Source organism: Schistocerca serialis, chromosome 1 (genome assembly GCF_023864345.2).
Source record: "Schistocerca serialis cubense isolate TAMUIC-IGC-003099 chromosome 1, iqSchSeri2.2, whole genome shotgun sequence".
Taxonomy (NCBI): domain Eukaryota; kingdom Metazoa; phylum Arthropoda; class Insecta; order Orthoptera; family Acrididae; genus Schistocerca; species Schistocerca serialis.
Window position 1 is genome coordinate 351,131,766 of NC_064638.1, and position 72,089 is coordinate 351,203,854.

Here is a 72,089-nt window from a genome sequence, read left to right on the forward strand (position 1 = left end):
TTCATTCAGAGACTACGCCATATTATTGCTACGCATGGTGGATATGTGGAAAATATCGTACTATAGAGTTTCCCAGACCGCAGCGCCATATGTTGTTGAAAATTGTAACTACTGTAATTTCGAAAGTTTGTCTGCCTGAAAATGTACTGTTGTCCCAAGCATATTGCAACAAACTGTGTATTTCTATCGCTGCTCGTTTAGTTTTTATTGCCGTTTCAAATATACCGGCCATTTTTGAAACACCCTGTAACTATTCACGCTTTCTTGGCGATCTCTTGACGTCTTGAGGTGCTGGGTATTCTGATGGATATCTCCGTAGTTCATGCACTGGCTTTTTATCTTCACCAGGTGCTGCCTGAAGCCACTCATTGACTGGAAGGGTCTGGTACCAAGGCATTCTCCTCCATGGTCGGTTCCATGCGTTCCATCTACAGTGTGCTACCGCTAGAAGAGTCCTTAAGCATTCCATCTTTAGTCCATTGCACCACGCCAAGCGCTGGCGTACCATTTTTGTTCTGATGCCCCTGTCTGCGCGCTGGCGTTCCATTTCCGGTCTGGTGCAGTTCTATGTGTTCCCTCTGAATTCTGCTGCCGCTGGAAGCGTCCTGCGACATTCTATCTTAGGTCTGGTGCGCCTGATGCTCTGAGTTTCGTCTCCATGTCCAAACTCTCAGTTCTTCTTTTAGGGGAGTTCTGACGATGTCCGTATTGCGTTTTCAGCAATTCTTCTGCAGAAATCCAGGCTGTGCTGAGCTATCACCCACTGCCACGTTTCAAGAGATCTTCTGTCACCTTTATCTCTATAGGTTCTCTTATAATTGTGTCCCAGTATCTGGTGGTCTGTGCCAGAACTCTAGTTTCATCATGGTTCACAGAATTAATGAGTTCCAGACAGCGCTCAACAATGGCTGATTTAGTGGCCTATCTTAACCGAGTGTGCCTCTAATGTTATTTGTATCTTATGTCCACTGTTTCTGGTTGCCTGGACAATGTATGACAAGCCACACTGGAAAGATATATTATAATCTTCTACCTTTCGTAGCCTCAGGTTGTTATTTACATTTGTCAGTGGTCCACTTTGGCCATAGTGCGCATCACAAACCTACACACAGCGATTTCTACCTGGAAGCCAGCAAGTATCAGTACCTAGTGCAGAAGAATGGAGTTCTGAAGACATTGGTCCATAGGCCGCACACCTTGTCAGAACCGAATATTTTGGCAACCGAAATAGAGCATGTACAATCAAGTGTTCTGAAGAAATGGATACACAGCGAAACGGACTCAAAGGTCCTTGAAGCACTCATTCTGGAACATAATCTAGAATAGCAAAAGGAAGCTAAGACTGTGTCATACCTGCAATATGCAGGATCTATTTCTGCCAAAAACAGCAGGATTTTCAGGAAGCATAATATCAAGTGTGTGTTCTGCCCACCTTCCGAAACAAGAGGATTATTGTCAGATGCAAAAGATGAGTGTGGACTTTGAAAACTAGGAATTTGTAGTTTGGCTTGTGCATAAGGCATGTCATACACTAGCCAGACAACTAGGACAGTGGAGATCAGAAGAAAAGAACATCAGAGGAACATCCAGACAATACAGGCAACCAAATTAGCCATTATAGAGCACTTTCTGGAACTCAGTCATTCCATGAACTTTGATGAAATGAGTTTTCTGACACCGATTCTCAGATATGAGAATAGTTTTTTAAGAGAGTTTATTGATTCAAATGGGTCATTCCATGGTAACTCACGTTACAAATTGATGTTTATATTATAAGTTTTGGACAATTAACAGAAGGAAATGTTTCTATTAAATATTTTGTATACCTCAAAACATACTTTATACAGAATGCTCTATAAACTTATATCACAATAACACTTACATTACTATATTTATGAAATCAAATCTTATAATTATTGTTGGTAACTCACATTACATTTCCAAGAAATGGCTTTTGCATACGATAAAATAAATATAAAAGTCTGCTCTGTTTTATGTGAACATTTCTTGCAAGTCTTACACACAATACCAGAAGATCTTATAGGTATTTGAACCAAGTCCCAAACATTTAATCTCCAATAAAATAAATATTAAAACATTGTGAACAGGTAACTCGCGTTATAACATACGGTAACTCGCGTTACATTGTCACAGATCACAGTCAGACTTGAAATAACCTGGGGATTTACAGCACTTGGAGGGTTCACTTTTTTGACAAGCTTGTCTTTAGTGTAGTGTATCTCATATTACTTTCAGGCCACTTCCAAAACTCCCATCTTTCATCATAACATCAACCTTAAATTCACCATTTTCAATTTTAGTAACATTACCAGGAAAATATGAATTGTCATATTTTACCACAAAGTATGAATTGTCATATTTTACCACCACCCAATCATCTATTTGTATGTCTAGTGATTTTTCTGTTCTGTTAGTGTTTTCCTCTACAGCTGATGATGTGGTGTCTCCTAAAACTTCATTATTATAGAGATCCAAGTGATAAATTTTACAAATGTTCAAGAAAGGCTTGCAGTTCTTGATTAAGGCCGAGAGATGTAGTTTTTTGATTCTTTGGCTACAGTCTTCATCACCAATAAGAACTGCTGTCACATTAGAAGAAGAATTCAACAATGATTTTACAAAACTTGTTGCATTGTTTACAACACGTTTCCTGCTTTTCACAGAGATCAGACTTGGCGTTTGACAGCCCCACCAATTCCATCCACTGGCCCCTTCCCGTGAGAAGTTGCAAAGAACTTCCATGTAATTCTTTTGGCATGACTCTTACTAAGAACTTTTATAGCCTCTGCAATATATCTGTTTTTAAACTGGGAAGGAGAACCATCTGACCAGATTGTAATTTCTCTAATATTTTTTGGTAGTTCTTCAAGAAGTCTATCAACATAGGGAATGACAGTGTTTTTTGTGTGATCCAGATTATCAGATACCAACACGTAGGGGTGCGAAATACCTGAATGCCGAACCATGGTAGTAAAAATACTAATTTGATTCTGCTACCAATGTGCACTCTGAATTTCATCTTGAATTACAAATGTAAAATTTTCAGAAAAATCGATTTGCATCATGGCAGTTAGCATCGGAGAAGGCAGTGATTCCTTATCACTCAGATAGTTCTTTGATTGTTTTCTCTTAAAGTAGGAGTGCTCTAAAAATTTAGGTCCCATGGTAAGAATATGATCAATAAGATTCTGTAATGTACCTTCTTCCTCTACTTTAAAAATTCTGCCCTCACTCTCCTGCCACACATAGAATTTCGCACCGTTTTTAACTGCCAATAAATCTTTACATTTCATGCACTTTCCCAACCAACAATCGGCTGTAGGCTCCACACATAGAAAAAATTCTGGCCAGTTACTGGTGTACTTAGGTATCTGAGGTACTATGCTACGAAGAGGGTTAATAGCACAGATGAAATTTTCGTGATATCTGCAGAGACACACGTTGTGTGGAAGTTTATTGGCAAGCATGACATGTTTGGGTCTTAATTCTGCGAATTTACTTTTACCAATCACTTTGCCATTTTCTTCACAAATCATTGTATGGGCTTCTTTCAAAGAAAATATCAAGTGTCGTAATTGCAACTTATTCTTACCTTTCTCATCTTTTACAGTCACAATGTCTTTGCATCCAGAGGCTTGTCTGTTAATGTCATCCCTTTCATAGAATTTGCTCACTGCACTTATTATTTCATCACTTCTTCTTTGTATAGAGATTCTTTCTACTTCTAAAGGTTCAACAAATATATGATACAGCCTTCGAATAACACACTTTTGTTTTCTGGATGATGCAGGAAGTACACATTTCACTGTTGATATGGCTTTTCCCAATGAAGACCTATTTTTATATGGTGGAAAGGCAGAACTACTTGGTGTAACTGAAGACGCTTTGTTTAGCCGCTACCTGTACTTGGCAACTCTTTCCCTAACATTCCGTTTCCTGTCTGCAGCAATCCTTTCTTGTTCTCTTTTACTCAAACATTTTCCTGTTCCTGCTTCTGTTCCTGAATTTTTTCGTAGATTCCTTGTGTTCGATTTTATACTCTTCATATCTGCCTTCATCTTTCAATTTCTGCCTTCTTCCCATCTTTTCAGCTGTACTTAAAGGCACTCTGCAAAAATTGCAAATTGTTGTAAAGTAGAAATAGCTAATCTCTATGGGATTTTATGTGGCATATGGAAATAAATAAACATTAAATATGCTCAAATATATTGTTAGTTGTGTTGTATGTATTTCAGAACCAATCTGACTGCTTAAAATTGTAACTAATCTTACAAAAATTATGGTAACTCACATTACATAAATAAAGGTAACTCACATTACGTGAATTAAATATTCTATACCAGGAGAAGGCTTCCAGGAGGCAATTTTTTTGAGATACCAAATTATCAGGTACACTTATGGGAAGGGCAGCATGGCATATAAGTTTCTATACTTTAATGTATTTTGTGAAAATTTAAAAAAAATTGGCATTTGGTAACTCATGTTACCCATTTTGGGTTATGTTATGTAAATGTTTATGTATTTATCATGCTTAAACTGTTTGCTTCTAAAAATATAGCAAAAAGAAGAAGTTATGCACTTTAAAATGATATATAAACCATATAGAATTATTATAAATTTCATGATTTTTTCTTACCTTGAAATTGATCAAATCTTCTGCATGAACAAACTCAACAACATAGTCTTCAAAACAATGGCTCCCACAAGTCAACGATAGGTTTTGGAGGAAAAAATCAATCTTGCCAACAAAATTCAATGCCCAACCCACATATGTAACAAGGGAAAATACTCCCACAGAAAAATTAATTTTTTAATAATGATTCCTCGTTTACATGGAATGACCCAAATGGCGATGGAAAACCTCATATATTCTGACGTTGTTTACAAACTCAGGAAAGCTGGAGATCCTAAACTGTAATACTAAAAACGCAATTGGGACAGCAGCAGAACTCCACAGAAAGAAGAACTGAGAGTGTAGACGTGGGGAAAGATCCCCAGACAGAGCACCAGGCGACCCGGAGCGAAGACGGAACGTCATGGGGCGCTTCTAATGGGAGCAGACCTAAAGGGAAGACCATAGGTACAGATAATGGACCTGTTCCATTCAATGAGCTACCGCCTCAACAGGCACATGGCGGGAGGTGGCATGGTCACCTATGTGAAAATGTCGCTGTGACACCGCCATGTAATACGGCCAGTGCTTGACAATTTGGAAGCCACAGGGGTGGCTGTCAGCAGCGCTGTTGGAATGACTGTTTTTGTCGCAGCCTGTCAGCAGACAAAGAGACTGCTCCAGGAAGTGGACTCCGACGCCCTGCTGTCTGTGGGGCGGGGAGAGCGAGTTTTTAGTGCAGATGATTTCAATGCAAAGAACACATATGGTATTCTCTACTCCCCTACACCGGTGGGTGCTGACTGTCCTGCGCTGCACACCAGAAGAGCACTAAACCCTGGGTCCTTCTGACCCCACCATCTTCCCCGCCAACAGAAACCTGCGTAATGTGGTTCAAAATGGTTCAAATGGCTCTGAGCACTATGGGACTTAACATTTATGGTCATCAGTCCCCTAGAACTTAGAACTGCTTAAACCTAACTAACCTGAGGACATCACACAACACCCAGTCATCACGAGGCAGAGAAAATCCGTGACCCCGACGGGAATCGAACCCGGGAAACCGGGCGCGGGAAGCGATAATGCATAATGTGATCGACATCGCCTACCTGAACGGTATCAGCCAATTCACAACCAACACGACAAGAAACGTCTTGTTGTCCGAACATGTCACTGTGGTCTTCGAAATGGAAGTGATCGGTGCCATGCTACCAGCCAGTCATCCAAGCTACTGAAGCGTAGACAACGAGTGCTACTGAACGGAGGTGATAGATCTACTGTACGACATACCTGGCCACAAGGAAGTGTGGAGCGACGCAGCACTGGCCTTCTTCAACCGTAGAGTACTTAAAGCAGCAGACACAGTCTTTCCAAGACAACCACAGCGTCTGCAGAGCTTCTCAGACCAACTGCCATCCAACATTCTGATGGCAATCAATAAGAAGAACTAGCTGTTCCGAGAACGGCAGACACAAAATGCCATGTCAACCGCATGAGAAAACCGATAAGGACTCACGCCAGGCAGCAGCTACCAGCCCATCAGCCAACTCCCAACCCTCTCGAAAGTTTTTAAGAGGCTGCACGCCAGGAGGCTGATGCTACACGTCATGCAAGCGAGTGTCATACTACATGAACAGTTTGGGTTTTGGAGCGGCCACTCCATCTCTCACCAACCGCTGACACTAGTGGAACTGGCAATGAGAGAGCTGGGAACAAGGGACTACTTAGGAGCAGAATTCCTCGACGTCTCTAGGACCTTTGACTCCATCCAAAATGACGATCTTGTGTACAAACTCTTTGTGCACGGACTACCGATATCATACATGGTCCTTTTTGGAGCTACCTTGCAGGGAGGACCTCCCACGTGAGAGCAGACGACAGGTCATCAGCTGACATGTGCAGGGGTGTGCAGGGATCGGTGATCGCCCCCTTGCTGTACTTTCTGTACAGTGGTAATGCACCAAAGTGGTGTGCGTAGAACTGACTCTTTACGCCAATGATACAGTGCTGTTTAACCCACAGTGTGAATGTCGAGACATGAGACAACGCCTACAACTTGGGTGCAATGGAATGGAAGCATGGACAACGATGTGGTAACTTAAATTCAATGCTGCCAAGAGATAGACGGTAGTCTTCACCCGCACTGCCACCAGATCTGCCACCTGTAAACATCATGAGAGGTCACATCCCATTGACAGAGACCATGAAGTACCTCGGCGTGATCCTCGACCAAAGGCTCACCTTGGCCGCACGTACTCGTGATGTCAGAAGCAGAGCAGTGGACCACCTCCGCGCCCAGTATCCGCTACTTAATCCACAGTAGTCGTTGCGCCGCACCACGGCGTTACGCTGTATCTAACTCTGGTCTGTCCAGTGTTGGAGTGCACCGCCGTGGTGCGGGGGAAGGCCGCTGCCTCATATATCGGCGCTCTGCAGAGGGTTCAGAACAAAGCTCTGAAACTCTCTCTGCACCTCTCAAGGCTGTATTCAACTCCTTTGCTGCACGCAAACACTGGAATTCCGCTTTTGCGGGACAGAATCCGGTTGAGTGCACGTGCCCTCTACGAAAAGTCGGCTCAGATCCGCATTCGGCTCATCTTGGAACTGGGTCACTAACCACACCACAGACCTGTTGCAGAATAATTTTCTCCTCAGTAGCCAGAGGTAAACTCACCTCCGCATCGCCAAACGCAATCTTGTTGCGAGAATAATTTTCTCTGCAGCGGCATGAGGAGAATCATCTCCGCATTACCTGAGGCCAATACAACAAGGCAGATAAAACGTAACACCACTCAGAGAGGTTCAGTAGGAATAATATTTTAATGTTTAACCTGCACGCAATTCTCGACATTCATAGCTACTAGCGACTTAATGATCAGTTTTAGGTAGCTCCTGATGAAGATAACGAGTCACATTGTCTATTATTCATGAACGAGGCTGTATGTGCTAGAATAGTCGGCACCTCAGGATGTCGGATGAGCCTTCTTACAGACTTTTTCCATCTTCTGGCCGAATTTTCATACCAAGAGTGAAATATGGCGAGGGTTCAGTGATGATTTGGGCAGCCAGTTCCTTGTATTCCATGGGCGTTATGGTTACTCTGCAAGATCGCATTACTGCGAAGGATTACGTGACCATTTTGGCTTGGCAAGTCCATCCCAGAGTACAATGTTTATTACGCAATGTAATGCTGTATTTCAGATGACAGAGCCGCTGTTCATACAGCTCGCATCGTCTGCGACTGGTTCTGTGAGCATGACAATGAATTGTCGCATCTCCCCAGCCCACCACGGTCACCACAGATCTAAATAATATTGAGCTGTTATTATCTACATTGGAGTTACAGAGTGCGTGATCGTTTTCCATCTACATCATCCTTATCTCAACCTCCCATTACTTTGTAGGCAGAATGGTATAAAACTCCCTTGGTAATTATACATGACTTCTGTTGATCCATTCCAGGCAAGTAGAAGTTGTTTTGAATGCCAAAGGTTTTCCTGCACAGTATTTGCCATGGTAATGTGTTGTGTTTTTGGTGTTTCCATATTTTTTTCGTCATTTTTATCTTGGAGTACTTAAGAGTCTTCGTTTTGCAGGGTTTTTTTTCGTTTAGTGTTTGGAAAACTTACCTTTCAGCATTTGCAGTTTTGGAGAAAGTTTCTGACAATAATTCAATGGTGACTGGAAGACACTCTCCGAAATTCTGAAGGAAGCAGACATGAAATTGAGAAAGCGAATGGCTGTTTCCAACTTGTACAGAAATAAGACTGCAGTCATGAGAATCGAAAGACATGAAAGGGAATCAATAGTTAAGAAGGGAATGAGAGCGAACTTACCTCCGTTTTTGTTAAATGCGTATACTGAGCAAGAAGTAAAGGAAACAGAGGAGAAGTTGTGAATGGGAATTAAAGTTCATGGAGAAGAAATAAAAACTTTACCGACAGGCAATAATAAGAAAGCCTTCCTGAATAACTGAAAATCGTTAAGATCGAATATAGTACATTTCACTGTTACAACCTCTTTTCTGGAGGTATTCGTTTGGAAAGTACCCTTGTACAGGAGCGAAGCGTTGACGATAAACAATTCAGAGAAGAAGAAAATAGGTCCTTTTCAAATGTGGTGCGACAGAAAAGTGCTGAAAATTGAATGTGTAGGTAGACTAACTAATGAAGAGGTACTGAAAAGAACTGGGAAGAATAGAAATTTTTGCCACAACTTGACTAAAAGAATGGATCGGTTGATAGGACACATTCTGAGGCATCAAGGAAACGCCAATTTGGTAACAGAAGGAAGTTTAGTTGGTAAACATTATAGAAGGAGAGAAAGACATAACTGCAGTAACCAGGTTCAAATAGACATAAGTTACTGTGGGTTTGCATGGATTAAGAGGACTGCACAGGATAGATTAGCATGGAAAGCTGAAGAAACGAGTTTTCGGACTGAAGACCGCAATAAAAACTGTATGCTTCGAATGTCATCGGAAGTCCCAGTTTACACAAATTTATTTCCAGTACGAGTTTCTATACATTGAATCTTGAAGTTTTCTAATTCATAGTCTTCTTTTAGCACAATCCCTTGCATATCCTTCAACAGTATAATAGAACATAACACTGTTTTTCCAATATTTAAGCCCTCTTCATTTACAGTAGATATAACCTTTTCCTTGACTTGCTTTTCAAACGAAAACGTGAGAGCTAATGCTGGTTATCAGTTCACCTAAATGTTTTGTCATGTATCAGTTCATACCAGTGAACTGCTGAATGTGCTGGACTAAAAGAACGTTGATAACTTAGAAACACATCGCACAGATCTGCCATGCAATATGATGACATAAGTTGATTGTTGTAGCTCTGGGTGCCGATACAAAATCGCAGCGCGACTCCTCACATGCCAGCGATAAAAAAAATCGCCTCACAAAATTTCATCCAGCGAGTACGTCCGAGAGAAAAAAGACGTTAAAGAGTGGCAATCTGGCAAAACTGTAACCACATGTATCGTAACTTCCTCTGTCAACACATCTTAAGCATGCTGTACAGGTGATGCAATAGAGAGAGTTTTGACTTAGCATGCAGGAGGTCGAGCGTTCGATCGTGGGTTAGGGTGCATTTTTTCTTATTTGCTAATTTCATTCTGACATTTCATACTGTAATATACATCGTTTCTTACGTCACATGTATAGTAATTTTACAACATTTTGTAAAGCTGAACGTAACAAATATGTGGTTAGACAAATGAGAAAAAGGCAGTTGAAACAAATGACCTGTTATAGAACAGAATAACTACAAAAAAATATCAGTTTCGAGATGCTAAAGATGATAGCACAGTACAATAAGACAACATCTACGTGTCATTTATACGAGGTGCATTCAAGTTCTAAGGCTTCCGACTTTTTTTCTCCGGACTGGAAAGAGATAGAAACATGCGCATTGTTTTAAAATGAGGCCGCGTTCATTGTCAATACGTCCCAGAGATGGCAGCACCGTATGGCAGATGGAATTTTACTGCCAGCGGCGAGAATGAGAACTGTTTTAAATACTTAAAATGGCGACGTTTTCCTTACTTGAACAGCGTGCAATCATTCGTTTTCTGAATTTGCGTGGTGTGAAACCAATTGAAATTCATCGACAGTTGAAGGAGACATGTGGTGACGGAGTTATGGATGTGTCGAAAGTGCGTTCGTGGGTGTGACAGTTTAATGAAGGCAGAACATCGTGTGACAACAAACCGAAACAACCTCGGGCTCGCACAAGCCGGTCTGATGACATGATCGAGAAAGTGGAGAGAATTGTTTTGGGGAATCGCCAAATGACTGTTGAACAGATCGCCTCTAGAATTGGCATTTCTGTGGGTTCTGTGCACACAATCCTGCATGACGACCTGAAAATGTGAAAAGTGTCATCCAGGTGGGTGCCACGAATGCTGACGGACGACCACATGGCTGCCCATGTGGCATGTTGCCAAGCAATGTTGACGCGCAACGACAGCATGAATGGGACTTTCTTTTCGTCGGTTGTGACAATGGATGAGACGTGGATGCCATTTTTCAATCCAGAAACAAAGCGCCACTCAGCTCAATGGAAGCACACAGATTCACCGCCACCAAAAAAATTTCGGGTAACCGCCAGTGCCGAAAAAATGATGGAGTCCATGTTCTGGGACAGCGAGGGCGTAATCCTTACCCATTGCGTTCCAAAGGGCACTACGGTAACAGGTGCATCCTACGAAAATGTTTTGAAGAACAAATCCCTTCCTGCACTGCAACAAAACGTCCGGGAAGGGCTGCGCGTGTGCTGTTTCACCAAGACAACGCACCTCCACATCGAGCTAACGTTACGCAACAGTTTCTTCGTGATAACAACTTTGAAGTGATTCCTCATGCTCCCTACTCATCTGACCTGGCTCCTAGTGACTTTTGGCTTTTTCCAACAATGAAAGGCACTCTCCGTGGCCGCACATTCACCAGCCGTGCTGCTATTGCCTCAGCGATTTTCCAGTGGTCAAAACAGACTCCTAAAGAAGCCTTCGCCGCTGCCATGAAATCATGGCGTCAGCGTTGTGAAAAATGTGTACGTCTGCAGGGCGATTACGTCGAGAGGTAACGCCAGTTTCATCGATTTCGGGCGAGAAGTTAATTAGAAAAAATTCGGAGGCCTTAGAACTTGAATGCACCTCGTACTGCGTGTAATATGTGCGCTCAGATGTCGCACATTAGCAACCAGTGACAATAATAATGTTCATATTAATGACCGCATGACCTTCACAACAGAATGCGTTGGCCTCAGATCAATAGATGTTCAAAGCGACCTCGCTGCATGTCCAAACATCACGCAACCCGCCGGATCATACAGCTCTGGACCCTTCGCAGCAAAGCTGCATCCTCAGTAACAAGAGCAGCATGAATACGCACTACCAATTTTTCCACAATCGTCGGCGGAGTAGAGTACACGTGTTCCTTTAGGTGTCCCCATAGCAAGAAATACAGGGGATTTAGATCAGGTGAACGTGCTGGCCATACAACTGGACCTCCACGTCCGAGCCATTTCCCTGGAAATGTTCTGTCCAAATACTGTCCGACATTAATTCCAGAGAGTGGAGGTGTACCATCATGCTGGAACCATATCCTTCGCCGAACATGTAGTGGAACACCTTCCAGCGCATCAGGCAGATAGTTTGAGAGGAACACATGATACCTTCGTGCAGTCAACTGGACAGGCAACATGTAGGGCCTCAAACATCTGTTACCCAATATTCTGGCCCAGACGGTAATATCAAAGTGAACTTGATATCCACGGTCGCTGGTGACATGTAGGTTAACCTCACACCAACGGTGAACATTATGCATATTGAAGACACCCTCACGAGTGAATGCTGCTTCATCCAACCATATTACGGTGTTGAAGAAGTCGTCGTTGGCTTCCTGTTGTCGTCGGATCCATTCACAGAATTGTATTCGCTGATGGCGATCGGCAGGATGCAGGTGTTGCATGAAAGCATGATGATAGGGGAGTAGCCCATGCTCATGCAGCACATTAACAACTGTGCGTTGCGAGACACGCAGCTGCCTAGCTACGCTACGTGTACTTTGCTGAGGTTCTTGGTGTATGATTTCAAGAATAGCTTCCTCAGTAGCTGGAGTACGGCGAGTCCGTGGATGACCTCTGTCACGCGATGGTGGAAGGAGAGAATCTGACTCCCGAAGGTGCAGCTCCAAATGACGAAACACATTTTTTATTTGGGTGGGGTCGACGAGGATATCTAGCAGCATATTCACGAGTGGCAACACCAGCCCATTTATCAGATGCAACAAGGACCAGAAGCATATTCACATATTCCTCGTTTGTGTATGCCATACGTCTGCCACACTGGTTTAGAGGTTTACAATGAGAAAATTCGATACATGTACGCATGCACATTGGAGTCTGTTATGGGCGCTGTTGTAACTGCGACCGGGACGGTCGCGGGGTTGAAAAGACAGAAAGCGCGGCGGGACCCGCGGAGATGCCCGCGAACAACACAACGGGAGAGGACGGACACGACCAACGAAGGACAGAACGAGCAACAACAAGATCGAACAACGAAGTCACGAGGAAACCTAACAAACACATCCACTCGTACACAGAACAAGTAAGTAAGCGGTCTAACACGAGGCTATGTGTCAACAGACATGACTGGCTGGTTGAGCGAGAGGCAGGCGCTTAAGTACGCTATCGGAGGCGCTGCTATTGGCCGCTGGAACCACGTGTTCCACTGTGGCGCCCTCTCACTAAAAGCGGGCCAAGAGGCGCGCGCCGCCACAGCTTACGGCTCGATGGTGGAGAGACCTCTAGGGGTTCTCGACGTCCATGACGTCTGGCGCGGATTCAAATTCCGGGGCGGGCGATGCCAGAGGCGCGTTACTCCGCTCACAACTAGTCCCTCTCTGGTGGATAGCGCATACAGTATAAACACACCGTGAGAGTCCTGCGCGCTGTTCCACCTAACGCTCATTACCCCTCTGACAGATATTATTCTGCATGATTCATCCCGACACAGCTAATTTTGAAATGTTCGGATTCGAGTTACATTGTTTCCCTAATGGTAATAGACGTGATGTTTCCACAATTCCATCAATAGAATAATAATAATACATTGAGATGCGTACTAAACAGCATGCGATTACAAGATTCAATGTTGAAAGGCATAATTAGTGGGAACATGGTGATAACACATACAAATAGTAAGCTAGTTCGGACATTATTCGCAAAGCACTTTGCATGTCCTACTGATAATGTAAGGCCCTAACGAAATGTAATGGACCTGAACGAGGTAAGAATAATAGTTGCCACTAATCTATGGGACCATTGGCGGAAGGTACAAAGAAATCAGGCTACGAATCTAGCACATGAAGTGGTGCGAATAAATTCATGACCACGATGTGGAAAAGGCTTCTTTCAAAGCTAACCAATCTTCCATTTCTACGATTGTATTATGTAAGTGAAAATGTTTTCTAGGGAATCTACTGCAATCACTGTTGACGATTAAGATGCCAGATACCGTACCACCTGGACTACATTTACCAAATAAAGAACATATGCGTCAACGCAGGATCGAACCATCGACCTTTGCATGCTGACCCTAAACTCTACCCATTGCACCAACTGTAAAGCACGACTAAAATCTGCTGACAGAGGTAGTTACCATACGTGTGTTACAGTGTTGCCAGATTGCCATTCTTTAACATCCTTTTTCTGCCGGATATACTCGACGGACGAAATTTTGTGAGAGAGCTTATTCATCGCCGTCATGTGAGGAGTCGCGCTGCGAAGCCAGAGTGCGCAAATGTCGCTTCACCCTGTATATATAACTTTTTTTAATTTTTTTGCGCTAATGTTGGGTAGGTGAGTTCATCTGAGACATTAACCGCCCATCCTTTTCATGATCAGTCGCATGCAGGAGAAAATACATTTATGTTGCTTACAGTGTCACCAAATTTTGCCTACATACTTATTTATTAATTTTCTACGAAAAGTGCATTTTAATAAAATATACATATTGATGGTTTCTGTATAGATCCTCCTACCTTGATCTTGCAGGTCGAAGATGATGCTTGCCGAAGTCTTGAGCACGAGATAGCCAATACATCCATTAACGTATTCTCAGATCCGGAGCTCATGCATCTTATTGAAGATAATGACAGGCTTAAACATGATATCGCAGAAAAGCAAGCCCATTTGAGACACAAATGAAAAATTGATGAGTGAGAAACAAGAAAAAATTAGTAGTCATCCACTGTTGTGAGTGTAACATGAAGCTGTTGTTAATTGTCTTTCGTGAGGTATATCTTATCAGTGCAGTGTAAAACAAGTTTGATAACAGTGAATTTATTAGCAAATATCAAGTAGCAAATGTTTATTGTGTCTGCCGTTATGAGACATTAAATGTTCAAAGTTAGTGAAACAAAGAATGACTATTGACTCCTAGGGTTCTCTGCAATATTATTAACGTTAACTCTTGCAGTAATTGTAATATTTTGTGCTTAAATTGACATTTTTCGCTTAGAATCCTGATACAAAATTTCAGATACACCTCATGATACGTTACGCAGAGTCGATATATTTATTAGTGACATTCCATACAGCATCTAGATGGAAAAGAACATTATTAATCGAAATATATACTATTAAATGCTGAAGACCACGAACCGAACTCCTTTGATACTAATGCTTTTGTGAACTGTGTGACACTCAAGACATTCTTGGTAGCTATTGCATTTTCAATCCTTATCCTATGATGGATGCTAGGTAGGGCTCCCCCAAATAAAGTGGCTCCATTTCAGAAACGCACTATCATCTTGACCTCTGGGTGATTTCATTTCTTTGGTTTGAAGGAGTGGTGGCCACAGTTGCGTGTCGTCTGCTGACCCTCATACTTGGACAGTTCTCTTTGTTATCTGTTTAATACTCTGGCACTGCAGTCCCCAGGCGGCGTAGATATAGGCACATATTGCAGTGTCATAAAGTTTATGTCTGAGGAGGCAGATACAGGAGTAAAAATGCCATAAAAAACTGTGTTAGTGAGGGTGACAGCAGCACAATAAAGAGAAGAAAAGGAGGGGGAAATTGTAGATGCAGATACTTCCCAAGAAGGCCTCGCCCCAGGAAACAACCTGTAGAAGGAGAAGAAAATGTTACATTTATTTAATATTGGTGAGCAAATTGTCAGAAGGCTGATACATAACTTCCATGTGACACACGAACAATGCCCAGTATTAATGATACTGGTTCCATTACTCTGAGAAAATATGTCATATAAAGGAGACATTTCACGATAAAAATCCTTACTGTACAAGGTAGGCTACAGGTACATCAGTTTATATTTTTTTAACCCTCATGGCAGATCAATCACATATGTTGATGGAACATATACAGGGTGTTACAAAAAGGTACGGCCAAACTTTCAGGAAACATTCCTCACACACAAAGAAAGAAAATATGTTATGTGGACACGTGTCCGGAAACGCTTACTATCCATGTTAGAGCTCACTTTATTACTTCTCTTCAAATCACATTAATCATGGAATGGAAACACACAGCAACAGAACGTACCAGCGTGACTTCAAACACTTTGTTACAGGAAATGTTCAAAATGTCCTCCGTTAGCGAGGATACATGCATCCACCCTCCGTCGCATGGAATTCCTGATGCGCTGATGCAGCCCTAGAGAATGGCGTATTTTTATCACAGCCGTCCACAATACGAGCACGTAGAGTCTCATCATTTGGTACCGGGGTTGCGTAGACAAGAGCTTTCGATTGCCCCCCATAAATGAAAGTCAAGAGGGTTGAGGTCAGGAGAGCGTGGAGGCCATGGAATTGGTCCGCCTCTACTAATCCATCGGTCACCGAATCTGTTGTTGAGAAGCGTACGAACACTTCGACTGAAATGTGCAGGAGCTCCATCGTGAATGAACCACATGTTGTGTCGTACTTGTAAAGGCACATGTTCTAGCAGCACAGGTAGAGTATCCCGTATGAAATCATGATAACGTGCTCCATTGAGCGTAGATGGAAGAACATGGGGCCCAATCAAGACATCACCAACTATGCCTGCCCAAACGTTCACAGAAAATCTGTGTTGATGACGTGATTGCACAATTGCGTGCGGATTCTCGTCAGCCCACACATGTTGATTGTGAAAATTTACAATTTGATCACTTTGGAATGAAACTAAAATGAGCTCTAACATGGAAATTAAGTGTTTCCGGACACATGTCCACATAACATCTTTTCTTTATTTGTGTGTGTATTTGTGTGTGAGGAATGTTTCCTGAAAGTTTGGCCGTACCTTTTTGTAACATCCTGTCTATTCATAATTCTCACATTAGACCCAACGAATGGGCAGATTGACTCAGGAAAAGAATAAGAGCGCCTCTTTCAAGAGGACAACATCTCACTGTAGTACATGCAGATAACGTACGTTATGCGATACATGTGGTGTGTGTGAGAAGATTAATGGGACTGAGTTTTTATGTGCCAAATCTTTTATTTTGTCAAATAACAATATTGTCTCCTTCAAAGCAGTTCCTTCCGGCAGCTATACACCGGCAAAGTCATTGTTCCGTCTTGGCTGCAGCGCTCAAAGGCTTCAACTGGTAGGGCCTGTAACATGTCGATCACATTCATTTAAATGTTTTCCAGATTCCCGAAATGACGTCTTTTTAACACATTTTTCAAATTCTGGAAAAGAAAAAAGTCACAAGGATTCAGTTCGGGTGAACAGGGGAGCTACGGAACAACAAGAATGCCTTTTGAGGTCAAGAATTCCGTGATGGAAGTGGCCGTGTGACATGGGGCGATGTCACGACGTAGCATCCACTTGCTTGGAACGCCCAGTCTCACTCGATTCTTCCTTTTCCTGAGCCTTTCAAGGAAAACTTTGTAAAACATTTGGTTCACAGTTTGTGTGTGTGTTCAAATGGTTCAAATGGCTCTGAGCACTATGGGACTTAACTTCTGAGGCCATCAGTAACCTAGAACTTACAACTATTTAAACCTAACTAACCTAAGGACGTCACACACATCCATACCCGAGGCAGGATTCGAACCTGCGACCGTAGCGGTCGCGCGGTTCCAGACTGAAGCGCCTAGAACCGCTTGCCACACCGGGCGGCTGTGTGTGTGTGTGTGTGTGTGTGTGTGTGTGTGTGAAATCTTATGGGACTTAACTGCTAAGGTCATCAGTCCCTAAGCTTACATACTATTTAACCTAAATTATCCTAAGGACAAACACACGTCCGCAGCTCGTGGTCGTGCGGTAGCGTTCTCGCTTCCCGCGCCCGGGTTACCGGGTTCGATTCCCGGCGGGGTCAGGGATTTTCTCTGCCTCGTGATGACTGGGTGTTGTGTGATGTCCTTAGGTTAGTTAGGTTTAAGTAGTTCTAAGTTCTAGGGGACTGATAACCATAGCTGTGCTCTGAGCCATTTGAACCATTTGACAAACACACACACCCATGCCGCCGGGACCAGCCTCACAGTCCATGACTGCAGCGCCCTAGACCGCTCGGCTAATCCCGCGCGGCTGACAGTTTGTCTCAGAGGAACAAATTCATTATGCACGATACCCCTACAGTCAAAAAAGCAAATCAGCTTTGTATTGATCTTTGATTTGCTCATTCAACATTTTTGTAGGGGAGGACATGTCTCAGTGTGCCACTCCTCGCTTTGCGCTTTTTCTCAGAATCGTACTCAAAAATCGAGAATTCATCACCTGTGAACACACGACTGAACCACTCGTGGTCACCGGTAATCCTCTCAAGAAGATCAACGCACTCATTTCTTCGATTGTCCTTCTGCTCAGGTGTGAATTTTTTCGGCACCATTTTGGCACCACATCTTCAGTCAAAATTTGATGTACCGTGAAAATATTTAAGTTGAATACGTCACCCATCATCCTTATTGTCAACACTAGGACCGCCGAGTGGTCAATTTGACCACTTCTTATATTTTAACATTTTATTATTCGGTCAATTTTTAATCTATGCTGTTGTGAGTTAATGACTTTTCCTAAATGTTTATGTAGATCGTATAAACAGTCCAATATTTATTTTATCTTCGTTAGTTTTCTTTGAATGACCACTTATACTTAACATCGCCGAGTGTTCACTATGACCACATTACATGTATATTTGAAAACAGATTATTTAAAGATTGTTGTGCGTCACTCCTCGGATTTATTCTTAACACTCGTCAAAATGTACTAAATATGTTGGTTACTGAAGTTTATTCGCATTGTTTGAATTTAAAAGCTCAACAACGCAATATGTCATTTATTGTTTGCTATTGGGTTTCACATAAACAAGACTGATTATTTGAGTACTGGTCTCAGAGCAGTAGACATGGCTCAGATGTCACAGCGATACAAACCACGGCCACGGCCACAGCCACTTTCAGATGAAGAAATTGTCACACTTTTGTATGAATCAGATGCTGAAAATGATCCTGAAGTTGAGGACCTTGTGGAAGATTATACAGATGAAGATTACCAACCTGTCGCTAATGTGGAGAGTGACAGCTCCGAGACTGAAGATGAAGGTAATTTACATTCACTTATATTATTATTATTATTGTTATTATTAATTTTGTTACTATATCAATAATGATCACTATTATAATAGAGTTGACACTTCTAGTGCTACTTCTGTTACAGCTATTTTATTGTGTAGTATGTTATCTTTATGATGAATTGTAGCTTTCTAATTGTCTCTTTCCTCACGCAGTTGCTGAACCAGGACCAAGCAGTAATATAAACAATGCTAGAGGAGGACCTACCCTGGGTAAAAAAAGAACTGCACCTCCTGTAAGTGGACCAATACAGAATCGACGTAGAAGAGGAGAACGAAGTGAGGGTTCACTTCCAGAACCTGGCTCAAAACTCCTGGGGGAAGGACGGAATCACGGAATGGACTGTAGTAGACTTCGGTGTTACTATTCCAGGTAGAATAGGTCAACAGAATATATTGAAAGAAACACGGGGACCTACTCCAAACGCAAAGCGGCACGCCTCAAATGATAATGTTTCGAGTGCCTGGCGCCTTTTAGTTGATCAATCAGTTTTGAAACACATAAAGAAATGCACAGAAGCAGAGGCACAACGGATTCTTGGAAATGATTCCTGGAGTTTGCATTTAGAAGAATTAGATGCATTTGTTGCTTTATAATATGTTCGTGGTGCACTAGGTGCCAGATGTATTGAAGTAGATGAGTTGTGGTCGAAAAAGTAGGAACCCCATTTTTCACTGACACAATGAGCAGAAACAGGTTTCGAGAAATTTTGAAATATCTGCGTTTTGGTGAAAAAAACACGCGGTCGGAACGTTTGAAAAATGACAAATTTGCTCTTATATCAACTACTTGAAACCATTTTATAGAAAACTGTCAGTTGAATTACATACCTGGATCAAATATCACTGTGGACGAACAACTTTTCCCCAGCAGAACCAGGTGTCCGTATTTGCAATATATGCCGAATAAGCCTGATAAATTCGGAATCAAATTCTGGCTTCTAGCGGATGTAGAAACAAAATATCTTTGTAATAGGTTCCCTTATGTAGGAAAGAACGAACAGAGAGCACCTAATGGGAAACTTCCAGAACAAGTAGTAATGAAGTTGGTAGCTCCATATCGCAATAAGGGGCGAAATGTGACTACTGATAATTTTTTCACTACGGTCACACTTGGGGAGAGACTGGAAAAAGAGAAAACTAGTCTTGTCGGCACTATCAACCGTGCAAGAAAAGAGATTCCGAACACTATAAAAAAAATGAAAACTCCTCTTTATACGTCTGTTCTCTTGAAAAGGGGAGGTGGTACTCTGCTTACCAAGGGAAAAAGAACAAAAATGTTCTTCTGTATAGCACCATGCACACAAATGTTGAAATACAAAATAATTCGAAACAACATCCCGGAACATTGAGCTTCTACAATAGCACAAAATTTGCTGTAGATGTCTTGGACCAGATGACGAGGAAATATTCTGTCCGCTCTGGTACTCGTCGATGGCCTGTACACGTATTTCACAACATCCTTGATTTAGCAGCTATCAATGCATGGATCATATTCAAGCTAGTGACAGGGATCAAAATAAGTAGGAGGAATTTCATCCTAAATCTAGCAGAAGAATTACATAGAGCCTATATGGAAACCAGAAATCAGGAAAGGATGCCAAGGGATGGAAAAGAAAAGGAAGAAAAGGACGATGGTGATGAAGAAAGAGAAGAAGCGGAAATTCCTGCGAAAGTAGTAAAACTATACCAAACGAGGAAATGCAGAAACAAGACAAATGAAGTATGCAGTAAATGCAAGAGATATGTTTGTGGGCTGCGTACATATAAAGTAATAAAGACGGTAGTTTGTAATGCTTGTAAGTAGGATTAGGTACTATACATGGCCATATTTTATGATTGGTCTTTCCCTTAACATATTCATGGGTACTTAGTTTCTCCAGTAAGATTAATTTCTATTAATTTTAAAACTGCTGCAATACAATTAGTATGGTTGCAGATAAATATTGTGAACTATGTTCTTTAATATTAGTAATATTATGTTCCCATTGTTGTTGTAAAATACAATGATACTGTTGTTGTTGTGGTGGTCCTCAGTCCTGAGACTGGTTTGATGCAGCTCTCCATGCTACTCTATCCTGTGCCAATTTCTTCATCTCCCAGTACTTACTGCAACGTACATCCTTCTGAATCTGCTTAGTGTATTCATCTCTTGGTCTCTCTCTACGATTTTTACCCTCCACGCTGCCCTCTAATGCTAAATTTGTGATCCCCTGATGCCTCAGAACCTGTCCTACCAACCAGTCCCTTCTTCTTGTCAAGTTGTGCCACAAACTCCTCTTCTCCCCAATTCTATTCAATACCTCCTCGTTAGTTACGTAATCTACCCATCTAATCTTCATCATTCTTCTTTAGCACCACATTTCGAAAGCGTCTATTCTCTTCTTGTCCAAACTATTTAGCGTCCATGTTTCACTTCCATACATGACTACACTCCATACAAATACTTTCAGAAATGACTTCCTGACATTTAAATCTATACTCGATGTTAACAAATTTCTCTTCTTCAGAAACCCTTTCCTTGCCATTGCCAGTCTACATTTTATATCCTCTCTACTTCGACCATCATCAGTTATTTTGCTCCCCAAATAGCAAAACTTTTTTACTACTTTAAGTGTCTCATTTCCTAATCTAATTCCCTAAGCATCACCCGACTTAATTCTACTACATTCCAATATCCTCGTTTTGCTTTTGTTGATGTTCATCTTATATCCTCCTTTCAAGACACTGTCCATTCCGTCCAACTGCTCTTCATGGGTACTTAGTATCTACACTAAGATTAATTTCTATTAATTTTAAAACTACTGCAATACAGTTAGTATGGTGGCAGATAAATATTGTGAACTATGTTCTTTAATATTAGTAAACATTACATTAAACAGCACAGCATGTACTTACAAAGGAAGTGGTCACTTTGACCACATCGGCGGTTCTAAGTATAGTACTAGTTCCAGCGGTTCTAGTGTTAAACATCTGTCTGATCTCACAAGGGCACGCACACGTTCGAAGTTTTTGTCATGTTTTGAAGTTGAAGGTCTTCCTGAGAGAGGTTCATCTTCAACGTGTTCTCGGCCTTCCAAAAATGGCTTGTGTCAGCGAAAAACTTGTGCTCTTGACAAGGAATGTTTCCTGTTACCTGTTTCAACTTTTCAGAGGTCACACTCGGATAGTCCCTAAGTTTAACACAAAACTTGATGGCATAACGTCACCCTAGATTCGGCTGTTCCATTTTCACTGATGGCACGCTGAATAACCACGTGATGGCCATACTGTGAAGAAATTTCGGTTGAGCATCTGGAAGGGATGAACACGCCAATCCGCGCGAACAACACAACAGTGTTGTCAGTCTCATTATTTTCTCACTCACACACCCCGTAGTTGTGCAGAATGTAATAAATTTACTCATCTCTGAGAGATACAAGGGTACTCTAAAAGAAATGCACACTATTTTTGTAAAAATACAGTTTTCATTCTGCATGTGTGAAAGTTTTACAGTGTGTAGATACATCCTTCCCGCTTGTTTTCAAACTTAGTTCACCCTGTTCCCGTGAGTGGCGTCGTCACAGCATTTCTTCAAGATGGCTGCTACACTTGACGTTCGTCAGAAGCAACGTGCTGTCATAGAATTCCTGTGCTGTGAAAACGAGACAGTGGGAAACATCCACAAGAGGTTGAAAAAGGTGTATGAAGATGTTACTGTCGATCGCAGTACAGTTAATCGGTGGGCAAGCAGCTTACGTGATGAAAGCGCGAACGGCAGTATTGAGGATTGTCCTCGCAGCGGCAGGCCTCGTACTGCACACACTCCATACAGTGTGCAGAGAGTTAACGAACTGGTGACTGCTGACAGACGCATCACAGTGAACGAATTGTCACGCTACGTTGGGATATGGGAAGCAAGTGTTTGCAGAATACTGAAAGTGTTGGCGTTAAAAAAGGTTTGTGCCAGGTGGGTTCCCAGGATGTTGACAGTGGCTCACAAAGAAACAAGAAAAACGGTATGCAGCGAACTTTTGGAACAGTATGAGAATGGTGGAGATGAATTTCTTGGAAGAATTGTGACAGGTAATGAAACATGGCTCCAACATTTTTCACCAGAGACGAAGAGGCAATCAACGGAGTGGCATCATGCAAATTCACAAAAGAAAAACATTCAAAACCACACCATCTGCTGGAAAAGTTACGGTTACGGTGTTTTTCGATCCCGAAGGACTCTTGCTTGTGGACGTCATGCCAAGTGGAACCACCATAAATTCTAATGCATACGTGACGACACTGAAGAAACTTCAAGCTCGACTGACTTGTGTTCGACCACATCGGCAAAAGCGGGATGTTTTGCTGTTGCACGACAATGCACGACCACATGTCAGTCAAAAAACCATGGAAGCCATCACAAAACTCGGATGGACAACACTGAAACACCTGCCTTACAGTTCTGACCTGGCTCCATCTGACTATCACCTCTTTGGGAAACTGAAAGACTCTCTTCCTGGAACAAGGTTTGAAGATGACGACTCCATTGTGCACGCTGCCAAACATTGGCTCCAACAGGTTGGTCCACAATTTTACCATGCGGGTATACAGGCGCTGGTTCCAACATGGCGTAAGACAGTTGAGAGGGATGGAAATTATGTGGAGAAATGAAAATATTGTTCCTAAATGATGTAACTACACACTGTATAACTTTCAGACATGTAGAATAAAAGATGGATTAAAAAAATAGTGTGCATTTCTTTTGGAGTGACCCTCGTATATGTATGTATGTCCAAAGGCTTTAGGTGCCAGACTAAACCACCCCTACGGTGCAGTGCCTATTCACAATAAAACCCTCAATACAACTGTTGCCCCTCTCCTTCCATGCCGTCAGCACTGGTAGCGGCGAAATTATTTCGTGCCCGTTCTTCATTGTGATTATCATGTTCCAACTCCAGTTTCCCACATGCACTTACAGTGCCTCGTTGTCCTCCCTTTTTTATTGCTCCTGAACTTCTCTTTAGTGCTCCTGATTTTCTCACCACCTGAGTCCTGTTCTCTGCTAGATTGCTTGATTAAACAAAAGAAAGTTTACATTCTGGATTTTATTTATATACTAGCCTTATATATGTGCTTAGATGAACACAGTTCCTAAATATTATTTACAATGATGACTGTAAGGGACACTGTCGGCTGTTCTGTAGTCTTTTTTCACCAATTTCTCTAGGTGCAATGGATTTAAAATGTTTGACAGGAAGCTGTAGTAAGCTCTATACGATGTTACTGCCACTAGAGTAGATCAAATGTGTTCTGTTAAACTGACATCCATGCTGTTGTATGATATCCGTCCAGTCACTCAGATGGACATATGTGACCAGTACAGAGAAAGAATAGGGTATAAACCTTTGGCATATGACACTACTTCTGCGGTAAGGGCATAGCTGCATGTTCTGCATACTGTGTGCCAGATTTAGTGAGCAATTTTTTTAACTCTGTGTGTTTTACATTATTACAAGACAGCGGTTTCTGGGCTTGCTGCACACGTGGTGTTTAGCTTACACAACGAAGAAAGCAGTGTGAAATGGGTTTTAATATTATGGTGTCTTCTCGCTATGCGCATAAATTTATATAGAAGGCACTGTTGGTGTGGGTGCTACACATAATAATTCTCTTCTCCAAGGATGATGATGTCATTAGGGAAGATAATGCATCTCGCTGTTCTGCAGAAGACTGTTCGTAAATAAATGGCAGTGTATGTTCAAGCCTTCAAAGGGCAGGCCTGGCCACCAAAATTGAGTAACTGCGGGGTCGCATAAAGCATTGTGTCCACTGTGTAAATTCTACCCACTTAACCTTCGTCACTTACAACTAGATGGCATGGTTCCACATACTTATATTGGCGTACCTGTTCCATGACTAAGATGCTACCTATTCATCTAACAGATACATGTGCAGCATTGTGAGTGCAGCAGATTAAACCGATTGTAGTAAAATGTCTCGACAGTGTATGGCGTAGGCACATGTGGTGTCTGTTCTTTCGGGCATGTCCGAAAGAACAGACGCCACACACGAGGTGTAATCAAAAAGCAACGATTTTTTTTTAATTTCACGCGCTTTATACACCCGATTTTTATTTTTTTTATCTTGTTGTTATACATGTCCCTGACGTATGTTTACATTTTCAGCTGTTTGAATATTTACTTTACCGCTGACGGTCGAACAAGTTCTACGTGTTTTCGAACGCTCGGAGAATTTTTACTTTCGAAAAAGATGGATCAAAGAACCTGCAGTAAATTTTGCTTGAAAAATGGAATAAAGTGCAGCACCGCATAGGAAATGTTGACTGTGGTTTCTGGCAAGTGTACTATGAGTAAGATAAGACTTTACGAGATGATGTCGGCATATCCTTCGGTTCGTTACAAGTAATTTTTTCGGACTTTTGGGCACGAAACGTGTAGCAGCAAAGTTTGTTCCGAAACCGTTGAATTCTGGCAGAAAATGACGTTGCATAGACATCGCTCAGGAATTTTTAATGAGTCGACAACGACTCAGAGCTTCTAAATAAGATTGTAACAGGCGACGAAGAAACGTGGGTATATGGGAATGACGTCGAAACCAAGGCCCGATAGTTCCAATGGGAACTGCCTGAAGAGCCAAGACCGAAGAAAATTCTACAAGTTCGATCACATGTGAAAGTTCTTCTTACTGTTCTCTTCGATTACAATGGTATAATGCATCATGAGTTCCTGCCTTATGGTCGTACAGTCAATAAGGAATACTATCTGGAACTTACACGCCGTTCCCGTGAAGCAGTCCGAATAAAACAAAGAGAATTGTGGCAAAACCAATCGTAGAAATTCCATCACATAATGCTCCAGCTCACCCCTCAATGCGTATTTATTGGCAAGAAACAAAACCGTTATCTTGTCTCAACCACCGAATTCGCCGGACATGAACACCAGAACGAAAAGTAAGTTCCAGAAGCGCTTCCAAGATCGGAAAGAGCACTGGCACAAGTGTTAAATATCTGAGAGATTTACTTTGAAGGAGACCAAATTGATTTTGATGAATAAATAAAGATTCTTTAAATAGTGCAATGACGGTCAATGATTCCTTCAGTGCAGGTGCACACCAATCCCAAACTCTTACAGGAATCGGCGAGATCCCGTGAGTAATGAGACTGTTGAGCAGGGCACTACATTAGTAGTGTACGTGGTATAAGCTGATAATTTATGTCTCACGGGAGGCTCGCTAGGAGAGTCTGTGCGGTTGGGATGGTCACAGTGTCCGGATGACGCAGTAAGGAGATCCGGGATTGAATCCCAGTCCAGCACAAATTTTCAGCTTGCCCCATTGATATGAATCAATGAGCACTGACAGCTAATATCTTTAATTCTTTTGTATCTAGTACATTGTAAATTTACGTCTACTAGGGGAGACGCTGGCAGTGGTAAGGAAATAAGATGAAGGTTAAACCTGTCTTTTTACTACATATCTTGCCCTAACACAGGAATAATTGGGGTGACTGTTTAGTTAGTTACCAAACACGTAAAACTGGGATAGACTTTTGCAGAATTTGTCTCTGTCACGAGTACTGTAATGTATTCGGCATTAGACGTCACAATGGACCTGCGGGTAAGGACTTGGCAGCTCGCGCCCCCACCCCCGGTCAGTGGCCGCCCCTATGGGCCTCGGAGGCATGTGCTAACCGAGGAGAGGTGCCACCTGAAGCATCCAAGCAGCCGTTATCATTCGCCAGAATGATTCTCTGTGGTGTTTGAAGAGTGGAAGAGGAGCGGATTCAAACAGCTTGTAAAACCGTTATCAGAATAAGGGGCAAAGGGGATTATTGGAAGCCTGCACAGGAGGTAAGGTGCCCATGTGAGATGGACTATATCGCGTTTGCGAAGGGAAGATGCGCTTGCTATAAACGCCGTTTAGCGTCTGTGTGTGCTCTCCAACTGAGAGAAATATGGGAAAGATCACACTGAAGTGAAAAGAGATGTTAGCAGAGGAGGAGGTGGTGGAGGTAGGTGAAAATGAAGAGGATGCAGGATATACAGAGGGGTCCAAAAAATGTATCCACTGTTTAAAAGTCTATAACTGGCAAACTAATTGACGGAATTGTCTCATCTTTGATAGTGTAATAGTTTGTAGCTCCGGAAATCGCCACACAAGCGTTGTATTGCGTTGTTTTGTTTTGTCAGATGACAGTCGCCAGATAGTCAGTGTTTTGTTCTTAGTTGCACCTAGTTACTCGAGTAGACATGGTTGGCACAAGGCTTACATTCGATGAAAGGGAGTCAGTTTTGAAGTGGTATTTTAAGTACGAAAACATTAATGAGGTTCAACAGCAATGGCAAAATGAGTACCAAACAGAGCCACCGACACGTTTAACGATTCGTCGCATTCGAGACAAATTTGAAGCCGAAGTCTGTGTTGAAAATGTACATAAACAACGATATGGACGACCTGTAACAGTAACAAGTCCAGCTAACTCCCGTCGTGTGTTGCAATAATTCACTCGCTCACCACAGAAGTCTGTGAGACAGTCTGCCCATGAAACTGGAGTGAGTCGCTCAAGTGCTTGACGAATTTTGAAGACAGCAAAGTGGAAGTGCTACATCCCACGACTGCTACACGCAATGAACGAGGACGACCCAGATCGTAGAATGAAGTACTGCGAGTGGTTTACTAACATTGTGCGCAACGATGAAGAGTTTGCAGAGATGATTGTGTGGTCTGATGAGGCACAGTTCAATCTCAGTGGTACAGTAAATCACCACAATTGCATTTACCGGGCCGCCGAAAATCCAAACGTCCATGTAGACAAAGCCGTGAATTTGCCAGGAGTAAATGTATGGTGTGGGTTGTCTTACCGGGGCTTGATTGGGCCATTCTTCTTTGACGGCACAGTTACGGGTGAGGTGTACCTTCAGAAGCTTCAGACATCCATTTTACCTGCCATCCGAGACTAGTATGGAGACGGAAGAGTTTACTTTCAACAAGTTGGTGCCCCAGCCCACTACCAAAATCTTGTTAGGGCGTATCTCGACGAAAATCTACCAGGAAGATGGATAGGTCGTAGAGGTGCTGTGGAGTATCCACCAAGTTCCCCAGACCTAACTCCTCCGGACTTTTACCTGTGGGGAACACTAAAGGACGTCGTTTACCGACAAAAGCCACGCACATTGGATGAACTTCGAGAATCGATCGTACATCCATGTGCAAATATCCAACTGAACACTTTGTAGTCAGTAGTTCGTGCTGCAGTTCGGCGGCATCGTTTGTGTGTGGATGGTAATGATGACCATTTCGAACACCTACAGTGATATCTTTAAGTTGGACTTTAAGCTACACTTTCACCAAAAATGAAACAATTCGTCAACTAGCTTGCAAGTTATGGACTTTTAAACAGTGGATACATTTTTTGGTCCTTTTTGTATATTTTTAACTGGTGACCTGGAGACAAATGTAAAACACTCCTGGCGAACAGATTGCTCCATAAAATTTCGGGAGAACTGCCGGATATCTGTAAGTTGCAGGTACGATTTTTCGGCGCAGTATCTTCTGGCCATCTTCAGGTGAATACTGACGAGCAATGCATTAAGCTCCCATGTTTAAGGTGTCACCATGGGAACCCCTTTGTCTCCCCTGACGGCCTATCTTTTTATGAAACAAATTGAGGTGCGAGCACTCGCCTTAGCTATTTTAAAACTAACAGTATTTTGGCGATATGTTGATGATACTTTTGTAGTTTGGTCTCAGGGTTTGCACAGTTCCGACAGTTCCTTCAACATCTAAACTCCATGTATGAAAAAATTAACTTGCTATGAAGATAGAGAAAAATGGTCGCTTACCGTTTACGTTTAGAAACAATCTACTAGTTGCTACCAACCTGCACAAAACATATGCGTTCTAACGACCTTGATCCACCGAGCCTATAACATCTCAGATGCCGATAGCCTCCAAACGGAACCGGATCACCTGGGAACTGTGTTACTGAAAAACAGATATTCGTCTCAACAAATACACAGAGCACGTCATACGCACAAATGACAGAACAGGGAGGAGGATGTGGCCTTCAAAATGACTGCTTGTCCACCATGTATTGGAAATGTTTCAACTAAAATTGGCAGAGTTTTAAGAAGACAAATTTAAAGCCATCTTTTGACCTCCTTCCAAAATATCAGCGCTTGTGGGATCTGTTAACGACAACTTAGAGTTGTGTGAAGCAGGCGTTTACAGGATTCCGTCAGCGCGAAATCTTATATAGGGCAAATGATGCGCAATTTGCACCATCGCATTACAGAACGTCGGTCGCGTATTCGCCTTCTCCAAGCAGATAAGTCTGGTTTTGGGTGAAAACTTACACTGATATGACAAAAGTCGTGGATACCTCCTAATATCGTGTCGGACCTCCTCCTTCACGGCGTAGTGCAGAAAGTCGACGTGGCTTCGACTCAACAAGTCGTCGCAAATGCTTTGCAGAAATACTCAGGCATGCTACCTCTATAGCCGTCGATAACTGCGAAAGTGTGGCCGGTGCTGCATTTTGTGCATTATCTGATCGATCAATTGTCATATAAATATTCGATGGGCGTCATATCGGGCGATCTGGATGGGCAAATCATTCGTTCGAATTGTTAAGAATGTTTTTCAAACCAGTCGCGAACAAATTTGGGCCGCTGGCATGGCGCATTGTCATTCATAAAAATTTCATCATTGTTTCGGAACATGACATCCATGAACGGTCTCCAAGTAGCTGAACATCGAGAGGACCTAGTCCATTCCATGTAAACACTGCCCACACCATAATTGAGCCACTACCAGTTTGCACAGTGGCTTGTTGACAGCTTGGGTCCATGGCTTTGCCACACTCGAGCCGTACCATCAGCTCTTAACAACTGAAATTGGGACTTATCTGAGCAGGCCGCGGTTTTCTAGTCAAGGGGGCAACCGATATGGTCTCAAACCCAGGAGAGGCGCTGCAGGCGATGTCGTGCTGTAAACAAAGGTACTCGCGTCGGTCGTCTGCTGCTGTATCCCATAACGCAAGAATTTCGCCTTACAGTCCTAACGGATACGTTCGTCGTACGTTCCACATTGATTTCTGCCGTTTTTCACGCTGTGTTAGTTGTCTGTTAGCACTGAAAGCTCTATGCAAACGCAGCTGTTCTGGGTCGTTATGTGAAGACTCTCGGCCATTGCATTGTCCGCGGTGAGAGGTAATGCCTGAAATGTGGTATTCTCGGCACACTCTTGACACTGTGGATCGCGGAATAATGAATTCCTAACGATTTCCGAAATGGAATGTCCCATGCGGTTAGCTCCAACTAGCACTCCGCGTTCGGTGTCTGTTGATTCCTGCCGTGTGGCCATAAGCACGTCGGAAACCTTTTCTCGTGAATCACTTGAATACAAATGACAGCGCCGCCGATGCACTGCCCTTTTATACTCTGCGTACGCGAGACTACCGCCATCTGTATATGTGCAAATCGCCATCCCACGACTTGTCACCTCAGTGCATTCTCACTGGTCATTCGATGAAATGCAGTGAAACAAAAATTGCGGTCTATACGTGGAACTTTTGGAACTCAGTCATCAGTGACTCAGTGAACGGCGATTTCCAGTTAAATTTTGCATATGACTCGATTATAGAAAAATTTCACTTTCTGCGTAATCGGCGTTGTCCAGCGATCTTACCGAGCGAAGACAATCGTTCTGATATCGAAATGGCGAGCTTTCACCACGGAGAGTGCCCAGAGCAGCGCACAGATTTACAGGAGAAGCGCATGCGCTCAAGCAACACTAGCACAATGCCAACTAGGAACACCATGCCCATGTGCCACCAGTATCTTAAATGTGGGAGTTCGTCCGTATCCACCTGAAGATGGCCAGGGGGCTCGGCACGGAAATATTGTGCCAAAAAGTTACAGACATTCAGCAGTTCTCCCGAAATTTTATGGAACATTGGTGACATGGAGTTTGTCCAGTGAAGAAATTCCACCCATGATTAAATGTGCATGTGGTCGTCCAGCCTTGGGAATTGTGGGCAGTACAAAATGTTTAACCAAGATGGTAAACGTTAGTTTGATTTGCCGAAAGTGGAACATAAGATACCGCATGGAGTGTGTGGCCACCCCTGGTGACATAGTTATGGAGATCGCAAAGAGATCACCTTGGAAGGGCCCACCGGTCATGGGGAAAAAAGAGGGCGCTTCCTTCTGAGAGCTGAGTTATTATATTTGGCTTCAGGGTGGCTTCTGCTGCACTGCCAATGTAGGACATGCAGCTCTGGCAGCCACCAGACACGCCTCGTACACCAAATCAACACCACTACCATCTCACGCTGCCACTCGTCTTTCCCATATCTTCCACCGTGTTGATAATAGCTGACCACACCCGGTAAAAATTAAACCGCCGCTCTCATCAAAGTCCGCCTGCCAATTCTGTTAGTCTCATAGCAACCACGTTTTGAACATACTGCATTTTACAAATGTTAAATGTTTGCACGTTAATAACCGGTGTAACAGCCAGAATACTGAATGCAAGCATGAAGATGTGGCTGAGTTGTGTTGTACAGGTGCCAGATGTCAGCATGTCGTCAGTAGTGGGACAACATTTTTATGGCCCCATTCTGCATTGTTACAAAATTTATTCAAGATGGCGGATCCGAAATGGGGGCGCCAGATGCGGCAACGTCACAATGACGTCATTGAGGGAAGTTTATTTTGGTGCGAAAGTACTTGAGTTGGGCTAACCTAAACCCCTCCCCTCCCCCAGAAGATGGCGGGAAGTTCAAATTTTGGCGGGAAACAAAGATCAATTGGGCTACCACCACTAATCTAAAAAAATTTGTATTAAAAATGAAGAAATTCCTCCAGCTGTATTTAAGGTGTCGCTTTTATTTTAGCAAATAGTTTCAATGTTGTAACAACGTCTTCTTCAGGCCCAACATTTGTTGACGTCAACCTAAGAAAATGACGGGAAAATTTTGGGGAGAACATAGGTCCCTTGGGCTACCTCTACTATTGTAAGTCATCCAACCAGCACCTCTTCCTTGGAATTGGTGGGAGAAGGACTCAGCCTGTGCTGGGCTACTGGATAAGATGGATGTAAGTTTTTATTCTGCTTGCAGTATTTATTTAAACAATTTGAGTTTCATAGGGAGTAGCTTCGTACAGTCTGTTCACCATGAGGTCCATAGTATAACTGACCTAATACACAGCACTGCCACCAGTGGGCACTGTAGTCCCTCCCATGATATAATACAACATGGTCGTTTGGGGAAAAAAAATGGTGGAGAAAAGGACTCATGAATGTCCAGCTGCTGGAGAGAGGAAGGAGTGTACTTTATTTATTTTCAGTGGGAAATTGGAACAATTTACATAGGAACTGATAGCATGTAGTTTATTTATTACACTAATACAAAACACTCCTCCTGGCGTCCCTGGGCTCACATTAATTAACCTACAGACCAGCAAACTACTCGTAAATCACGGAAATAATGGAATACACTGATGTAAAAACATGCAAACAATTCGTAAACTGTGAAAATAATGCATGTGTAACGCTCTGCAAACAGACTCACTAACAGTAAACCATCGACATAATGTATTGCACAGCCTACAAACCTGCAAACTACTCGTAAATCATCGAAATAGTGCAGTACATTGATGTACAGACACGAAGACAACTCGTAAATTGACAAAAGAATGCATGTATAACGCTCTGCAAACACACTCAGCAATTGTAAACTGTCGAAATAATGCTTCGCAGAGAATAAAGACATGTTCACAAAATAGTGCACCAGACACTTTCACTTTGCGTAAAATAGACAAAATAATGCGTATACAACGCTCTGCAAACACGCTCACAACACTTAAACAGCTGAAATAATGCAATGCACAAACACCCATTGCATGTAAAAACGCTTTCGGACGATCATTAAGAAATTCGACCACAATGTATCAGCGAAATGTCCCCTACAGAGTTCCAAGGCGGACCTAATGGAAAATCCCGTCCCACATGCGAGATGCATCTGGCCATGCACCTGTTTCCCTAGCCACCGTGGGTGCCTTGGTTTTGATAGCTGTGTGTGCAGCACCAAGCAAGATGTTTGAATAGCGGCTCACCCTCGCTGGCGCAGCTAAATGGTTGCCAGTGTTACACTGATGTGTCATGTCTATGTAACAACAGCCAAGTCTCGCTCTTGGAAAACGCAAAGCGTCGCAGAAATAGTTAACGGGCACTGTTGTTGTTATAGGAGCTTCCGTGATGTCTCATCCTGCATGCATGGAAATTCTTGCCCTTACACGACCTGTTTACGAAAATAGTCCAGAATAATACCAAATTCATTCTTCCTGATGGTCCTAAAGAGGCACCCCATGCCACTCTTCCTGGAAATCGTGACGTCCTGCTTTCAACATATATCTCAGAAATGGTAATTGTTCTGTATGCTAAAAGCTTCATCGTGTACGTGCACACTTGCAAAAACACCCTTAACAATAAAACAATTTTTCTTGTTTGGAAAGAGTGCACTGTCTAAGCGCAGACGGGAAAATCAGAACAGAATTTGAATAACTGTCCTGCAGAAGAGAAAAATGGCTGGAATTTTCATTGTCCTACAGCGGTTGGTCTGAGTATGTCTTAATGCCACGCTGGTGGATGAGGGACAGTATCCCACCAGATATGGATGTTCTGCTTCAACTTGTCTTTGAACACTTGAACAAAGAATAATATATCACATTCCTCTCAGAAGTTTCTGTAGATACTTTGCCCCCATCTTGTTCGAACCAGCCGTGGAGGCTCCTTTGTCCCAGCACAAAAGATGTCTTGTGACTGAATGGAGCATTCTGATCGGCTCTTTCTGAATTTACATGCCAAATTACTGATGCTGCTATTGTGAAAGCGCTGTCCGTCTTTTTTTTTTTTTTGTCAACAGACGAAACTTTCAGCAGCAAAACTATTTTGTACAGATCGCCATATTGCACTGACAGTTAAACCTTGCAAAAGTGGTCTACAGCTCAAGAAATATGGGAAAACACTTAGTCATTTACACTGCTCTGCCACTGACGATGGAAGCTTAAATATTTCAGCTTGAAACCGATCTCCGACCCAGCTATATATCAACATATACCATATCGACGTGGTAAGCACGCAATTCATAGCCTGCGCCATACAGATTCATAACTTCTGCATCCTGCATTTAGCTAACGACCACCAGACACTCGTACATATACCGTGAAGACAGACAGGCTAAGCAAATGGATCATATATAGTTGCAGTACTAGAAATTTCCCGCAAGTTTGGTAGGTCATCCACTGCGACCTACGCTCACAAGTCATCTGCCCCCGCACACACACTGGCTCAACGCGTGACCAGGCCACCCTCAGTGGACCGTGGTGACTCTCCGAACTGTTGTACAAAGGCTGGATCAGATCCCTGCGGCACAAACGTGTCACGGTTTCTGGTCCCAACCTGCTTGTTTGCTTTCTGCAACCACCTCCAGACTCTGGGATAGCATGAGCACAGAATGTCATACCATTTACACGATACTTATCAATATCACGCACATAGTAGTACGCTACTGATCGCTTGCACAGTATAATTTCAAAGATATAGACTGGAAATTATTTCTCTGGAGACCCGAAACCTTAGCAAGGTGCAGCGTGCTGTAAAACCACTGAGCAAATAGAAACCTATCCCGTCTGCGAAGATCTTTACGTGAAAACTCGAAAAAAAAAGAAGGTACTGATATTTCCACTCACGACTACCGATGTCGGTGAAATTACAGATTCCAAGTCATCCCTAAAATTTAGAAAGTCAACTAAGATGCTTCTCTTGTTTAGAGAACCAGCAAACGTGTTTCCCACCTGTCTTTCGCCTGCTAGATACATACAACACAATCGATGTTCTCTCAACCAAATAAAGACGGGAAATTGCAGAAGCAGTCAATCAGACAATTTACATGAGAGCGAATAATGGTGCAGTGCAAACACACGTCCATATTGAATCTTCTCAAATCTCCAGGGGGAACAAACGCCATCACGAAGAATGTCCAACAAAAAATGGTTCAAATGGCTCTGAGCACTATGGGACTTAACTTCTGAGGTCATCAGTCTCCTAGAACTTGGAACTACTTAAACCTAACTAACCTAAGGACATCACACACATCCATGCCCGAGGCAGGATTCGAACCTGCCGTCGTAGCGGTCGCGTGGTTCCAGACTGCAGCGCCTAGAACCGCTCGGCCACCCCGGCCGGCAGAATGTCTATCACATAGTGAGTATTGGTTCACTATGCAGCCATCTAGAGAACGACACAGTTAAGTCATCTACATTGCTATACCCCAACCGGTCTTTCCATTCGGACGGCTCCTGCCGTTAACTGGAAACGTGAATTATTCTCGACACAGGCCACTGCCGCCACGTACTCCTCGCACAAAAGACAGAATCGTCCTAGCAAACCGCCCACATATATTTTATGACTGTACTTACAGTTAAATATTACGATTGCGGTCTCAATAGGGAAAATTGAAGAAGGAAAGACTGGTTGTGACTTTTAGGTAATTAGAAACAAAGTGGCAGACAGAATTCTCTATGATATGTGGAACGTATATAATAATATATGGGGCAGTCAAATGAAAACCGAACACTGGTCACAACGAGACCATGGAATGGTAGCATTCAAAAGTAATCACCAAGCACATTACGATATTTATCCCACTAGGAGATGAAACGATCAATTCCTGTTTCGCAAAACACGGTCGGTCTCTGATGGATCCACAACCGTACCCACTTTTGCACTTTCTTGTCCGACTGAAAGCGACACCCACACGTCTTTTTTCAGGTCGTCAAGGATGTGAAAATCACACCGGGCTGTACGGATGATGTTGCAGTGGTTCCCAAACAAATCGCTAGAGCGTTGCCTTCGTCCGATGGGCAATGGGCAGGTGGGGATGAAGGGTTGTTATGTTGTTACCGTGCTAAGAAATGGAAATGGAAATGAGCGTATGACATCGTTGACCGGGAGGCCCCACTCGGGGAAGTTCGACCGCCAAGCGCAAGTCATTTCATTTGACGCCACATTGGGCGACTTGCGCGCCGGTGATGAGGATGAAATGATGAAGAGGACAGCACCACACCCAGTCCACGAGCGGAGAAAATCTCCATCCCGGCCGTTAATCGAAACCGGGCCCGCTTGCTTGGGAGGCAAGCTCGTTACCACCCTGCTCAGCAGGCGGACCGTGCTAAGAAATATTCCATGCGAAAGCATTTTGACTTTACGGCACGTCACAGATTCTCTGAAGTGTCCTTACAGCGCTGAGCATTTATTGTGGCCCCACGCTCGAGGAACTCTACCAGCAGAGGAAGCGTCCTGTGCACGATAATGGCCGCCGCCACACTGCCAATCGGACGAAAACGATTTGGTTGGGAAACATTGCAACGTCCTCCGTAAAGCCTAGATCTGTCACTGCGTAATTTTCATGTCTTCGCCGACCTGAAGGAAGACATGCATGGACATTGGTTTCAGTCGAGCGAAGAAGTGCAACAATGGGTGCGGCTGTGGATCCGTCAGCGGCCGAGAGCGTTTGATGAAACAGAAATTGAAACTTCCTGGCAGATTAAAACTGTGTGCCCGACCGAGACTCGAACTCGGGACCTTTGCCTTTCGCGGGCAAGTGCTCTAGAAACAGAAATTGATCGTCGCGTTCCCCAGTGGGATAAATGTGCTAACACATGAGATTACTTTTGAATATAACCATTCTATGGTCCTGCCGTAGCGAGTGTCTGGTTTTCATTTGACTGTCATAATACCCCCTACCCAAAAAAAGAGTATATTTTGTGTAAACTTTCGTGTAAACGTTTGTGACCAAAGAGTAGATGTTCATATTTTTGTTATCTGTGTAATAAAAGAAGGCAAAGCCTTCAAATTTTTTAGAGAGCAGCTAGGAGAAGGCTGGCTGTTCGCTTTTGACCTTGATCCTCCAGCTATCAAAGGGTAAGCATCATGGATTGCAGTTGCAAAAAGATCCATAATGTAGAAACCTATTTTGAGTTATTAATGTGTTGATCAATATTAAGTCACCAGATCACATGTTTATCTCAATATATATTGTATGACGAGTTCAATTTTTCAGCATTTCTCGCAGGGAAGATGCAATACTTCAATGTGGCACCGTCCGGCATTGGCATGATTTCATTACTCATTTGTAATGTTCATGTCTACTTACTGAACGACCCGAGCCTGCAGTCATTCAGAGAAAAAGTTTTTTTTTTTTTCAAATCAGTCATACAGCAAGAGTGGTCATCTAATCGCGATATGCAATTTACGTTTTCTAAACTTCCATCGGTCCACATCCTCTCTATTCCGCCGCTCCCAACACCTATTTGAAAAACCTACAAACTTCATTCTACAAAATTGTTAAGGCTTTCGTGGCCACTTGTTGACAAACTGCCTATTGGCTTCTGTCTCTGGTTCTTCGGCCGACGTTCATCTAATGATTTTACTGACGTTTCGCCAGCACGAATGGCTGGCATTGTCGAAGCTTCAGCCTCCACCGGCAATGGAGGGTGAAGCTTTGATAATGCCAGCCACTCGTGCTGGCGAAACGTTAGTAAAATCATTAGATGAACGTCGGCCAAAGAGCCTGAGACAAAAGCCAATAGGCAGTTTGTCAAACTTCATTGTGGTAAAATTTTGAAATATTTTAGTAATTGGCGGAGATGGAAGCCAACTTACACTGATGACACTGCCCAAAGAATTATTAAATAACACCTACTTGTCTGTCCTTTTTCATGACCGAGTATTATTGCAAGGACACATGAACTAAATAGGAATTGAAATTGAAAGAAATAGGATAAACATGGATATATAGTAAGAAACCAATAACAATTCGGAATCAAAATGCAAGGAATTAAGGTAAGAGATAATTCAATATTGCGCTTTGCTATTTGAAGTTGGTAGTGCCAGGCTGCGACCTTACGCTTTATTATATAAACATATCAGCAGTACATTACATTTCTAATTTAGCTGGTTATATACTGGCATACGATGCGATACGTTAACAACAATAAAGTTAACAATACGCAGTTTAGCGGGTACAAGATGGACGATAATGTTGCATCTCTCGGTCGTGGTGTATCCCATTATCGAAATGAAGTATTGTGGTCATTCAGCAGCAGTGTTAATATTTTTCATTGTCACGTAATGTCATTTGTTGTAAAAAGGTTCTATTGTGATTCAGTAATCTTTCATTATTATTTTTAAAATTAGTAAAAAACAAAAAATGTCAGAAACGAACTTCAGTATCCGATCTTCAGACGCAGAAAGTAACGAGATAAAAGCGAACTTAAATATGGAAGATCCTAACGCCATTGAGAGTGAAACCAATATGCACCCTAAAGGTGACAAATTGCAGTTGGGTGACCACTCGTCCCGAATTTCGCGGGACAGTCCCGCATTTTGATACAACTTAAGCTGTCCAGAGCGGGACCGGGTTTGTACCGAAAAATGTGTTTTAGATTTTTTTCATTTCTTCCCACATGTATTCAGATTTTAGATAATCGATCGTCTTACGTTAGTCATCTCAGCTTCCCAAATGCTGGTTCAGTAGTTGTATTTGTAGGCTACGTTACAGACGTTAATTTAATCCGTTGTAGTCTGTGGTTGTAAGTGAACAAATGATTCACAAGTAGATAGTGGGAAAAAGAAGAGAGCTAAATTAGAAATTATCCCCAGACCTAAAAAGCGTTTATGTGTACACAATTCCAAGTGGGAAATGAATGCACCATTCTTGGCACCACGTGCTAGTACCAGTTGAAAGCCAAGTGTACAATACGTAAAAAGACTTAGTCGTGGAGGCTTTAATGACATAACTAAACATGCGAATGGGCAAGAACACAAAACGAATATGAGCCTCGCAGTCAAGAACAAGATAATAACTTCATTTTTTGGGTCCAATTCTGAAAATAGCATGCATCAGGATAAAGTTACCGTTTCTGAATTGACCAAAGTGTATCACAATGTTCTACACAGTGTGCCTTACCGCTATTTTGGTTGTGTCACAAAATTGATGCCTACGATATTTCCAGATTCAAAAATCGCAAGGAATATTTCTTTGGCAAGAACAAAAGCAACATTAGCAGTTACCAATGTGCTTGCACGTTTCTCAGTAACTCAACATATTGAAGACCTTCTTGATAGAAATATGTTTTACTCAATAGCAAGTCACGACTCTAATTGTGGACACACTAAAATGTTTCCAGTTATTATTAGTTATTTCAAGTTTAATAAAGGCGCAGCACATGTGCTGTTTGACTATTGTAATAACAATCATGAGTCTGCAAATGTTATTTTTGAACAAATTAAAGGAAGATTAACAATGCCTCAATAACATTTCTTGGTGCTCTGCTCATAGTGCGTACGTCAACTTTGAGAATTAACATTACTTAATTACGCTGTTAAGAAATGAAAATATTTTTTTAATCTCAGTAAGTTGCTCAGCTGACGAAATTCGTAATGCATCTAAGTTTACAACTGATAAATTTCAGATTTTTTATTTAGAAGGTTTTGTTACTAAAATTTATAACTGTTGCTTCTTCCATTTAAAAAGTGTAGAGGGTCTGAAGAAGTTTATTTAATTTTGTGATGCTGAATACATGGAAATTGTCAGACATGCCCCTCCAAGATGACTGAGCATTTAACCAGCTGTTGATAGGCTCCTACAATGCTTTCCAGTCGTAATGTGTTATTTTGTACCACAGGGGGAGAAAGGCACAGCAGCCATACTGAAGTTTTTTCAGAATGTTCAGAATGGTGCTGAGCACAGGCGCCGACTCCATGCGCCCGGGGGGCCCGTACCCCCTCAAAAATTCGTTTGGGGAGGCGGAGACCCCCCAATAATTTAAGAAAATTATTGGTTATATTATGCTTTGTAAAATCACAAAATTATGTTGGAATTTTTTATTTTCCTTGTTTGACGATAATTACCTTTTAAAATACATGCATTAATGAGTCAAAACAAATAATTATTACGGTAGTAATCAGGTTAACTGAAAACGAGTGGTGTGAATCATGGTAGTGTTACGGTGCTGCGACACACTTAGAATTTGTCCCGGTACATGAAACTTTGCGTAAAGTCTTGCACCAGCGGCCCAGCGCTGCGGCCGCGGCGATATCAAAAGGACTGGAGCAGAAAGTTCTGGAAACCTCCGCTCGCGTCGCTTTGACGCTTCGTGACATTACGACGCTGCGTCTAAATAAAGCCCATGCTGCGGTCGCAGTCATTCATTGTGGATAGTTTCGTTCAGTGCATGCTGCAGACGTGCTTAGTGTTCCGACTTTAGTGTCTAGTGGACTATTTTATATGACTATATTTGAAAACGTTCACTGGAATACTCTCTTTCAAATTCTGAAGGTGGCAGGGGTAAAATACAGGGAGCAAAAGGCTATTTGCAATTTGTACAGAAACCAGATGGCAGTTATAAGAGTCGAGGGGCATGAAAGGAAGGCAGTGGTTGGGAAGGGAGTGAGACAGGGCTGTAGCCTATCCACGATGTTATTCAATCTGTATATTGAGCAAGCAGTAAAGGAAACAAATGAAAAATTCGGAATAGGAATTAAAATCCATGGAGAAGAAATAAGAACTTTGAGGTTCGCCGATGACATTATAATTCTGTCAGAGACAGCAAAGGACCTGGAAGAGCAGCTGAACGGAATGGACAGTGTCTTCAAAGGAGGATATAAGATGAACATCAACAAAAGCAAAACGAGGATAATGGAATGTAGTCGAATTAAATCTGGTGCTGCTGAGGGAATTAGATTAAGAAATGAGACGCTTAAAGTAGTAAATGAGTTTTACTATTTGGGGAGCAAAATAACTGATGATGGTCGAGGTAGAGAGAATATAAAATGTAGACTGGCAATGGCAAAGAAAGCGTTTCTGGAGAAGAGAAATTTGTTAACATCGAGTATAGATTTAAGTGTCAGAAAGTCGTTTTTGAAAGTATTTGTATGGAGTGTAACCATGTATGGAAGTGAAACGTGGACGATAAATAGTTTGGACAAGAAGAGAATAGAAGCTTTCGAAATGTGGTGCTAAAGAAGAATGATGAAGATTAGATGGGTAGATCACATAACTAATGAGGAGGTATCAATAGAATTGGGGAGAAGAGAAATTTGAGGCACAACTTGAATAGAAGAAGGGATCGCTTAGTAGGACATATTCTGAGGCATCAAGGGATCACCAATTTAGTACTGGAGGGCAGTGTGTAGGGTAAAAATCGTATAGGGAGACCAAGAGATGAATACATTAAACAGATCCAGAAGGATGTAGGTTGCAGTAGGTACTGGGAGATGAAGAAGCTTGCACAGGATAGAGTAGCAAGGAGAGCTGCATCAAACGAGTCTCTGGACTGAAGACCACAACAACAACGACTGGAGTCTCTTAGTGTATTGTGAATTAAGTTTGCAATGAACAAATCTGTTACAAAAAAGGCTCACTTGGAAGCTGACGATACTTCAAGTCAACCTCCAACAATTATAATGTCGTCAATTGCTCCGTCGTCTTCAGGCGAGAATAGTTCACAGCCGAAACCTGGACAATCTGGTAAGGGAAGATCATTTAAGAAGTGTTCGTTGATGAAATATACATGGCTAGAATATGAAGCATCTACCGAAAAAGTTTTTTGCAAAACCTGCAAAGAGGTAGATGCTAAAAATGTATTACAATTTTCTTCAAAAAAAGAAGATGCATTTACTTCCATAGTGTTTTCTAACTGGAAAAAGGGCTTTGGAAAAATTCCGTCTTCATGAAGCATAAAGCATGAAGCATAAAGAAGGTGTTCTGAAACTAAATTCTATCGCTAACTAAAGTATGGCCTCCCAATTGAATGAAGAGTTAGATAGTGATATGAAGAAAGGCCGTTCAGCCCTTGAGACAACTTTTACTGCCACACAATTATGTCGACAAGGACTAGCAATCAGAGGGCACGAAGAGGTAAGCTCAATTTTTTTTTGAATTGTTGGAACTCTGAAAGAGTGAGATACTTGAGTTTAAAGATTGGTTAGGGGTTTCGGGGTATAAATAGACGTCCCACGATATTTAAAACAAAGATCATTGGTCTACTAGGAACGTCTGTGTTGAGAAAGGTATTGACTTCAATCAAAAAGAATGAACATTTTTCTATTATGGTTGACGAAACAAGTGATTCTTCGACTCATGAACAAATGTCATTTTGTATGTGTACTGTTGATGATTCCTTAATCATCAACGAAGACTTTATTGGCTTATGCGAAACCCCCAACACTGAATCACAAACTCTGGTTAGTATTTTAAAAGACGTTGTTGCTTGTCTTGAATTGTCAATGGATAACTTAAGAGGACAGTGCTATCATGGTGCCTCGAATATGAGAGATAAGTTCAAAGGACTAACAAAGTTAGTTTTTGATATACAACCAAAAGCACATTATGTGCACTGCATTGCCCACAGCTTAGAATTGGCAGTTGTAGACAGTCTACGCCATCTCATGTCTATGAGAGATATTGTAGCTTTAGCCAAGGAATTAATAAATACCTAAAGGGAATCCAACGAAAGGATGGGAATTTTCAGAAGCATACCTTGTGAGAGCGCCAATGAGCAAGCTGGTCTACGACCCCTTTGCCCCGATGGACTATGCGAGCTTCTAGAATACTGAAAAACTTTGAAGAACATCTAGAGTTTTTTGAAACATTTTCTTCAGAGGACAAAACAGAGGCAGGTTACAAATGTGCAGGCCACCTTGAGTCAATGTTATAATTCAAGACAGATTTATTTTTACGTCTTTATTTCCATGCATTGAACCCAGTAGAGGATGTAAATGAAAGAATTCAATGCTTGATTTGTATATTGAAGGGAAGGCGTGGTAGTTTCGAACACTTTTGGGAACTGTGCTTCACAAGTTGAAGACACTTCGCTTCCTCGGAATCGAAGTATACTAAAGAAGTACGAAAACAACGAAGCCAGCTCACTGCACACGTTCAGAACCCCAAGGGAATACTACAAAGCTATTTACATTGAAGTTTGTGAAACGGTGCAGTCTAGCATTACTGAGCGGCTTGCTTCAGCTGGACTCACACTGGTCATTGCACTTGAACAAGAGTGCTTGCTTTTAGTAAACAGATGTGAAACAAACTTGAAAAAATCAACTGAGTTTTTAAAAAAATGACGTAGACATTGAGAGACTGTGCTTACACTTGAATATGTTAGCCGATATCGCTAATAAAGAAAACAACAGGTCTTAAAAAACATGTGTGATATAAGAAAATACATTACACAAGAGCCTGCAGGTGGAGAAATGTTATGTGGAGTAGTGAAGTGCGTTAAGCTTCTTCAAGTAGTTCTAATCACGACAGCAACAGCAGAACGGTCATTTAGCGCCCTTAGACATCTGAAGTCATATCTCCAATCAACAATGCGGCAGAGGCGATTGAACAACCTGGCTATTCTTCATGCCCACCGAGATGTTTTGGATGAATTGGATATCCAACCAGTCATCAACGACTTCATATTCAGTAATCCAGTCACACGGTCGACATTTGCACCTTTCTAAAGACACTCCAACCCTAATAATGGCATATAGAGCAATATTAAAAATCTTTATGAAATAGAGAATTAAATACATCCATTACGTTAAATTTCCAGTTTCGAAATATTAGTACTAGTTTAGTACTGTATTACTGTATTACTATAGTGCTGTATTAGTTATTTTCAAATACTTGAATATTTTTATGGTGTAAGACCCAATTAAAGCCAGCTATTTTCATACTTTTTGACTGAAAGTATTAGCATACTGCATTAAGTTTATTAACTGTATTAAAGCATTAACTCTGAGATAATGTTTTTATTTAGTGAAGCCCGAGCCTTATTCAAAGTAAGCTTAAATTAGCTATTTCACTTATTAATCAAAATGCTAAGTGCTACAACTGTGCAACAGCAATATTTTATGTTTTATTCTTGTAATGATAGTTTAGGATGTATTTAAATATAATTTCAGTCTTTTCAGAGCTATGTATTCGCTGTTCTGTAATAGTCTGTAAGTATGATTGTTACTGTAAATTTAATTAGCTTTTTACGAAAATATCATGCGTATTTATGTTTTGTTTCTTTTTTCAAAGCCGAAAAATATGTCCGGCTTGTCGAGTTTCCCGGAGTGTCGAGTTCTCGAGAGTCCAGTTTTCGGGGTTCTAATGTTGATCATATGACTAAAATGCTTAGAAACCTTAAAACTCACTATTTTCCGCTAAAATTTAGAAAATTTCCCGGGGCAAGACTCCCAGTATGCCCCCCCCCCCCAATCTTTTTTATAAGTTGGTGACCCTGGTGCTGAGGATGTATCTAAAACACATTGCTATCTGCTGTTTTTTCATAGTTCTATAAAAATATTTCATGTGACTGCGGAGTCCTTAGAAAGAAACAATCTGTTCTCTATTATAGTATCTTCTATAATTTAATCCCTTGAGAACAGTTGGAAAAACTTATATCAGAAAGGTCTTTTGGATTCAAAACTATGACCTGTCGAAATCTTCAGCCAGCAGAAGTTCTGTGGTCAGTTTATATAGTGATATGAAACAATATTGGTGTATTTGATACCTAGGTTTGAGTTTTCAGTAAATAACGCATTCTGAAAAATGAGTATCTTGTCTTTTGAGAAGGAGACTGATTTCAACTCTGTTCTGAAAATGCTTCAGGGATTAAATTTAGAAAATAGAATATGGAAGATTTACATGAACTGTATGAAGATTTTTTACTAGTAAAAGACACAATTAGCATTACAGTAAGGTATCTTGTGATAGTAAATGGATGGCAGTTCGTAAGTCCTTCCAGTAGAAAAAAAATAAGAACAGTCTCGCCAAGTTAAGACTTTTCCTTATTTCCACCAACAAATGCATTTGTTGAAAGAACTTTCAACCAGGGACTAATGTTGTGGTCAGATAGTAGAAATAAGCTTCACAAGGATACACTCAAAGCATAACTTCGAGTGAAAATAAATTATAGTGTAGAGTGTAAAGAATTTCTCATTTTGGTTCTAAATGATAAGGAAATTTTCTCTTGTGCAAGAAGCTAACGGTAATTGTTACAGCGAGATGTTCAGCTATCCACAAGCACGGAACCGATAGCAAACACAATGATTCGACCTTCAGCCGACCATGCACTAGCGCCAGCACGAGCTTTTAGTGAACTCTATATGCAAAAAATATTAACTAGTACGACTACTGAGATGTTCACTCTTAAAGATGAAATGAAAAATAAAATAAAAACCGGTGTGCCCACTCTTAGAACTGATATGCCAACTCTTAGAACTGATAGGTCCACTCTTTGTACAAATATGTCCACTGAAATGACTAAGCTAAAAAATGAAACTCTTACAATAAAAGATGAAATTGCTATAAAGTTATCAGCTGAAATAACGACAAAGTTTGATGAAGCGACACAAAATATATCCAACCAAATTTCAGAGCTTTCAAACAGAAAGAAACTTTATTTCCTTTTGCAAATGTAAACATCTAGATAAACCTAACGTAGAAAATAATAGAAGTTATTTTTCTATACTACCAATTGTCACGGCAAATTTAATAGTTAATTGCAGTAATACAGAAAAACATAAAAATTACTTTTCGTCTTGCCATTTGTAGAAGACGATTTGTTCTGTGAAAGTGGAAATGTTGACTCGGTATCCGTTGTGAAACGGAATGCAAGTTATGGGCTATCAAAAAATAAATTTGTCAGGGATGTCAATACATAAATTTAAAAGAATTTACATAGTAACGGCATTATTCATGAACACAATTCAATGTGAATTGAATTTTGACGCATTCAGTTTAAGTCTTCACTTAGGCCGTCTGACAACTGTCCAAATTTCAGTAATGTTTTTCTAATAGCGAAAGACTATTTTGAAACCAAGCATTGTAGTAATACGCTGTACAGAAGTATATCTTTTCACAACACGCTCAACGATCAGGGGGCAGTGCTTGCGTTTTCAAAAATTTCATGCTACGATAACGTTGTACATGACATCAACCAGCCACGTAACACGCATGACAAGAGGCACAACAAGACCCTATATCGTCACTTAAGGTCATATAATCAGTAGGGGGGGGGGGGGGGGGGGAGCAGTAATGAAATTTTTGTACGTTTTCATGTTCTGCAACATTTTGTTCAAACACAGGGAGTTAACTATTCTGATCGGAAACGAAGTTAAGGCGGAAAAAAATGTTATAAATCCACATAATGTTATAAATACAAACGGAGGCGTACTTCAGCTGCTACTTGGGTTTGGGACGTTTCGCCCCGCCGTATCTGTCACTAACCATTATATTATTTTCGACTATGTATGGTCGCCTTTATGAATGTTCTGGTGGTCTGTCTACTGTGTCCCATCACCTTGTACGAACTTTCTCTTCTGGACTTTGGTCCTTTGCAGGGTGATGCTGTAATATGAGATCACGACGACTACTTCGAGCTTCGAAATAAACTTCGGCCTCTTCAGTTTCATTTCTCTGTATTTTAAATTCCTCCTCTCTCACAACGACAGATGCCCTTCATTACAACTAGAAATAGTCTAAATCTTCAACACAGTATTATAAATGCGACCCGTAGCCCGTACTTCAAAGTTCCATCTTTCTACATCATGAAGTAATTAATTTGTTTCGGGTCCGCGTTACCATTCTCTGTGGCCTTCTTACTCCAAGTCGTCGATGACATCGCCAGCTCGGAGTGTCATAGTATGCCTATATCCTCGTGCGACAAGTGAGTGACGCTCAATTCCTGACAACTCGCCCTTGCTTTCATTGCAACTGCTCATGCACCCTCTATACACAGATTTGGGCGCACAGTATCTCCTCCTTTTTTTCTAGTCTATGTAACAATATCATGTACTATGATTGCCTTCAGCTGGTACGAATATTAACAGTGGAACAAGGTATTTGATTTAATCTCCTGCTACTCTACAAAGCTCGAAGAGTTTTGTTGGTAAATGATCTTGCAGTCATACGAGAACTAACTCACGGGACATGCGGCCACAACTAAAGAAAGAAGTAATTGCCGGTATCAGCTGGACTGACATTTGCATTTTGACGACTGAGCCATGTCATGTAAAGTACAAACAAACAACTGTAGCCAAACGACACGCTGTGCTACTTTCCGAGCTGGAGCGGGCAGTGTTACCAATATACGGCTAGTAACATCACTAAATGGGCGCAGTATGACAAATTATAAGCTTTAACCGGGACCATAACGAGGCCAACACCCTGTCGCAAGTTAATCTGAAGAACCATAATAAACCAGATAATCAGACAGACCCTGTGCTTTTATTAACGTAAAACGAAAACATGGATCTTTGCGACGAGTCAACAGAAGAAAATACGAAATGTCGTGGCCGAAAGAATGAAGTGATACAGGCCACAGCACAAGCTGTAGAGGGTGGTGTACCAAACACAATCGTTATATACATGGGGCAGCATTATGTGCAGTTTGTATAAAAGGTTGACGGAAGTAGGCCCCTGTCCTGTCCAGAAATGCCGAACTGTGAGTGCGCGGGTTAGGATGCTGGTTTTTGTGACAATTACGCTGTGTAATGTAGTGATGGAATGCCTATTCCTAGTCATTGATCATTTACTTACTGACTGCCTTATAGGCATATGTTTTCTGAGAGAGAAAGACGCAATAATTGTATTGTCCTTAGGAAAACGTCTCTTGGCGAAAAGGTTGTAGTAATTCTGGACACAAAATGTTAAATCATGGCAAGTACTGCCAGCGTTGTAGTATACAATTCTTAGGCATTGATAACGGTCATAACGTTAGCCACCCTCTAACAAAGTATGAAATATCAGACGTAAAGGAACTCATAGGCGATAAAGTGATCGAATCTACAGCAACTACAAAGGAACATGAAGGTAGCATATATGATTTATTACTACACAATTTACCCCTGCCCTCATGAATCATGGACATTGCCACCTGTGGGGTGGCTTAAGTGCCTTGGCGATACAGATATGGGTACCGTAGGTGCACCCACAATGAGAGAGTATCTGTTGAGAGGCCAGACAAACGTGTAGTTCCTGAAGAGAGGCAACAACCTTTTCAGTAGTTGCAGGAGCAACAGTTTGGATGACTGACTCATATGGCCTTGTAACTCCAACCAAAACAGCCTGGCTGTGCTGGTACTGCAAATGGCTGAAAACAGCGGGAAACTACGACCGTGATTTTTCCCGAGGATATGCAGCTCTACCATATTTTTAAATGATGGTAGTGTTCTCTTGGGTACAATACTCTGGAGGTAAAGTAGTTCCCCATTGCGACTCGCAGGCGGGGACTTCTCAGGGGCATGTTGTCATCAGGAGAAACAAAACTGGTATTCTACGGATCGGACAGTGGAATGTTAGATCCCTTAACTGGATAGGTAGGTTAGAAAATTTAAATAAGGAAATGGAGAGGCTGAAGGTAGATACAGTGGGAATCAGTGAAGTTTCACGAGGAGCAGGACTCCTGGCCAGGCGATTACAAAGGCACATAGGAATAAAGAAGGGGTGGATTTAATAATAAATAAGAGAACAGGACTGCACGTAAGCTACTATGAACAGCGTAGTGAACGCATTATCGTAGCCAAGACGGTCATGAAGTCCACACCAATCACTGTGATACAAATTAATGTGCGAACTACCTCCACGATGTAGAGATTAGAGAAACGTATGATGAGATAAAATAAATTATTCGGATACTTACGAGAGACGGAAATTTAATTGTGATGGGGGACTGGAATTTGATAATAGGTAAAGGAAGAGAGGGAAAAGTAGTAGGTAAATATGGACTCAGGGAAAGAAATGAAGGAGGAAGCCTCTTGGCACAATTTTGCATAGAGGATAATTTAATCATCGTTAACACTTGGTTTAAGACTCATTAAATTAGGTTGTACATTACATGAAAGAGACCCGGAGACACAAGAAGGCTTCAGATTGATTTTATAATGGTAAAGCAGAGATTTAGAAACCGGGTTTTAAATTGTAAGACTTTCCAAGGGGTAGATGTGGACTCTCACCACAGTCTTTTTGTTATGAATTGTTGATTAAAACTGAAGGAATTACAAAAAGATGGGAAATGAAGGAGATGGGACCTGCAAAAGTTGAAAGAACCAAAGGTTGTTGTGAGTTTCAGAGGGAGCATTAGGGAACGATTCACAAGAACAGGGGAAAGGAATAAAGTAGAACAGGAATGGATAGCTTTGAGAGATGGAAAAGTAAAGGCAGCAGAGGATCAAGTAGGTAAAACGACGAGGCCTAGTAGAAATCCTTGGGCAACAAAGGAGAAATTCAGTTAAATTTATGAGAAGAAAAAATATAAAAATGCAGTAAATGAAGCAGGTGAAAGCGAATACAAACGTCTAAAAAATGAGGCTGGTAGGAAGTGCAAAATGGCTAAGCAGGAATAGCTAGAGGACAAATGTTCCAGAACAGGATAAGTTTGAAATAAATGTAATTAGCTTTGCAAGAAGGACATTCACTGAATACGAGCATTCTTATATAGCGACAGAATTACACTGAAAAGCCAAAGAAACTTGTACACGTGCCTAATATCGTGTAGGGCCCCCACGAGCACGCAGAGGTGCCGCAACACGACGTGGCATGGACTCGACTATTGTCTGAAGAAGTGCTAGAGGGAACTGGCACCATAAATCCTTAAGAGTACGAGGGGTGAGGATCGCTTCTCAACAGCAGGTTGCAAGGCATCCCAGATATGCTCAATAATATTCATGTCTGCGGAGTTTGGTGGCCAACGTAAGTGTTTAAACTCATAAGAGTGTTCCTGGGTCCACTCCGTAGCAATTCTGGACGTGAGGGGTGTCGCATTGTCCTGCTGAAATTGCCCAGGTCCGACGGAATGTACAATGGACACGAAAGGATGGAGGTGATCAGACAGAATGCTTACGTACGTGTCACGTGTCAGAATCGTATCTAGACGTATCAGTGGTCCCAATTCGCTCCCTCCAACTGCACACGCCCCGCACCATTGCAAAGCCTCCACCAGCTTGAACAGTCCTCTGCTGACATGCAAGGTCCATGGATTCATGAGGTTGTCTCCATACCCGTACACGTCCATCCGCTTCATCCAATTTGAAACGAGACTCGCCCGACCAGGCAACATGTTTCCAGTCCAGTCGGTATTGTCGGGCCCAGGCAAGGCGTAAATCTTTGTGTCGTGCAGTCATCAAGGGTAGATGAGAAGACTCTCACCTCCGAAAGCCCATATCGATGATGTTTCGTTGAATGGTTCTCACGCTGACACTTGTTGATGGCTCAGTATTGAAATCTGCAGCAATTTGCGGAAGAATTGCACTTCTATCACGCTGAGCAATTCTCTTTAGCCGTACTTGGTCCCGTTCTTGCACGATCTTGTTCCGACCGCAGCGATGTCGGAGATTTGATGCGTTACCGAATTCCGATATTCACGGTACACTCCTGAAATGGTCGTACGGGATATTCCCCACTTCGTTGCTACCACGTAGATGCTGTGTCCCATCGCTCGTGCACCGACTATAACACCATGTTCAAACTCACTTAAATTTTGATAATCTACCATTTTAGCAGCTGTAATCGATCTAACAACTGTCCCAGACGCTTGTTGTCGCTTATAGACGTTGCCGACCGCAGCGCCGTATTCTACCTTTTTACATATCTCTGTATTTGAATACGAGTGTCTATAACAGTTTCTTTGGCGCTTCAGTGTAGAAAAACTAGCAATTGTATGGGCATTCAAAAAGTTCAGTTGTTAGACCTATAGTACGAACAGGAAGGTATATACTGATGACGAATCCTTGAGTTTCTTGCCTAGTGTGTTGGGCATTGTGTTTACTAGAATATTCAACTGAAGTAATTCACGTAACAGGAAAACAAACGTTCTATCTGACTCATTATCTAGATTGCCATAAGGTCTAACCGAAAATGCAGAAACACTAGAACAAGTAACAGACTACAGCATTTTGCACATGAAAGACAAACACTACAGAGAGTATTTTATCGACATGTACAAAACCATGACAGAATTACAAGAAGCAGATCTACGTTTGCACAAGGTGAGAACACAGCTGAAACAGATTAATGCAAGGAACTTGGAACAATATTACACCTTACATAATGATGTACTTCCCAAAACTATCACTTGGTATGTACGCATTCCGTATGAAAATGTAGATAAACTTATTTGGCATACACATCATGCCTGGGAACATTACGTTACTACAAAATGAGTAAGGAAACTTAACCGATTTAGCTACTTTCTCAATATGCGATGAAAAGTACATCGATTACTAAGCACCTGTGTCATCTAACAGAAAGCAAAAATCCGTCAACAAACCTAGAAAGACTGAACTGCACACTATTTCACCCAATAAAGCACAAGACATTGTAGGTTCTGATATTTTTGGTTGATACCTGGCTGCTCATGGAGGTAAAAAACACATTATTCCATTACACGACATTTTTTCCAAGTTCGTAAAACTGTGTGCTGCTAAGTACACTGCGGCTGCAGTAATTAACAAAATATTTTCAAATGATTACAACCCCACAGTAGGAAAATCTACGACACTGCCAACAGACAATGCATCTTGCTTCACTGGTGTAAACAGAGACAATTTTTGCAAGAAAATGACGTACAAATCATTTTAATATCACGCCTTAACACGCAAGCAAATCCTTCCGAACGGATGTTCTGCGAGTTATATAGGTTCATATGCGCTTATATCAAACAGCACACGTGTTGGGTAAAGTATTTTGATTTGTTTGAACAGGTAGTGAACCATCTTCCTATTTATGGCACACAATACAATTCTGCGGACTTGACGCAATTTCAGAGAGAGGAATTACACAGAGTGGGTATATGGTTAGTGAGACGGAACAGTTCTAAAGACTTAATGCTGAAATATTTACTGTTGGAACAGTATCCGAAGTAAGTGATAGTTCGACATGAAAAGTAGTCTACTTTGCTTGCTTCCATTCGCTTATAACGTATGGTATTGCATTTTGGAGTAACTCTTCCCATTCTCAAAAGGTACTTTTGGCTCAGAAATGGACGGTTCGAGCAGTAAGTGGTGTAAGTTTGTGAACTTCTTGTTAACTCCTGTTGTATAGTGGATTTAAAATTAACCCCTGTTGTATAGTGGATTTAAAATTAATCACGACTTCTGACAATTCAGCACGGAATGAGTGGTGTGTAGTATAGTCGTCAGCGTGTGCTGAACGCGGAATCTGTCAGGCTTGCTTCGCGGCGTGAGTAGCAAGCCGCGCGAGCCGACCGATCTACAATCTTTCTGAGATTATTTTAAACACTTGTTCACAATGCCTGACGACTGCAGGACACTTCACTGCCAGAAAATTCCACTTTACATCGAGAGTTAATGAACGTGGTGCATCTAATGCATGACGTCACGTGGTACTGTTTATCCATGGAATGACAACAGGGATGCTTTACCAATGGAAGTGCTGGCGTCGTGGTAGGGAAAGCCGGCTCAACATTGGTGTTACCTGGGAAACGGCGCCATGTCCCCTCTGGTGAGCCAAACGTCAAAAGTCGCAACTAATTTTAAACGCATTTATGGGCAGAAATCCGATCTTCATTTGGATCGCATCTCCTTGACTCTTGCGCAGAAGAACGAGCAGTATTCGGCTGCAACCATTTTCAATAAACTACTACAATAATTCAAAAACCTTAGCAGTAATCTATGCGCTTTCAAATCTAAACTGAAGAGTTTCCTCATCTTTCACCCCTATTCTGTAGAGGAGATCCTTGAAATGTAAGCTATTTCCTATGTTACATTGTAGACTGCATTTATATAAACTTATAGCTTGTCTTTCTAGGATTCATAAATATTTTATTTTATCTGTTATTACTTTTCTGTTGTAATTTCATGTACTGACACGTTCCATGGCCATGAACATTTGCTCGTCAATTTGGCCCGACGGAACTAGACGTGTAAAATAAAAGCAACGAGTGGGGAGACCCTCATCCGAAATTCTCAAGACAAGCAGAATCCTACGAAGAAATGGTAATAGCCGAGTTAACTGCATTCACACGTAAGGCACAGCTTAGAAAATCGCAGTTCGACAAGAATCTCAGAAACACGCAAAATTATGAAACAGAAAGTTATGTATTACTCACAACTCAAGGCAAATTTCACAGCTCATACGAAAAAACAGCAAGTCGGCGCTACTTAATGAAGGACCATAAAATCATGTCATTACATGCGTTGCATGATACTTCCTTTCTGCAGAGAATTGGCAGGCATCCTCAATTTGAAAATGGCTCCTGTGTCTTTTGTGAAAGACGCCTACGACCGTTAGCATGAGCGAACATCAGTACACAAAATTTCTGCTTAGTTTGTTCGTTTTAACCTGAAAGGAGACTAAATTATTTAATTGAGCTGTAATACCACCTTACAAAGTATTAACAAAAAATGTGAATGTCGGAAGGGCACTCAGGTGTGTTTTGAGTATAGAAGTGTTGTGTCAAGCCATGTAGCGGCTCACGTGGAGCCGTTACACCAATCGAAACCCATGTTTGTTTTTGCTCACACATCCTATAATCAATACGTAATATTCCAGGTTTGTACTCACACAAAGTTTATAAGAAGTTTCAACATACACAAAAGAAGTAAGTAAGCACTATGAATGGTAAGTACGGCTTACAAGAATATTCGTCGTATTGATCGCCGCATGAACTAAAATACATGAAATAGCCTGTATCCTGACTCCGTTATGGAATGAGAATTAAATTTGCAACATGAGTATGTGTCAGTGACACAAGATCTAGACTAGCTGAAGCTGTATTTATCTGTCTGCATACGTACACTTGCATCAGTGCGAAGAAGTTCAGCAGTATCAACCAACTTTATCTGTGGTTTTTCCAATATTTCATTATAATGCCAATTATTTTCGCCGGTGTAGGTATAAGATTGTTTTCTCTGTGTGCAAAGGTGCAGCTCAGAATTATAAGTTGCTAAATACTTTCTATTCTGACACCTTTTAATACTATGACATTTATTCTGTGAAGAGTGTAAAAGATGATCGTACAGTTACAAGACCGAGCGAAATGCCAGAGAATGATGTCCAGACAGTAATGAAAGCATTTATGCAGATACAGTGCACTGTGTGCCGTGCTCTACCAAAACACAACACGGTCACACGCAAGTGCCTACCGGCAGTGTACTAGCCTGTTCACAAAGTAAACATCACTAGTGCACTTGTACAAAGTATGGCTAAGAAACATGGCATTTAAATGTTCATGCTAATACGCGTACAAGTAAACAAAGTTAGAAGACGTTAATACTCATGTGAACTGAACAACTTTTGGCCTTTTTAGATGAGTAACGTACAGGGTGTTTCAAAAATGACCGGTATATTTGAAACGGCAATAAAAACTAAACGAGCAGCGATAGAAATACACCGTTTGTTGCAATATGCTTGGGACAACAGTACATTTTCAGGCAGACAAACTTTCGAAATTACAGTAGTTACAATTTTCAACAACAGACGGCGCTGCGGTCTGCGAAACTCTATAGTACGATATTTTCCACATATCCACCATGCGTAGCAATAATATGGCGTAGTCTCTGAATGAAATTACCCGAAACCTTTGACAACGTGTCTGGCGGAATGGCTTCACATGCAGATGAGATGTACTGCTTCAGCTGTTCAATTGTTTCTGGATTCTGGCGGTACACCTGGTCTTTCAAGTGTCCCCACAGAAAGAAGTCACAGGGGTTCATGTCTGGCGAATAGGGAGGCCAATCCACGCCGCCTCCTGTATGTTTCGGATAGCCCAAAGCAATCACACGATCATCGAAATATTCATTCAGGAAATTAAAGACGTCGGCCGTGCGATGTGGCCGGGCACCATCTTGCATAAACCACGAGGTGTTCGCAGTGTCGTCTGAGGCAGTTTGTACTGCCACAAATTCACGAAGAATGTCCAGATAGCGTGATGCAGTAATCGTTTCGGATCTGAAAAATGGGCCAATGATTCCTTTGGAAGAAATGGCTGCCCAGACCAGTACTTTTTGACGATGCAGGGACGATGGGACTGCAACATGGGGCTTTTCGGGTCCCCATATGCGCCAGTTCTGTTCATTGACGAAGCCGTCCAGGTAAAAATAAGCTTTGTCAGTAAACCAAATGCTGCCCACATGCATATCGCCGTCATCAACCCTGTGCACTATATCGTTAGCGAATGTCTCTCGTGCAGCAATGGTAGCGGCGCTGAGGGGTTGCCGCATTTGAATTTTCTATGGATAGAGGTGTAAACTCTGGCGCATGAGACGATACGTGGACGTTGGCGTCATTTGGACCGCAGCTGCAACACGGCGAACGGAAACCCGAGGCCGCTGTTGGATCACCTGCTGCACTAGCTGCGCGTTGCCCTCTGTGGTTGCCGTACGCGGTCGCCCTACCTTTCCAGCACGTTCATCCGTCACGTTCCCAGTCCATTGAAATTTTTCAAACAGATCCTTTATTATATCGCTTTTCGGTCCTTTGGTTACATTAATCCTCCGTTGAAAACTTCGTCTTGTTGCAACAACACTGTGTTCTGGGCGGTGGAATTCCAACACCAGAAAAATCCTCTGTTCTAAGGAATAAACCATGTTGTCTACAGCCCACTTGCACGTTGTGAACAGCACACGCTTACAGCAGAAAGACGACATACAGAATGGCGCACCCACAGACTGCGTTGTCTTCTATATCGTTCACATCACTTGCAGCGCCATCTGTTGTTGAAAATTGTAACTACTGTAATTTCGAAAGTTTGTCCGCCTGAAAATTTACTGTTGTCCCAAGCATATTGCAACAAACGGTGTATTTCTATCGCTGCTCGTTTAGTTTTTATTGCCGTTTCAAATATACCGGTCATTTTTGAAACACCCTGTATTAACCTAACAAAGAACGAACTTTCAGCTTTGTCTGAACTGACATTAACCTTATGCTAAGAACAATGTCCAAGTCTTTCCAGTTGACAAAAACCTGATGAAAAAAAACTGAGAATTGTACGTTGACCTTATGTTGTCATATCTATATCTACAGGATTACTTTGTAATTCACAGTTAAGTGACTGGCAGAGGATTCATCGAACCACCTTCAAGCTGTTTCTCTACCATTCCACTCTCGAACTGCGTGCGGGAAAAACGAACACTTAAACCTTTCCGTGCTAGCTCTGATCTGTCTTATTTTATTATGATGACCATTTCTTCCTATATAGATGGGAGCCGCAAAATACGTTCGCACTCTGAGGACAAAGATGGTGACTAAAGTTTCATGAAAAGATCCTGCCACAAAGAATTTCACCTTTTTCCTTTACTTCTTTCGCGATCATACAAAACGATCTGCCGTTCTCTGAACTTTTTCGATGTCCTCCGTCAATCCTGCCTGGTACAGATAGCACACCTCACAGCGGAAAAGACCAGACAAGTGTAGTGTAAGCTGTCTCTTTAGTAAACTAGTTGTAGTGTTCTGCCATCGCAGTCTTTGACTTGTTTTCTCCACAACGTTATCTACGTGATCGTTCCAGTTTAATTTACTCGTAATTGTAATCCCTAAGTGCTTACCGTAGTTGAATTTATAGCCTTTATATTTTTCTGTTTTATCCTGTAACCCAAGTGTAACGGATTCCTTTTAGTACTCATGTGAATGACTTCACACTTTTGATTATTGTGAGTCGACTGCCACTTTTCACACCCTACAGATATTTTCTCTAAATCATTTTGCAATTTGTTTTGATCTTCTGATGACTTTATTAGACAATAAGTGACACCATCATCTGCAAACATTCTAAGAAGGCTGCCTACGCAGATTCAGAAGGATGTAGGTTGCGGTAGGTAGTGGGAGATGAAGAAGCTTGCACAGGGTAGAGTAGCATGGAGAGCTGCATCAAACCAGTCTCAGGACTGAAGACCACAACAGCAACAACATATATACTTATTTGTGTATTTTAAATCTTTATGTACCATAGTAGTCCATGCTTGCAAAAGTAAAACGTTTCATGAATGACGGGACCTTGGCACTGCTGCACGTATGCAAGTGGACACTGGGGTAAGAACCAACAAGACAACACTGTGTGCGTGAACTGCAGACGCCAAACTACCTGGGTGACGTCACGCAACCCGCATCTGACGCCACAACCCGTGAGTGACGTCACAATCTGCATCTGATGTAACTCCTCTGATAAACTCGCAGTCTGCACTGAGTCGCGTACGCAAACAGACAAGTGCCTGGAATCAACATTCGCCCTCAGAACATTATGTTGCTCATATACCTGGTTGAAACGAGGAAACGGACAAGTTTGAACCAAGAACTTCACTGTGGACAAACAGTACACAGATTGGAACCTTTGTTATCGAACAAGTAAAAGAAATGCATGCATATTAACTTATCTTTCCCGATGTAGTAAGACTGAATGACGACTCCCAATGAAGCAACAAACTGTATCGTAGTCATTCAGGGACACATACAAAAACTCAAAAAGTTTTTTTAGGCATTCACAAATGTTCGATATGTGCCCCTTTAGTGATTCGGCAGACATCAAGCCGATAATAAAGTTCCTCCTACACTCGGCGCAGCATGTCCCGATCAATGAGTTCAAAAGCATCGTTGATGCGAGTTCGCAGTTCTGGCACGTTTCTTGGTAGAGGAGGTTTAAACACTGAATCTTTCACATAACCCCACAGAAAGAAATCGCATGGGGTTAAGTCGGGAGAGCGTGGAGGCCATGACATGAATTGATGATCATGATCTCCACCACGACCGATCCATCGGTTTTCCAATCTCCTGTTTAAGAAATGCCGAACATCATGATGGAAGTGCGGTGGAGCACCATCCTGTTGAAAGATGAAGTCGGCGCTGTCGGTCTCCAGTTGTGGCATGAGCCAATTTTCCAGCATGTCCAGATACACGTGTCCTGTAACGTTTCTTTCACAGACGAAAAAGGGGCCGTAAACTTTAAACCGTGAGATTGCACAAAACACGTTAACTTTTGGTTAATTGCGAATTTGCTGCACAAATGCGTGAGGATTCTCTACCGCCCAGATTCGCACATCGTGTCTGTTCACTTCACCATTAAGAAAAAATGTTGCTTCATCACTGAAAACAAGTTTCGCACTGAACGCATCCTCTTCCATGAGCTGTTGCAACTGCGCCGAAAATTCAAAGCGTTTGACTTTGTCATCGCGTGTCAGGGCTTGTAGCAATTGTAAACGGTAAGGCTTCTGCTTTAGCCTTTTCCATAAGATTTTCCAAACCGTCGGCTGTGGTACGTATAGCTGCCTGCTTGCTTTATTCGTCGACTTCCGCGGGCTACGCGTGAAACTTGCCCGCACGCGTTCAACCGTGTCTTCGCTCACTTCAGGCCGACCCGTTGATTTCTCCTAACAGAGGCATCCAGAAGCTTTAAACTGCGCATACCATCGCCGAATGGAGTTAGCAGTTGGTGGATCTTTGTTGAACTTCGTCCTGAAGTGTCGTTGCACTGTTATGACTGACAGATGTGAGTGCATTTCAAGCACGACATACGCTTTCTCGGTTCCTGTCGCCATTTTGTCTCACTGCGCTCTCGAGCGCCCTGGCGGCAGAAACCTGAAGAGCGGCTTCAGCCGAACAAAACTTTATGAGTTTTTCTACGTATCTGTAGTGTGTCGTGACCATATGTCAATGAATGGAGCTACAGTGAATTTATGAAATCGCTTCAATCATTTGTAATAGCCCTGTAATAAATGTTTGTGCACTCTTGTCGAATGTGTAATTACACATCATGAAGATAACATCATATATGTACATAATCGCACTATACTTTCCGTATATCACTATGAACTAAGTCTCTAAAAAATCTCTTAGTTTAGAAAGAAAAATCGTGCTTTTATTTATGTACAAGTATAACCGTACCAACAAATAGTGTTGTAGACGAGCAAAAGAAGGCTAATACAGTATAATTTTTGGTTGTAGATGCTGAAGAATAAATCAACTGAAAGAACTGAGCTTCTGAGACACCTCAGTCCAACAACTTTTTTCTCTGTTCGTAATACTGCTCATTAAGGAAACCAAGCAAATCAGTGTCTTGACATATTTTGCATATTTTCAAATTGTACACTCCAATTTTTTGGGATAACTCGTTGCTGGAAAAATATTGATTGTACAAAAATCCCGAAGCGAAGGCTCTCCTACTGTCATATTTTAGGTTCCTCTTCAAGGAGTTAGATGTTATACTCCACGTTAACAATATACATATATATGACGATGAAATTAGTCCTAAATAGTCCATTCATATAAAGAAGAATAGTAATGTCCACAGCTACGATACTAAATGGAAAAAAAGAACCTTCGCTACTCATTACTACTGATATCAGTGGCTCAGAAAGGAGTTCACTATATGCTTAAAAAAATTTTGACCTTTTTCTCAAAAGCATGAACTTTTTTACAGGCAGCAAAGAAACTTTTAATCTAAACACAAGTACTTTCTTCTGAAGAGCTCCTTCTGTGCCACAGACGAAAATGTAATCGGATACTGGTATTAAGTATAGTATAGTAGGCAGACATGCTCACTCTCTTGTTAAATTTGTATTTCAGTTGTACCAACAGGAGTGAAAACGACCAGCATGTTCACTTTTATTAAATTTAAGCTACTGTGCTACTTAGTAATCACTAAATGGCCAGCATGCCGACATACATACAAAGAAACCATAAGTACATGGCTTGTAAAGAGAAATGTTCCGTATCACTCTGGTAAATATCGTGAAAATGGTCGAGAGAACAAGTTACTGGCTGTCTCTCCATTGCACGAGAGTCGACAGATTTTTATTATCTGATACACTGGCTCTCAACCAGGGGATAGTTACCTCTCTGGGAGGTAAAATTTCCTTTGGCCACTGAAAGGTGGCGACCCTTTGGCCATGCCATATTTCACCTCTTGTTAATTACGTAGTCCCTGCAGAGGCATTGCAACCATCTCAGCTACGTAGCGAGCAACCAGGATGAGTAATTGTAGATATGACAGTGAACGACAGAATTTCTTGGCCGCTAGCAATTATAGTAAGTGCACCAGGTTTTTTTCTGTATCGGTGTAAACGGCAGGGAGTTTGTCGTCAGGACGGCAGAAGTCAAAGAAACAGCTACGCTTCTAAAAAAGCGTTACCGCTTTTGCTCGTGAGTGCAGGCGGTGGCCCCTCGCCATACAGTAGGCCCACGAGAGCGGCCCGGTCTTCTGCAGGACCATGACCAACGACCTGAATTCCGTAGGCGTATTGTCTACCTCGGGTGTGCGACTGACAGATGGGCACTAAGCTTCGCGGTTGCTCTGGGAAGGAGAGCGTTGTCTGCTGCTGGCGTTGTATGCACACACTTTCCTCTGGCACCAAGTTTAGCTGGGTGGAGCTCAGATTTTGGTGGTAAACTTTCTCATTCGAAGAGTACCACTATGCCGTGTCTGGGATGGAGTTCTGGTGTAGTGTTTTAAGTATGCCATTGGCACAATTTTCACGAGCACCTTGGGAATTGGAGGGGACAATTTTTGGAAGAATCCACGTGGATTTGGTGTTGAGGTGGGAAGAGCGGAAAGATTTTCGAGGCATTTGATGGATGTCTACCACAGAGGGCGGTCAAAGCAGTTCGGCTGAGGTATACTATATGTTTGGTAAATTTGTGAAGAGGCGCCACAGAAGACATACACAATGTATCCCATCACAATGCAGAATCTGTGAGGCAATGGTTTGTGGACAATTAAAAAAATGGTTCTGAGCACTATGGGACTTAACATCTGAGGTCATCAGTCCCCTAGAACTTAGAACTACTTAAACCTAACTCACCTAAGGACATCACACACATCCATGCCCGAGGCAGGAATCGAACCTGCGACCGTAGCGGTGTCGCGGTTCCAGACTGAAGCGCCTAGAACTGCTCGGCCTCATGGGTCGGCTTTGTGTTTGTTCTTTTGTAATTAATTTGATGTGTATGCTAATTCTGAGAATTCACTTGCTGAATTTGTGATAAACTAAGCCTGAAAAAAGCAACGTTTCATTCATTACCTCATTGTGACCATTTGAATTATAATAAATTTTTGTGACGTGAGGGTACATTAAAGGTAGGAAACCTTACACCGCCTGTCATCCATCCATCTGGCTACAAGTCCCTTTCACCGCAGTTTCGTTTTCACTACAGTCATGTCTAACAAATCGTCAACTCTATGTACCATGTTCTACAATTTGGCATTTCTCTCGTCTTTACCAGCATGTGTCTTTCCTTTGGTCGCTGATCGCCATTTATTTGACTTCCTGTTGTGTTAAAAGTCGGTATCTCATTATCATAAGTAAAAACTGATAATACAAGTAGGGGACACAAATGTATAATTTCAGACATAATAGAAATTTCGTTCTGAAAGTTTGCTTACCTTACCGAGATCATTGGAAGCCAGTTTTTCCTTTTCTGTTTATTTCTTTTGGTGTCCTTCCATTGACAGTATTCATCATTCGTCATCAGTAATAAACTGTAATAGCAATTGTTCTCTTGATTTAAATAAACGAAAAGTAAATGCTTGTGTTCTATAGTGAATTAAGAAATATCTTCAGACATTGATCTTCGAGCCATAGCAAAGATTTTTAAAATGCTGCGAAAACATTTAATGAAAAACAGATTTTGATTAGTCGGAACTGATACCATTTTGGCGAAAGGTGATATGGATCTATGGTGGCTTTAGTACATAGTTCATACATGCGTTGCTAGTCGGTGCTGCTGTCGTCGAAAAATTCAAGATGGTACTGGTGGGAAATTAAAAAATGTAAGATGGTGCTCGTAATAAATTTAGAAACTGCAACATGGATGTGGTAGGAAACTTACAAAATGGAAGATGGCGGTGTCAGGAAATTTAAAAACATGCAAGAAATTGGAAGTAGCCTAGTTTTGCCCAGTTCCTGTTGGGTGTAATCGTTGGTAAACGATGACATCATTTGATTTGGTTTTCTTGTCTTGTCAGCTCCTCTAAAACCGTTGCCACCACTGTAGTGTGTCACAACTCCGACGTTAAGCGCTGGACAGTGTCTTCTGAAATGTCAGCATACTCAGTACGTCTTCTTGTACATTGGGTATGTATTACTACTTAGTTATCGAGCCATACTACTAAGTTGTCGAGCTGACTTGTGACACACTCTGTAGGACGTTATTCTGCTCAATAGATATGGAAGGTGGGTGTTCCACCAGGCGGAAGCAACGCACAACACGCCTCTGCCCTTCGGCAAATATGGTCCACTGTATTGTGTGTTCCATGGTTTAACATATATGTACAATATTCTCCGCTTCTCTTTTTACTCTGTCTCAGAGTGAACAAATGATTCAATGGCTACTTCTTAAAATAAATACTACTTTCTAGGATTAAGACAGACTGCTGCCGATAAATACACATAGAGCTAAAGTAGCCAGATTATCTTCCACCTAAAGGAAAGACATGTTAGGCAAAGCAGGGTCAGAACCATAACAGCACTAAAAATTGAGACACTCATTGTATAACTTTACAGTGCTGCCAGTCATGGCTTGATATTCATGCAGGAGCAGTACTTTTTTTTTTTTTTGCATAGCTATAAGTTTTTTCAGTGAATGAGTATGAGATGAGACTCATTCTATTCAAGTCAGCTTCCATTGAAAATCCCCGTCTAGCCATTCAGTACATTGCCTCCATTCTACAGGCCGCCATAATACCAAATCAAAGTCAGGGAAGTCAAGCCAGGAACCACATGTCGAGAATCTTCACTTGTTCATCATTAACACATCTACCGAATGTTTGTACTTTCCAACAGCACTTCAAGGGTTATGAACAACTCATGCTGTATACAGGGTGACTCAGCTGCCCCTACCGATGTTGTCTCATGCAGCCCACAAAGTTCTATCTGGCCTTGGTAAACCACATGCGAGATTTTCGTATTCTCTCGCTCGCTACGCGCTAACTGACAGTCCTACAAAAAAATGAACAGGATCTTTATGTAGGAAATTTAAACTATGTACATTTTGTACTGGGATACATTTTCGTTAGAGACCAGGGTTTTCGAGTTATTCAAGAAAAACATACAAAAGTGACTTTCAAAACTACCTCCGCCCCCACACTCATACCTCACCGATCACGATTTCTTTATGCCCTCGTGGCGCTCCCTCTCACCACTGTACAAAAACTTCCTCCTACACAAACTATTTCCGATATTTGACCTTTTTTGGTCTCTGTTGATTGGGCTATTACTTCACCAGTATAGTCGGCTATTTCTTTAAAATTATTAATGTAAAAGTCCCCATGAGGGTAATGAAAGGAAAACTACTTTTTTACACATTACGCTAAAACTGCAAAGAATTACATTGACAATTCGACCCAAACTTAACCCTTAAAAACACAGTAGTCTCGTATCAGAAAACCTAACGAATACATCAATGCAATTGTTTATTTTATGCTGTTAAAATTCACTAAATTGTTGGGTAAAATTTACACCAACGTCAATTGTACAATTTGTAAGTGCTCGAATAAGCCAGTGGCCTAACAAGGCCAGTCAATGAATACCAAAAAAGTCGAATGTGGGCAATCAGTCGGGCAGTCGCAAATTTTTGCACAGTGCTGGAAAGAGTGCCACGAACAACATACCAGAAATCTCGATCGGTGGAGGCTGAGTGTGGGAGCGGCGGTGCGTTTGAAGATTACTTTTGAACGTTTTTCTTGAAGAACTCGAAAACTGTGGCCTCCAGCGAAAACGTACCCCAGTACAAAAATTAACTATATTAAATTTCCTGCAATAACGTACGTTTCATTTTTTCTATATGACTCGCGCTTACCGAGCGAGAGAATATGAAAATCTCGCGAGTGGTTTTTGAAGACCAGATATAACACTGTGGGTTGCATAAACCGACATCTGTAACGGCAGTTGAATCACCTTGTGTAATGGTTTCATTTCACTCACCTGAACACCCTGTAGTCAATAGTTCGTCGTAAGACGCCTAATACTGTTCATAGGAAATGTCCCCTCATTTGTCAGTTGTCGATAGTTTAGTGACCAACTGACACCTGTCTCCAATAGTAGATGCTGCCTCACATGTGTAAGAATTGTCTTACGACTAAACTGTCATTAGTCCATGCGATGGGTTATGTCCAATTCTAAGTTTACAGTTGGGAAGTAAGTTCCAGTTTATTGTCTCACATGGGCAGCAAAATATCAATGGGCCTGATGCAGACCCTATGTAGACGCCATAGTTTCAACAATAAAAACTTGTCTGAACGCGTTTGGTATGACTTTGTTAATGTTTAAATCTTACGGTTAGCAGACAGTTAATAGGCTGGTCATCACAGATAGCCTTATGGCTGCTCCCAGTGTTGGGCCTAACGGAAGAAACACTCATCGGCATCGTGGTGGGTTCTTGGAGTAACTTACGGAGGAGGCCGAATTGATACTACAACATACACCGCATATTGGATCACTTTATTATAATTTGAAGAAGATGAAAACTTAACTTTGAAACAATCCATATTCACAGGAATGTCATGTGTATCAGTTACTTCACTGAACACTAACTTATCACTGGATATTCTACAGAAAAATAGTTTCTTAAAGAGTTTACTAATTGTTCTGTCAACAGTTGCAGTATTTATTAGACGATTAGTTTCGAACCTTACAGGTTCATTTTCAAGCCTGGCCTACTGAGGCTGCACTGACAGTGCCTGAACTTGTAGAGACCGGATTATATGCGTTTGCATGCTGCATATGCATTTGCATATTTGGCTCCTTTTCACCGATTATCGCATATTTTAACTAAAAACAAGTGACGATGCATAATTTAGCATATGTTTATAATATTTTAAAAATTTAGGCGGGTGGTCTCTAGCTCGATCTAGTTTTGATGTCTCACATATTGACCGCAACCTAGAACTGCGTGCAGTCGCTAACCGAGAGGCCACTGTCTAGCGAAATCATTACACAAGAGGAACAGGAACAGGCAGAGTAAATGCTCCTGCACCCTCGCCCCTGGTTAATGGCCCCCGCTGTCATACCGTACACGTCGGCAACAATTACATTAAACTACGCAAGCTTTTAGCCGCATGTACATTGTTTCAGTTTACTTGTACACAGGGGCGGTTTTAAAAATGTTGTGCCCCTAGGAACACCATGTTATATGCACTCCCCCAAAAAAACACATGTTTTAAATAATAATTATTACCCGATCACTTCACAATTGCCGTTTTGTGTGGGAGCGCTGTGAGATGTTTCTGTTACTCTGCTATTCGTTGTTCTGAAGGAAGCGTCATTGGTCTAGTCGCGCTAAATCAAAATGTAATATGGTTCCTGAAATGTACTTGGAGTACGGCAGGGGATAAAGCAAACTTAAAACTGCATTGTGTTAACACATTCTTCTGTCGAAAGACAACACAAGCGAACACAAAGAAAATAACTTTTCTTTTATGGCCTAAAAATTCAGCAGAGCTTGTAGGAGACAACGGATTTTTGTTATACATTCACTTTTAAAATGTTCTTTTACACGAAACCGTTGAAAACGAAAATAAAAAAGTTGTGTTACGATCAAAAAATTGAAGTGAATGTGTCATACACTAGAAATTAATGCGTACTTTTACAGAGATGCGTTTAAATTAAAATTAAACTGTCCCTTTACCATGTAATAACTTGAATGTGTAGCTCATAGAAAAACACGTTCGGTATTAATACGTGAATCTATCTATAGGAAAGCGCAAGAAATGAAAATGAAATAGAGATTCCGGTGCACGAACTGATAACTAAATACAGACGAACAAACACAGAACTGGATTTGCTATTCCATAATATTACAGACTAGTGTGGAAAAATCAAATTTGTTTTATAACCTAATAGTTAACTTGTAAAGCATTAGGCTCTATGTAGCTAGATGCTGCATAATAAGTGTACACAATACCTTTAATCCATGTAATGGCTGAACAGATTTCTATTGTAGCTACTGCCCTCACCGTAATTCTTTCTAACGGTATTAGCAAAGCTTTTACGTATTCATTGACAGAACTGAACTACGTTATTTATTAACACTTTTTCATCTGAGCGTACTCTCCGATGACGTATACTTCCGCGATAAATATACATTTCAGCAGACTCCAAGAACATGCATCAGTTGTAATGTACTTCAGTATCAGTATGACTTGACTGTACAGCGCCGAGCGGCCTGGGTCATTCGGGTATTGTTTAGTACTGTCGGGCACCTTCCGTCACGTCTGCACGAAAACGAGGTTTAGTTCCGCGTTCTGCCATCGGGGATTGTAAAATAAACAGGTAATACGTAGTTTGTAAATCCAATGAATGTGCTCTTACGTTATAATAAAAATCACATTATAATCTTAAATTTTTAAAACTAATATAAATAAATAAACAAACTCACCATCAGCAAAGTTTACGTCTGGCTTTGAGCAGAAAACTCGTTGATCATATCTTCGTAGGCCAGACAGTTATCAGGTAGGAGGTCGGGTTTGATATGGAGAATGGACAAGGCGTTCAGTCTGTCCTCAGACAACGTAGAACGTAGATACGATTTCAGTCTTTTAAGAGCCGAAAACGAGCGTTCTGCTGAACAATTTGTAAGTGCTACACATAGAAATAATCTAAGAGCAATATCAACATCGGAAACACGGACTATAACCTCTGTTTTCGTAAAAATTTAATCATTTCGACTGGGATATCACTAATCTCAAAGCTTTCAACAGTTCCGCGAAATGTACAGATTATATAGGGAAGGAAGGCTCTAAATCTGTGTCGTATGCCCTGGAGTTTTGCTGCACGTTCAGTTATATCGTCAGGTGAACTGTTCTTAAAGGTTACTGAAAACTGTGAAGGAGTCCAACAGTATTCTATAGCTTTCCTTCCTGCTCACTAATTCAGAGTACAAGTTGTCGAGTATTGGGAGAAATGTTTCGACACTAAATTTTTCCCTTGCAGTCAGAAAAACGTCTTCAGTCCGCTTCTTTGTCATCACGAAGTTTGTATTTTCGTGATCTTTTATAGGTGCATTCATAGTCTATATCAGTCACAATCTCCATGGATTTATTTTCATAATAGTCGAACATACCACGAATAGATGCAGTAAATCTCACAAGTGATTCATATAATTCATGCACTATTTTAGTATCACTATTAAATCTCTGGAGTATATCCTTCCAAATTGTCATCATGAATACTGTTTCTAGTCTACTGAGTTGATTCAATAAAGCTGAAGTCTCATTTCACACAAGTGGTTTTTCAAACTATTATCGGCAATATGTGTGAGGCCATTGATAACGCCCTCCCAGTTTCATGTAGACTTGCACACGCTTCATCTCTTGCTGACCTACGTGTTTTTGATAAGCTTTTTACCGTTATGCTTCCTAGTTTCATGAAAGAAACAAGTTTATCTCAGCACTGTGTAGAAGCAGAGAAGAAATTATAAAGGTTTTGCACTACATTTAAATATGAACATGCTTCCCAACGACAGTTAGCAGCACTAGTGCCGACTAAATTCAAAGAATGTGCTGCACAAGTCGCATAATGCGCTTTCGGATTTCGTTCTTTAATGCGTGCCTGCAAACCAGTGTAGGTTTCTCACATACTGTTGCGTTGTCATATGACTCGCCTCTACAGTCAGTAATATCAATGGAATTTGTAGACAGGACTTTTAGTATGGCCTCAGCTAAGTTTTCGGGCATGTGTCCCAGGTTTGGTAAAAACAGAAGGAAACGTTCAACAAGTTCACCATTCTCATTCACATACCTTAATATGAAAGATGATTGATCAATATGTGAAATGTCTGCAGTAGAATCTACTATTATAGAGAAATATTTGGCCTGTCTTATTTCACTTATGATAATTCTTTTTATTCGTTCAGAAAGAAGCTCTATTATTTCATCACAGATTGTTGAAGAAAGGTGACTTGTACGTCCCTGCCCTGGATTTCCATATCGTTCAATGTGCTCTGCGGGAAAAGAACCAAACTCAGCTATAAGTTTAAGAGACGTCATGAATTGACCATTACGTAATGAATGGAATCTTTCAACGTGTCCACCTAGGGGACGTCCATGACTTTTTAGCTTTTGCACTACTGCAAAACCCTTTCCAACACAACGGCGCTGGTACATTTTTTCTGTCTCAACATATGTCTAGAAATGGTTATGTATTGCTCCAAGTTACTTTTTTCTTGTGAAGAGTGATAACTCAGAATTTTTGTGTTCAAGTGAATTCTCATGATGAGATAAAATATTATAAATATTTTTCCAATCTGCAATACCATTAGTAGCAATCGCGGCCTTACTTCCGAACAACTTACATAGTGCACAAAAAACAGCACCGGTGCTACACGAGTATACCAGAAAATCACGCAAAGTTGATTCGTCATTTAAAAGTTTACGGTGAAAGACTTTTTGTTCAAATATCTGGTTTTATCGCCTCTTGATCTTCTTGAATTAAAAAAAATCACCGTTACAATTTTCATTAATGCCACGTTGTTAAGAAAATGTCGATTGTTGATTCATTGACACACCATTCTGCAGGATCATTACTAACGAGGTTTTTTTCTTTTTTTTGTAACATCTAACTCGAATTGTAGCGAAATGCAGGAAGATCTGCAGCGGATAGGCACTTGGTGCAGGGAGTGGCAACTGACCCTTAACATAGACAAATGTAATGTATTGCGAATACATAGAAAGAAGGATCCTTTATTGTATGATTATATGATAGCGGAACAAACACTGGTAGCAGTTACTTTTGTAAAATATCTGGGAGTATGCGTACGGAACGATTAAAAGTGGATGATCATATAAAATTAATTGCTGGTAAGGCGGGTACCGGGTTGAGATTCATTGGGAGAGTCCTTAGAAAATGTAGTCCATCAACAAACAAAAATGGTTCAAATGGCTCTGAGCACTATGGGACTTAACATCTGTGGTCATCAGTCCCCTAGAACTTAGAACTACTTAAACCTAACTAACCTAAGGACATCACACACATCCATGCCGGATTCGAACCTGTGACAGTAGCGGCCGCGCGGTTCCAGACTGAAGCGCCTAGAACCGCTAGGCCACGGGCAGAGAAGACACACTACAAAGTTTAAGTAGTCTTGTTCGCAGTTGATGTGGCGTGTTGTCATTTATGTGAACACTGCTGTTATGTCTACACGCAAAAGCACCTTTTGTTCCAACATGAAATAAAGATAACCTTTTCTGGAAGAAAGCTTAGTTAAAGAGTTAAATATAAAATTTGCAATGACACATACTATTCGATTCCACAGAGTGGGAACTTTAATATCGGCAGCACAATAAATGAGACAAAGGAAAGTTGGTTTCTTCTTCTTTTTTCGCCAAAAAAGTAACTAACTAAATAAATAAATTGAATTTGTAAAATGTTGTGAAGTGTATTTCACACATTATTAGATATTCTACTTATGTTCTTTTCGTATAAAGATGTGTTTAAAAATGTAAAACGTTCCCAGTATCAACATACGTATTTTGTTTGATGGGTGTCATTAAATTAAAGCTCAGATATTGAAGGCCACAGAGTTTTCACATTAATTAGAGTAATGGAGGGTTGACTTGATGTTTCACCGTAATTTCTACAAGAAATGTAAGTACAGATGGGTTATACGTACTGAGGCCCACACATGTTACAGTATTTAAGAAACTACTGATTAGTATATAACAGCTTTTCAGGGGTCCCGGTATTTTCACGGGGAAAGTATGGTAGGATTAAGTAGAAGCCGACAACACTCTCGGTATAATAACGTTTCAAACATTGTATTGCAGTAATCGTCTTGAGGTTGAAGCTCTTTTTTCCCGTGTCTGCTTTAACAATACATATGTTTTTGGATAGGGTCCGCCTTCAGCAAAACACAATTTTGTTTTTCAACCCAACCGTGTTACGCTGCAGTTGCATCATCTTCAGTGGGCTTTTATTTTATGGCTTTTTACGACATACATCAGGAAGAGTGGTAAAAATCCATAAAATAAAAGCCCACTGAAGATGACGCAACTGCAGTGAAACATGTTTGGGTTAAAAAACGAAATTCTGTGTTGCTAAGGTGGGCCCTATCCAGAAACATGTGTATTGTATTGTAGATTGCCGTCCTGAGAGCTTACTTCAAAATATTTTGAATAATCATGAAGATGATACCAGTCAGAAACCCAATGTTAAATTTCCATTCAGTCACCAAGTAAACTATGTATATTTTCAGACTTATATTGTCGAATTTCGTTCTTAAGGCTTGTTTAAACTAGCAAGTTTTTGAACAATATTAAAAATTTTTGTCGTTTGCAAACGCAGTTATTTTAAAACGTAAAAGGTTAAAATGAGTACACAGCAAAAAAAGTGGCCCCCTTAAGATGCTGCCCCTAGGCTCGTGCCTGGTGGGCCTATATGTAAATCCGCCACTGCTTGTACCCAGTTGAACGTGTTTACGAGGCGTAGTGTGTAACGTGTTGTGCGCCATGCTGCCCGAAAAAAGAAACATCGTTTCGTGGATAGCTGACCATCCTGGAACATTTACATATGACTGAATTGTTTTATATCGTCGAGTTTGGGAGAAAAACGTTTCGTACAAAAAAAAAAGTTTGAAATAGATCAACATGTTAAGAAAAATCTTCATATCGCAGGAATGCACAAGAAAGGACCACGACAACTTCTGACAACAGCAAGTTGCAGTAGCAGGGATTTGTCCAAAGGTAAGCAAAAAGTCGGTTTAACATGGATCTATGTGAAGGAATCATCGCAAATAATACGCCTCTTCACAAAATTACAAGCCTCCCTTCGCAGATATTGTTGAAATCAAAATATATCAAATGAATGAACGTTGCGTAAAAATTACATGCCGACAGTTTACAAAAATGACATAAATGTTCTGGAAGAAATATGCAATGAATTCAGGGACAGCGTTATCTGGATTTCAGCTAACGTAATTACAGACACTTGTGACCATTACATTGCAAATTTAATTGTTAATGTTTTAAAAGATGAGCCTTCTTATTTAGCGGCTTGCAAAGAACTTGGAAAAGTATATCATTCTACGATCGCCAGATTTGTGAATGAAGGCATTAGAAAATGTTTCCAGAATCTTCTGCTGACAAAAGGGTGTTAGTGTTTATTTCAAATTCTGCTCCCTAAATGATCAAAGCTGGGAAAGCCCTCCTAGTATTTCATCCTAGTTTCATTCATGTGACTTGCTTTGCTCATGGAGTACATCGCCTTGTAGAAGTACGTTCGACGTTTGTAAATGTAAATAAACTGATTTCATCCACAAAGAAAGTGTTTCTAAAGACTCCTGTCGCATCAGGACGTACAAAGAAAAACTACCAAATGTGCCTTTACTTCCTGAACCAGTGGCGTACGTGGATCGAAGCTGTGAAGTTTTACAATGAAGATTTCGAGGCCATTGGAGAGTTCGTAAGCGTTCGGCAGTGCAGAGACTTTGACGGTTTGCCAGTGCAAGGAAGCTTTCAATGACTCCGGTTTTAAAAAAGATGTTGCTGTGATTGGCACTCATTTTTTCCATATACCTGCAAGTATTAAAAACCTTGAAACCCCAATAGGTTTGGCGTTGAATGAATCTATTCAGTTAATGAATGAAATTATTCAAGTGAACTCCTCATTGCCGGAGATATTTCCAAGAAAACTTAAAGAAAACTCTGAAAACATTTTAAACAATCATCCAGGCCTTGAACCGTTGTGCCAAATTAATAGTTTTATTGGAAATGCCGTGTGGCTAGGGCCACCCGTCGGATAGGCCGTTTGCCTGGTGCAAGTCTTTCGAGCTGACGCCACTTCGGCGACTTGCGTGTCGATGGGGATGTAATGAGGATGATAAGGACGACATAACACCCAGTCCCTGAGTGGTGAAAATTTCCGTCCCAGCCGGGAATCTAACTTGGGCCGTTGGTTCAAATGGCTCTGAGCACTATCGGACCTAACATCTGAGGTCATCAGTCCGCACGGTTTTGCGGTGCGGTCGCAACACGCAGACACTAAACTTATTACAGTGAACAGAGACGTCAATGAACGAACGGACAGATCATAACTTTGCAAAAATAAAGTAAGTAAACTTTCCGCTCGAGGGAGGACTTGAACCAAGGACCTCTCGCTACGCAGCTGCTCACGCTAACCACAAGACCACGGCACGCCTGTGCCCATATCATCCTTGATGTTGCCTATGTTTCCCATGGACTACTCAGTTTATATATTTTGTTTATTTTTTCATTGTTCCACACAACTTCCTCCTGTTTTCTCGATAGATCTGTGTTCAGTTCTTCAAGGCCTATCCACTGTGCCAACTTATAACTAAATCTGAGGGGGGTGCGATGGGGAGGTT